This window comes from Cajanus cajan, chromosome 7 (genome assembly GCF_000230855.2).
Source record: "Cajanus cajan strain Asha chromosome 7, NIPB_CcT2T_4, whole genome shotgun sequence".
Taxonomy (NCBI): Eukaryota; Viridiplantae; Streptophyta; class Magnoliopsida; order Fabales; family Fabaceae; genus Cajanus; species Cajanus cajan.
Genome location: NC_138523.1, coordinates 50,371,090 through 50,443,178, shown reverse-complemented (window position 1 = coordinate 50,443,178; position 72,089 = coordinate 50,371,090). Strand labels below are relative to the sequence as shown.

Below are 72,089 nucleotides of genomic sequence, written 5' to 3'. Positions count from 1 at the left end.
CTCCCTTCCGTTGTCATTAACCCGAATGCTGGAGTCTATTATTGCACTTCTAATGGGCTCCTGAAAATTAATACAACGCTTTAATTAACCACAATTGACAATTAATTCAATGATGGCAACCACAACGAAAATTCAATAACAGCAATATCATATAATATTATATTGCTAAAGTCAATTTTTTTTTATATAGATCACATGTACCTTCCACTCAGAAGTGGCCTAAGGATAATCCTGCTAAACCCTAAGCTTTAGGCCCATGAACAAAGTAAAAAAAATGACATATATTGCCAAAAGTCTCATGTTTGTAAAAAAAAGTGGACATATACATTTCTCATTTAAGGAAGGGCGGCCTGTTGGAGGCAGATAGATTAATGCAAAAGCATGTTAAAATTGTGATCCATACGACAATAGATCAAACATGGTAAAAGCAATAAGATATGGAAAATGAGTTGATAAATGAAGGAATTTTGATACCTCCATTTGGGTAGCGGGTTTGATCTTGTAGCTATGTAGGACATTGTCTTTGAGGATGAAGTACCTCTTGCGAGAGTAATGCTGACCAAAGCGATTGGGGCGAATGAGATAGAGCCACCCTTCCATTTTCCTCTCGCGCGGTTTCGAGAAATCGTGAGAAAGAACCCTCCGATTCCTCAAAACTGCATTTTGCAATGAGAGGCAATGGAGGGAAGGAATGCAATGCAAGTGAGAGAGAGAGAGAGAGAGAAGGAAAGAAGTAACCTATGAAAGGGGTGAGGAAGAAAACGATGGTGGTGATCCTCTGATCCCGCAAAAGGGAATCAGAGAACCAAAATTTTGATGGCAGCGACAATGGTCTTTGGATGATATTGTTATTGTCGTTCTTCTTCTGTGTCCTATGTTCCCGCTTCAACAATAACTACCTTCGTCTCTCGTTATACTTACATTACATGGGACCACGTCAATTTACCATCTTGCCCTTCTCTTCTCACTTTGCCTCCAAAACTCAATCCACACCACTATCCCCACATTTCTCTTTCATATTTTAAGACATTCTTTTTATTGGATTACTGTCAAAATTAATAAAAATATGATTATTATATTGTACCATACATGCATTTGACATATTTGATCATTTTTAAAAATGTTGATTAAGATTCAATTTTACCTGTGTATAAAAATATATTTCAGATAAAAATATCAAATTTCCTTTAACATTTTTTCTATTTCAAAGACTTGGAAATACAACTACTCAAATATTTTGGTGTGAAAAAAACTACTCAATTATTAAAGTTTTTTTTTCTTTTCTTTTATTTATTTTTATTACATTCATAATAATATTTATAATAGTTTTATTCTGTTCGAGTAAAATTGTACTCCTAAAAGATAATCTCTATGCTGGAGAGATTGATTTTGATTATCAATTAGGATTATTATATGAGGATATATATATATATGCCAATATTCACAACCGAACCTGATTTTAGATGTGTTGTGCTTGGTCAATACTAAATTAATTCTTATCGAAACTGAATAAGAAATAAAATGGGTTTCTAAAACACTCAACTCAATTTAGATAAAATGGTTTGATAGAATGAGAAAATAGTTGTTATGAATGGCACAAATAATTTTATTTTCTGATAACATATTTAAAAAAATTTAACTATTTATCAATTATATTGGGAATCCAATTATTTATTATATATTAGACTTTGTTAATATTGTTGTTATTTTGTAGTATAGAGGAGGGTAGGAGGTAAATTTATGGGTAGTGCTAGTTGAAATAAATACTTGACAGGAGGTTTTTAACAAAAGATAAAAACACCAAAAACAAAAGCAGAAAAATGGCACTCTGATCAATGTCAAATGGTGTAGTTTGATTTTTAATAAATTTTAGAGTGTTTTTAAAAAAATATTGTTTAGTATCAAAAAGTCGTTGATTCAAATGATTTACTAGATTCAATCTTTTTAAACAAAATTTTGAGTTCAATTCTTATGTATAAATAGTCAATCAAATTCTCTAATAAAAATTAATTATTGATGAAACTAATAAATATTTGGTGCCACCCAAAAAAAAAGGAGAAGAATATTGGGTAATGTTGCTAACATTTTTTTAGATGAAGATATGAGCTTGCTTACCTAGCCGGCAATGATTTGGTAGTTAGAATGAAATACACAATCAACAACACATGACTTGTGGGGAATGATTGTCTTGCATTAATTTAGGGACCAAAAAGAAGGCTTTCTTCAAAGCCAGTTCGTCTTTCCTCTCTAGCCTATGTATACAAGCAACTCCATATTTTAATTATTTTTGCTTTCATGTCAATATTTTGCATCACTCTCTAATTTCATGTGAAAATAAAGCTATATAAGGAAAACCATATTGCCTTTGTCTTTATTTTGTTGGTGAATTATTGTCTTTCTCACCGAAAATAATTAGAATCCAAAATGGTACATGCCCATCAATATATGCCCACAACTCCCTTTAACTAACATCAAAATATCTCCGTTTATGATAGTAACATTTTTTTATATTGTATTTCATATTCCTAGTGCAACAAATAAAATATAGATGATTATTTGATTGTTAATTTTAAGAAACTTAATAAAGAATTGCAAATAATTCTGTATGATTAAAATCTGAAAGACTTGAGTAAGAACTAATCACAAGGTAGTAATTTTGAAACGTTTAATTGGTTGGAAAAGAATGATAACTGGGTGGAGGATTGTATCCCTTTTGGTTGCTTAAAAGAAGGACTAATGGATGATACCCAATTATGTGTTGACTCCTAAGCCGTTTTCAAACACTATATTTTATTCACAGGCCTTTGCTGCCTCTTCTGCTTTCATCTTTCCTGTTAACTGTGGATATTGAGTTAAAATTTAAACATGTTTCTAGTTTCTACACATTTTTTAAATTTTATTTTAATCTCTAACACACATTCTTGATAAAAGTTAAATCAATGTAATTTAACTTTTATCAAATATTATACAATTCAATAATTTTTAATTAAGTATTATTAATTTTTTAAAATTTATTGCTAGATTAAAAGTTCCTTTTACTTAGATCATTCACATATATCAAAATTGACATAATATAATATTCTAAATGATGTATATAAATTTAAAAATAAAATAAAATATTTAATTGTCAAACTATTGATTTTTTTAATCAATAATTTAAGTTACATATTTTATTATTTTTTAAGTGAATTATTCACTTTAGAAAAGTAAAATTTGTAAATAAACAACACCGTACGGTTCATGGAGGTATTACTTCCCAATTCTCACAATAAGTTAAAACATGCATAAACATCTTCATCAACTTAGAAATTAGTTCCACGGTGTGCATGTATCAGGTGAGGTGAGTTTTGTATGAGAGGATCAAAGGAAAAAATTTAAACCATACTAACTACATAATGTTGAAATACAAATAAGTCTGACATTAATAAAATAAGAGAAAAAATAACAACTTATAAAACATAAACATACTCTAATGATCGAGAGACCTTTTGAGTAATAATAAAAAATAAAAGCTTAAAAGTTTAGGCTCAAAGCGGATAATATCTCATCATTATGGAATTGTGTGTGTAATAATCTTATAAAAATAAATCATATAAAATATATTTTCAGATTAATATCATAAAATAATCCCAACACATGAGTAGTTAAAATTAAATCGAAGTGTCGTGTGAATTTTTTAAGTAGTGATATGATCATTAAATAACTTTTAATTTTAATCATCCATATTTGATTATATGATCCAAATTTTCTCTTGCCCTCTCTCATATAAACAACTCCCTGTCACTCACGTATATATATTTGGTTAATAATTTATTTTTATGTACCAATCTTACACACTTAATTATAAAATTTTCATATTTAAATTAGAACAGTAATTATGTTTTGCAATGAAAAAAAAATCTTTTTGGAATAAGAAAATTTCATTGATAAAAGAAATGGTTAAATTAAACACAAGATGTGCTGTACTAAAAAAGATTTTTAAAAAAAAACCATTCAAACGAAATGTAGAAAAATTACAAAATCATCATTGAACAGGGGTGAAAAATTATGATAGCTTGACATGTGATAGTATTGTCGACAATTTTATTATATCTATAGATTACTATTACCATTATAACAAGATGTTAGTTTGTCTCCACACATTACGACAAAGTGATAGTGGCTCTTTGAGATAACACAATCGGTTTTTAGTAGAATACATATGCGACTTGAATACACGATTTTGAATCCCACAAAGCATTTCGTCTCTTTTCTCATCCTTTATGTAGGATATTCAGTGTGACTTGCTCTCAAATCCTCATTATGACATTAATAATTATTAATAATAATATTACAAAGAGTTGTTACTTTCCAACAGAGCCGATTGTTTAGCATCTAGAAGGTTAACCATTGTCATATTGAAAGATGGAATAGAAGAAACAACCATGATCCAACTTGATTAGGTTTGTGGATAGATAGAGTGAGATACATCATAAGAATAACTTGAGTAATAAACAAGTTAGAATATAACGAATAATGTTTCTATTTGCTCAAAAATGTAAATAGAGAGAAGTAATTTCTATATATATATATATATATATATATATATATATATATATATATATATATAAAATGTATGGAAATATTAATGTTTGAATAATCTCTTTAGATATCTCGACTTATAAGTTAAAGAGGTTCTTGGTGGGAGTTTTTTAAGGAAGATAAATGTGAGTATAACGAGAAATACTTTCAAGTTAAATGGTATTTTTCATTTTAATTTCACACTCCACAATGACGCATTTACTTATTTATAAGAATATTTTACTAACTATTTCGTAAACTTGCAAATTACAATAGTCTAACTGTCTAAAGCGTCTAGCCATAAAGCAAAACAAACTAGGAAAAATGACTTATAACTTAAGTTCCCCACGCCAAAAAGTTATTTAGTTCAGTACGGATTACCTTTTTAACGAGGTGATAAACATACATTATTGAATATGCTCTTTTTTTTTTTTTTTTTTAAATTTCATTTAATTCGTATATTGATCGCTAAGTATCACATTAATATGTCTAAAGCCTATAAAGGACGATAATACTAGTTTCTTACGACCATGTACCTTTCGGATGATTGCCTTATCTAACATATCCTATGTTTCTTAAATGGTTTAATGCTAGTTTGGATGAATGGCATAAGATCAAATTGCCAGGGGAAAATTGTACAAACAAGCAAATCTATAATTGCAATTAGTCCTGTTAACTCCACAAAATATTGCCAAAATGCAATATGACCTTCCAAACTAAGGAATCCTTGGATCTGCTCAGTCACTGCCTGTTAAGCAAAGCCAAAATATTTCAATTGAGGGCACGGCCAAAACACCATGTTTTAATCATACAAAATAGTTGAATGAAGGGGATTTAACACATACCTTTCAAGAAACTAGCTAGATGTTCATCACTTGCGTATGGAAAGATCAATGTGAAGATATGCCACAGAAGTCGCAAAAAGCAAGAAAAATGCAGATACCAGCATCAGTGGCTCAGCAAGCATGAATATGGGGTTAAAAGTGTAGTATACCTACCAAAAAAAAAATGGTTAGACCAATAGAGCATAGCCTAAAGCAGAAGATTACGTATAGAATGAAAACCAAAGAAAATAGTAGAACTAGACCAGACATGAAGTTAACTTCGTGTTTAACTTTAGGTGTAATCTCCAACCAAGCTTTGACTAGTATGCAGAAATTAACTTTTGCAAAATAAGTTCACGATTTCATAACATATTATGAAATTTGCTATGGTTCCCATTATTGTAGTTGCATATAGCAAAGCCATGGCTAAATGTTTTACATTACTTCTTCAGCTTCTATGAAGGTTTCGAAAAACAAAAAGAAAAGAAAAGAAAATTTCTAGCCAAACTTTGTTCCAGATGCAAAAGCTCAAAATACAATGTTCAAACTTGATCCAACATGTATCATTTAAATATCAGAGATGTGACAATTGGAATTGGTGTAGGTATAAAGGCAGTCTAGTAAACAATGAAGACTAAAGAGAAGTAAAAGGGGGCATGAGACAGGAGGGCTGGAAAGTATCAGTATATTAAGTAGTGATAGAGCACGGAAATATTGTTACATGTTTTGTTGTCTGAGAAAAGATGGCAGAGAAAACTTTGTTTAAAATTATTTGTGAAATCCATGAAAAACATCTTGGTTTTTAACAACCAAGAAAAAACCAGAAGCAGAGAAAAGACCAACTAAGAAAATTTTTACTAAACATCATTTGTAAGCTTTAAGCCCAAATTCAAGTAACATTGCCAAACAGGATAAATATACAGATTCATGCAAACACGATTTTTTTCTGCAATTAGACCTCCACTGATTTGCATACAACTGACATTGTTCAAAGGTCTCATTTATTAATAATCATTCTTAAGAATTAATTCTTGTAATATATAGAGGATAAACCCTTAGAAAAATTTCTTTTGTCAATAACATTGTTGGATAATTTGCATTTAAATAAATGTAACATTGGTCCCTGATTTTCTTGCCCTCAGAATCCCCACGAAATGCCCACATCCAAACCAGCTTTACAAATTTTTATTTATTTTTCGCATTGGGTTTGGTAAATACCTGGAAAGGAGTATTATGCTCAGGAACTACATTCCTTTTTTCTAGAACCACCACAGTCCTGCCGACAACATCAAGATATGAATACTTGATCTGCAAAGTTTAAATTTGAAACCATTTTAGCTGCAGGGATCAAATGCTTTATGAATTATGATACAAAAGTAAAAAGTGAAATTCTTTGCGAGCATAAACAAACTCTACCTAGAGAAGAAAAATGAAACATCTTGGAGAAATCAAAGTTAAATTGTATATATATATATATATAATTAGAAACAAACCGTTGGTAATGTTTCTATGCTATTCATATCTTTTAAGGAATTTTCCATTGAAATTATAGAATTTGGGTGGAAAAGGAGATGAGACTCTGAATAATTTATATTAGACATGATGTATGTTATAATACAAGCACTGCAAAGCTAATGAAGTTGAGTACAAGTGTAGTACAATGAGTACAAGTACTAAAATAATAGGAGTCATCCTAAGTCCTATGTTGCTACAAATAAACACATTTAAAGATAACATGCAACCAGATAAGATTGCATTTTACTATAAAGAACGCTCAACTCAGCCAGGTTCTACCTTGGCATGTAGCAGAAGATTTTCACATTATAGACAAATACAATACATAGGTCCAAGGAAGGCCAAATCACCATGTAATTGTTCATGTTGGCTATTTGACCATACACTAAAGCAGTATATATAATATAAAGCAAAGACCAATATCCATCTATTCATACGTTATATCCTCAAATATCATGGATTGCAATCTCCCAACAAACATAAACAAGCTCCCTATGCACTGTTCAGGTCAAGCTGTAATACCTTCAAGCTATCAAGAATTCAAGATTAAGGATCCTTGTTACCACTATCAGGCTGGCTACAATGGTATGTCAAACTCATAATTAAGATGAATGCAACCAAATAAGAATGGATTAATATACGGACAAATCATAAGTGGTGACCTTTTACCACTCTATAGCAATGTACTTTGATACACATTCAATGAAGGAATTAATTGCATACATTCAATTCCATCTCGTCAGAACAAAATCTCTTTAGTGACCCTCTTGGAACAATTGGCCGCCCTGACCCCATGTGCTTCCACTAAAAAAGGGAATCTACCAACAAATATTAACCAGAAAATACAGCAAGACCAACTTTCCAGGGGGTAAAATTTGGAAGTGAATACTGAATTCTCCATACGCCAAAACAGCTTTCTCATATCTTGCATATTTTCTAAGTAATTTAAACAGAAAAATATTTTACGGTGTCTCCTTCAGGAAATGCTCTATTCAGAAGGTTTATTTTTCCTGCTCTCTTCCAGTTCTATGAGCTAAATTGACCACTTTGCAAATGTTGTGGTGCACATACATGGAGAATTTGAGCATATTATAGACAGTGATCCCTCATGATAAGATAGAAACATGCAGCTGATGCAGTTATAAGTCACAAGTGCACATGTTTCATTTGAAGTTTAAAGCAGATGAAGCTTTGACTGCAGTAGTGCAATTGAAATTGAAACTAAACCAGTGTTGCACAAGCAGCAATATCCTAAGAAAACATTACCTCTAGATGTTGCTCTACTTCAAAAGGAATAACAGCTGTGGGATCTTTGGATCCCTCCGGCAGCACAACCTGAAATTTAATGGTTCAACAAGATGGGTAAGTTAAACCTCCACTGTTGCATACAGAAGCAGTTGAAGCAAAGGAGCACAAGTTTCAGTTAATAATAAGAAACCCACGTTTACAATCAACTTGTCAACCACTGTCTCAGCAAGAGGGCACCCAAAAGTAAAATTGAGGTATCTTCTGCCATCTGGAGACTCAAAAAGGAAGTCTTGCAAGGGTAGCCCATAACCAATTACAAAGGTTGCTTTCCAGCCTCCAAATAGAGGATACCGAGGTTCAATTTCAAGTTCTGACTGCAATCAATAAACATGTAAACAAGTATGAATCAGAAAGCATAACGTATTAAAAAAAAGATTATGTTAAAAACAAAAAAGTACGTTTTTTCATTCAAGAATAAACTCCTTGGTGATCTCTACATATCCTCGATAACTGGTATAGCTTTTGCTCTTCATTAATACGCAAACATGCTATGTATAAACTATAAGAAATCATCACTTCCATTCAAAGTTTCATACTTCTGTTTATATCAACTCATTATGGTGTGAATGCTACCTAGTACTCCAGTAAAACATAACCATAGACCAGATAATGAAGATGACGATGTTCTTCATGTTGACAAGAATAACATTAATTTAAAGTGTGAAAACTGAAAAGCACCCTGCCTCACTTATGATGAACACAAGCATGTGGTCACCTATTGGCTTGGCACAGCTGTAAACTTGCTTTCTAGTTCTTCCTTCAATCCAAGTGTTAAGTCTCCCAAAAGAAAGAGGGAGAAAAAGAAAAAAAAAAATGGTGCACATTATATTAAAGAAAGAAAAAATACAATAGAACTTGAGGAACTACGTTAAGTGGGATGTGGGAAAAAAGGATTGTATATTTTAAGACCCGATAACATATAATACCTTGCGAGAATCTGTTCTAAGATGTGAAGAGGAAATATTTCCTATTCCATCCCGGTAGTATACTGAGTGAACCCTAGGGGGTAGTTTCGCTAAAAGATGTTTAAATGAAGAAACACCTGTACCACCTGGTCTAGTTTGATACTCAACCCTGCCAACAGAAAACCCCATTTATACATTAAAAAAAAATCATATATGAAGTGGGGGAAATGACAGAATAAATTCAGAAGAATTTAAAAATTACACATGAACCAAAAGATATTATATGTTAGTGTTTCATTAACTTCAATTCAGTTGATTAATTGGTAGAGAACAAGCTAAACATGAAACCATTTCCAACCCTTGGAAGTCCTAATAAATGAGTAATAACTACAGTATGAGTCTCAGAGTCTCTGCAATCTACAGAAATATAGAATAAGTAACATATGATGGCAATGAACTATGAGTCAGTCCACCCACTCTTGATTATGTGTGATGAAAAACCTTAAATGATCATTTTCTGCAGTTAACTGCTTTAAAAAAAATGATTGGTACTGTGAAGAATTGTGAAAGCACTTCGAAAAATTACAATACACACAAGAATAACAATCATACAACTAATAAATAAAAGTATGAGAAGAAAGGTCATGCAAACATCTAAAATAATAACTATATCAACATGTTGGATCATTTGGACAGGTAGACAATTTTCTATTACTTTTAAATTTTATAAGTTGCATACATTATTTCCCAAAGAACTGAATGAAGATCTGAAGCATAAAAAAAAATATACTAATTAAAAAGATAACAAATATACCTTGAAAAAGCACCTTTATGTCGAGCACCAGCATGGACCAAGCTATATCGCTCTGTGACTTGTAGGTTTCCCCAGTGAGATATTTCAATTTCACGTTCCAGCTCCTCAACAACAGCAAATGGATTGTTGTTTTCAAAATGAACAAGTACAGGAGAATATGAATATGGGGGATGATTGTCATATGGTCCATATTTCAGCTCTGTACCAGCATGTTTAGTGGGGTCCACCACTGTGAATGATTCTACCCGAGTGCTTGGTGTCTTAATGAAAGTTGTCTGTTGCTTAACATGATAAGGAGACAATAATATTGCACTATCACGGAAATAAACTAACTGTGGCTCTGATTGACTTATCTCTACTGGGAAAGGTTCCAGAGAATGAGTCAATATGTAAAGCACCTCTAGTGTTGTGGTTTCACCTTTACTTAGTGGAGTTAACAAAGTTATAGAGAAAAACTTAGTTCCATTTGGTCCATCAGGTAGCTCAGCAGATTTGACGTCAAGAGGAACATAAGTTTTCTTCTTCCTCTTCCCAGAAGTTGCAGCAGCTTTGACTATTGCTAGATGTTCAACTTCAGTGGGTGACAAGGCGAGATGTACTTCTGAAGCAGGAGATGTCCCCAAATTTTCAACCTGAAAGGAAAGCTCCAAGAAGTAAGAAATATAAAATCTACAAATTCTGCAAATGTTTTAATATCACATTCCGTTGAAAAGAAATAAAAACAAATAATTTCTAGTGAAATTTTGGCCCAAATAAACACTGATTTGTTGGTCTAAGAATCCAAAACAAGTTATAAACTTCATTATTCTCAAGCACATGGAATGGTCAGCAATAGAGCTGAGGGGGAAGTGGGGATGCCATTGTCCCCCCAAGTTTTTTTATTGTTTTCATGTACTCATTCAGATATTTAGTTGATGGCCATCATAAAAAAGAATAAATTTCCACAACAGCTATTTAAATGAAGGTCCTTCCCACTCATGTTATGTGTACAAAATCTGGCCTAAGTGTTTGCAGAAGGCACCTCTAATCAAATTGGGTAAAAGTAAAACTGAGGAAAATATTTGAATATTACTATCATGCATGGTTATTGGATGTTCTAATGTCATCACATCGTTTTGTACAGACATAAGTTTGGTCGAACCCACTTTTCACCGAAATTGAATTAAAATTCATCTGGGCAACAATGAAACATGATTTTGACAACTTAATCAAACACTGCTGAGCATACCCACTCCATTTAGACATACAAAGATCCGTTGACTGCACTTAAGTTAAATCCTTAGTCACAGCTGAATATGGAACACAATTCACAATTTCAAAGATATGCAAAGCAGCAACCATAAGAGACACAAGATTGACTTATTATCAAAAGGGTAACAGTAAGGAGAGGTTACCTTCAATGTCAAATACACCTTAATTATGTGAGAAGCCAAGTCAATCTGCAAGGATCGATGGCATATTAGTCATGCAATTTATAAATAAAATAAAAAATAAAAAATAAAAAGAGCATTTGGACGATGCCAAAATATAGTGCAAGATATATAATATTTCCTCAACAAGAAAAATATCACACAGAAACATCAACAATTGTTATGGGGAAAAAAAAAGAGAAAAAAAAACTGATCCCATGTTAATTTACCAAAACCCGTTGTGCAGAAAGAGCAGAAATTAGTCCACTTGTACCATCCCCGAAGCATACAATTTTTATTAAGAGAATAACAGATTCTTCAATAGAGAAACGAAAGACATGAAGGGAAGGAGAAATAAGAGTGCTTAAAGATCTTTGGCGCAGATCTAGTGCAAAAAGAGAAGACTTACCCTGCGTTCGGCATTGGCGATCTGAAGGTGTTGGGAAGGAGAGGAATTGGCAACTGAGAGAAGGGAGAGAAAGAGGAGAAGGGTTAGCAGAGGTTGCATTGCCATTGCCATTGCCATTGCCAATTGCAGTTGACGAAACAGAGGAGAGACTCAGACTCAAGTCTACACACTACACTACACTTTGGGTTTCGTTTATTACATTTGGGTCAAAACAATTGCTTCTATTTCTTTCTTTCTTTACCCGGCCCATTCACCTTACTCAAACTCACTTGCCTATTTCCTTCATATTTATATATTATTTAATACTAATATATTGTAATTGATAAATATAACATTTAATCGCATTGTTTTGCTTAATATGCAAGATAAAATGTGTTTTTGGGTTTAATTTTTTTTTTACACGGTATCTCATTTGCTAATTTTCACTCTCCTAAATTTTTTACTTTTTAAAATAATTTTATTAACACTTATAATGATAAACTAATAAACTAGATCGCATGCTATTAGAAAAGAATTGCATGGAACAAAAAATAATTAGATCAAGTAGTTTGATACTTTTACTTTTTAGTCAAAGATTAAAATTTGATTTACAAAATAATACTTTAAACATATCACATTTCATGTCATTTTAAAATAGTCAATAATGTAAAATATTTCTATATAGTAATAAGTATCATTTTTAAAATTTACGAGGACCGACATAAACAAAATTAGAGGACAAAAAAATTGTAAATACGCTTAAAACTAAAAATATATTTAAACCTTGATATATTAATTAAAAATTTAGACATCGTATCATAACTAAAAATATTATTTTATTCTAAAATAGATTATCTAGTAAAGAGTTATATCTCTTGAGTATATTTTAAAAATACATATTTAAGCTTTAATTATGTAATTTTTTTTTGTTCGTCCCTGAAGTATCCACCGCCGATAGCGGTGATTGGGATAGCTGGCTCCAAGATTAACGCGACTGCATACACAAGGCAGGATTCGAACCCCTGACCTTGCTTAAAGGTGGATCAATCCCTACCGCTAAACTACACGTTTGATGTTAATTATGTAATTTTTTTTAAACACACAAGATTAACTCATTTTATTCATAATCTATACAAAAACACAATGGGGAATATATATAAAAGTATGAAGAACAGCATAGAAGTCACTTGTCTTTGTTAATTTGTGAACAACTAAGTTAGCTTGGCTTCGTACAAAATTAATTTGTGAACTAAGTTAGTTGTTCCTTTGCTCTATAACTTGTATCCGAGACAGCGAATTTCGCGGCCTTGCTCATCTCCCACTCCCACGTATGAAGCACTTTGAAAACTAGCTCATTCATACTCATATAGGTTGTTGTCCATCCAGCAATGCTTTGTAATATTTAATAATGTAGTTAATAAGTATCTTATGCACTCAAATTTTCTTGCAAGATATAGAGATTGATTGATAGATAGTAATAATTGTCTAGTTAACAAGTATGCTATGTACTCAAATTTTCTTGCAAATGGATATAAAGATCGATGCATAGTAATAAATTATGTTTAGGTTTAAATATGATTTTTAATTTATTTAATTTAATATTTTTTATTTTTCCATCATTATAAAATATATTTTTTTAATCATTTTTATAGATCCAAACCTTTCATTTTTCAACCTTATAATTAAAATTCATTACAAAAACATTAATTTGATAATGTTATCACGTGTCGTCATATTAATAATAGATGACATCATGATAACATTCTATCGTGTCATATTAACATAATATCACATTATTAATAACATATTAACATAACATCATGTTATCATGAGAACCTATTTTGACACTCTTATGTAAAACTAACTTGTATTGTAACATGAGAGTTATCCAATTTTTATAAATTTTACTTAAAGTCATATTTTTTTATCAATATGAGTTAAACCATCACTTTTAATGTTGTAATAAAGACAATTTTTAAAGAAGTTGCAACTAAGATGGGTTATAAGTGACAACTATTAAGGCATGATATATATTGTATATTTTTTCCTATGAGATATTACATGTTAAAAAAGAAATAAATGGTGTGTGGTGAATGAGAGGATTTAAAGTATTTATACAATATGTAAATGACTTAATAGTGTTAGTTAAGGAAAAAATGAAGAAAAGATGAAAAAAAAGTAATTATTAAAAAAATATTTTTGTTTATTTAATTTTTAATTTATATTGATTTTAATTAAATTTATTCATTATATTTAAGACTTACATGTCACTTTTTTTCTTAGTTCATATAATTTTTTTTTTTCATTTTTCATTCTTGTAAATTACTTTTTTTTGTCCCTATAATTTCTTTTTTGTCTCTCTACTATATAATATTGACCTGATACTATTGTTGAAGTGATATGTTATGCTGTCATTATAATATGATATCGTGTCATTAATTTAATCAAAGTATAAAATACTTTTAAGATAATTTTAATTAAAAAACAGTGTCAAATATTTTTAATTTTTTTAATTAATTTATACATTAAGAGTTTTTAATTGATATTTAATGTAAAATAATAAATTATTGAATGAGGTAAATTTAGATAAACTTAATTTTAAAATAAATTTAAATAAATTAATTATTGAAATAAGTGGATAGTTCATCATTTTTATTAATTAATATCATATCTTAGCGGTTTTAGTGTCATGCAAATAGTGAAGCTTAGTATATGATAATAGGTATTTGCAAAAAGGGAAAAGGTAGTAGATTTGGATTTCCTGCCTCTATATTTTTTAAAAATAAAACAAAAGGATAAATAAAGGTTAAATAAAAAATAAAAATAAAAAGTACAGTTAACTTTATAATAATAGATAAAAATGAGGATGAGAAATAGTGAGACAGGTGTATATATTACTTAAGAGACATAAGAGTCCAGAAAAAATGACAAGGCACGAAATTTCCTATATTTATTATTATAGATCATAGATATATCAACATTATTCAATCGTAATAAACTTCAGAAACGAAACAAAGTTAAACTCAGATAATTATGCTGAGTATCCCTGGCTACAGATATGAAAACTTAGTACATAGATATTTTATTTTGTTAAGTATCGAGAAGGAAATTACCGTAACAGCTGCTTTAATAGAGAATCACTCTGCACACTACACATTGTCATAACAGCTACAACCATTTCCCACCTTTAGACCCGGAATAATATCTACGTGTGCCTTTTTTAGATTCACAGAACCGAAAAGATTGCATCCCAGTGAGAGAAAAATGTGGAAAAAATCTCGAGACCCAAAACAGAAACAAACAAAAAATGAATACCAATCCTTGTAGTTGCTTTTAATTTTCTTTGCCACTTTGAAAGAACATTTTTACGTGCCACACATGGCGTGCATGAAGCTGGGATCCAAATCTGAAATGTTTAACCACTATGGCCAAAGCTGGTCAGTTGTTAATTTCTCACTTCTTTCCTTTTGATTAATTACATCTTTATAATCTGGTTGATCAGTGATCTTTGTCCTTTCACGTTGGTTCACTGTTATAACATGTTCCCTTCATCCTTTACAAGCTTAGAAATATTAAGTAACGTTAATTGTTGGCAAGTTTTTTGGTGGTTGATGAATACATGCATGGTAGTCAATATGTTTCCACTGTTACAAAGTAGATATCAGTTGTATAACCAACACGATAAATCTCGTGTCAAGTTACATCCTGCCCTTAAATTTGTGACGGTAAGTGATTGTTTGTTGTTATTGCAAGGAATTGCTTTTAAAAAAACTTGTTATTGTAACATGATTGGATTTCCATTTTTCTTATTCTGAATGGTGCACTAATCCAATACACAATGCAATTTGTCTGTGTTTTAAGATGGATGGTAATAAACTAAAATGCGAATCAGAGAGCTTTCCTAGTGTTTTCTAGATGGTTAGCATGAGAAAACTGTTTTACTCTACGTGTTTATCAATCAAATTCGCAGTGTGGGAATCATGAGAACTTTAATTACTTTCCTCCAACTAGTTATTTGGTCTATAGTGATAAATGAAGCTGAATTCCGAACCCTGTTGTATCAACAGTATCTATCTATTCTATACATAATTCACCATTTTTCATTAGCGAAATCTTATTATGGTGTATTATTAACTTTGTAGGCTGTGTTCATATGGACTTCCATGCGATGTCATTATTGAAATTGGTGACATATCCTTCTATCTCCACAAGGTGTGTTTTACTTGGACAATAACTTTTTTCTTATTTTTTATCATTTCTGTCAAGTAATGTAATAATATCTCTAGATACCTTGCTTTTAAGTTATCCTTTAATGCATAACAAATCAATAAGAGCATCTCAGTGTTATGCTTAGTCATTTATTTATTTCCTTGTTGTCATTACCTGTCACATTGCCTGATTTAATCCCTTTCTCTCTGTATTACCAGTTTCCACTGATATCAAGAAGCAAAGTGCTAGTAGATTTGATGAAAGAATTATCAAGTGATAATGAGAAGTCTGTTTTGGAACTTCATGACCTACCGGGAGGAGCCAAGGCCTTTTTGCTTGTTGCTAAGTTCTGCTATGGAGTTAAAATAGAGTTGACTGCAATGAATGTGGTTGGTCTCAGATGTGCAGCTGAGTATTTGGAAATGAGTGAGAACTATGGAGAGGGAAACCTGATCATGCAAACAGAAAATTTCCTTAACCACGTGTTTGGTTACTGGGCAGACACTCTTAAGGCTCTTAAAACATGTGAAGAGGTTTTGCCTTATGCTGAAGAGCTTCACATCACTTCACGATGCATACACTCTTTGGTGTTGAAAGTTGCAGATCAAAGTTGTGTTAATTTGCCTGTCTCAAGTCAAAGTGTTGCTCTGAGTTCAGAGGATGCAGAAGTGTGGAATGGAATAAGCCTAACACCAAAGACATCAGGTGAAGATTCGTGGTTTGAGGATGTCTCTTCTCTTAGTTTACCATTGTATAAAAGGTTCATGCAGGGTGCTAGTGCAAGACACATGAAACCTAAGAGAATTGCTGGATCCCTTGTTCACTATGCAAAAAAGCACATCCCCTTGCTGGGAAGTCAACCAAGTTCACAGAATGGAAACTCTTCTGCTTTTAAGTCATCTCTTTCTACCCCTTCAGAAGCAGATCAAAGGAATCTGATTGAGGAAATAGTGGAGTTGATGCCAAATGAAAAGGGCACAGCACCAACTAAGTTTTTGTTGGCGTGTCTGCGGACAGCAATGGCCTTGTATGCTAGTTCATCTTGCTGTGCAAGCTTGGAGAAAAGAATTGGTGCTCAGTTAGATGAAGCAGATGTAGAAGATCTTTTGATTCCAAATATTGGATACTCAATGGAGACTCTTCATGATATTGACTGTGTCCAGAGAATGCTTGATCACTTCATGATTGTAGAGCATGATGTTGCTGATAGTGCATCTAATGATATAGATGAAGAAAGGCGCATAGTTGGAGGCTCTCAACCTCACAGTCCGATGGCTAAAGTGGCTAACCTGATAGATTGTTATTTAGCTGAAGTGGCGCCTGATGTAAATGTGAAGTTATCGAACTTTCATTCACTTGCTGCTGTAATTCCTGATCATGCCAGGACCCTAGATGATGGCATATACCGTGCCATTGATATATATATCAAGGTAAAGGAAGAAATCTTTATTTTCTTTCCATGTCTTATAAATGATAATATGATCTTAGATCATGATGTTCCTAATAGTTGGTGATAAGATCCTTGGAAATGAAGCTTGTTGCATGATAACAAAACTTCACTACTGACACAAGTTTTTTACTACATACAGTAAAGAATAGACACACACAGTTGACCATTTAGATATAGCACATTAGTCATACATTCAAGAAAAGTAGAAGGAATATTATTTTTCATTTGCATTAGTTAGACTACAAGGATATGTTCTTTCACTTAGAGCAAAAGTTTCACCAATAATTTTAAGAGTTTAATGGTAATGTACTATCAGTGTAAAATTGTTTTACACAGTCATCTAATCACAATTCACTATAAATGATAAATTTATTAACTTTTACAATAACTATCTTAAATTTATACAAATTATGATTTATAATTAGTTGATTCTATAAAACATTTTATATTTGATATTGTATCACTATTAAACTCTAATTTTAAATGACCAAGAATACTAGTCTCTAGAAGTTTATGTCCTGAAAATGTAGTATAATTTCATATGGTATTTGAAAGATACTAATGGATTCTGAATTTCAGAATCATTCCTGGTTGACAGATTCTGAGAAGGAACAAATCTGCAGACTGGTGAATTGCCAGAAGCTGTCACTGGAAGCCAGCACACATGCAGCTCAAAATGAGAGGTTACCTCTCCGTGTTGTAGTCCAAGTGTTGTTCTTTGAACAACTGAAGCTGCGCACATCTGTTGCTGGGTGGTTCTTTTCTTCTGACAATGTTGAGAACTCACAAAACCTGAATGCAAATCTTGCTCTGGTGAGAAATGATGGCAACACACCACCACCTAACCCCGTTTTAGCTTTTGACAACATGAAAGGGAGGGTGGCTGAACTCGAGAAGGAGTGCTTGAGCATGAAGCAAGACTTGGAAAAGATGATGAAGTCAAAGTTAAGTTGGAACATGATCTTTAAGAAATTGGGTTGCAAGTTTGTGCCTAAGCCCTCTAATGCCACCAAGGTCTCCAAGCCATGCGGGAAGGCCAGAATATCACCAGCATCCACTGCACAGGTGGAAGAAAAGGCCATGGAAGTTAAGTGAAAGAGTTGAGGCTGAAAAAGACTAAGCAATGTTTTTCTTTTTCTTCTTAAAGTTTTAAGATCTCCTAGTTGCTCTTTAAGTAATAATGTAACTAATAACGAACAGTTGCTTGCTTTATGTTACTTAGGCATTAGAATTTTGGAACAGTTTCTCTTTTGGCAAGGCCATTTTGGTCAGCATAAATGGCTATTGCTATATACATATATCCTCTTCTATATATGTTTAGCTGACCAACTGAAGCTTTTCTACTACCTGTCTTCTTCCATTAGTATCTCACAAGCTCTTTCTCTAAATTCACACAAGTATCTTTGATCGTTGAGAATAACACTGGGTGAAGTCATCAAGTTGAAACTTAGCATTTTTTCCTCTAAACATTTTAATTTGTCCAACTTTTTCATACACATTCAGTTTGGCTTAATGCGATTTATATTTATTCGTATTTTAATTTTGGTTTAAATAAGTGTTCAATTTATAAAATTGAGAAGTTATTTATTTATTTATTTTTATCCTAATAAATTTTCATTTGGATATGTTGAATTTGTATACTATTCCATTGTAAATATAAAAAATCTTATTCTATATTGTAATCAGTTACACAAAAAAAAAATTGTGATCTTAAAACTTTATATGGAAACAGTATATGTTGACTGGATGGTTGAAGTAATGAGCGCTCAAAATTATTATAAAAAAAAAAACATCAAATTAAATAGTTTAAGTAACAATATTTATATTTAATAACATTACTAGTAAAATATATTTTTTTTTTCACTGTTAAATATGGTAAGCTTTGAAATGTCAAAGATTTCCCACTAAAAATTAATTTAAACCAAATAATATATTTGCACTAGAGTAGATGGTACAAAAATTAGAACCAAACTTATAAATCATCTTTTTAACTATTAAACTAAATTAACAAAAATTGGTATAATTTGTAAAATGGAAATTCATAAACGTGAATTTCAATTTAACTATTGATATAAAAATCTTATTAATAGGACATTTATAATTTAAGTACTTTTTTATATATAATACCATTTCACTCAATTGAACAATTCTCAATAAGAAATGGTCGTCTTTTTTTTTTTTTTTGGAAAGAATGATATTAACTTGAATAACTTAAAAATATAAGGTTTAAATTTGAATCCTTATAAAAAATTATTTACTTTTATCTTTTATGTTTAAGTAAAATAATGTGATTTTAATCCTTCATCAAAATTTAAAATCATGTAACTTCTATAATTTTGAATACTAAAAACAAATAACCCCAAAGTTCCAACGAAAAAAAAAATGAGATAGTTTTTTAAAATGGATAATTACAGTTTATCTCATTAATAATTAAAATGAATTAGTTAAACGATTTATATAGATTTTAACGAATTAATAATTTTTTGTTATATAAAAAATCGGTGGAAAAGGTAGTTAAAAAACTACAATTAAAATCAGTATTTTGGCCTAAGGTCGTAGGATATTTTGTTTGAGGGCAATACTACGAACTCGAACGTTAAAATCCAAGAGCCTTATTTGCTTCCCTCAACGTTGTTCCTTCCTTCGTCAATCGTCACCAACGCATCCATCTATAAATATTAAATATTACAAAGAAAAAACAATTGGTGAGTGTTATTGTTATTGTTAATTTGTTATTCATACTCTACTTCAATGTTTATCATGTCACCGTTCAACCTTCTTAATTGTTCTGCCTTTCACAACTAAATCACTCCCTAACCAATGGGTTTTGGTTCATTCTCTCTGTCCAATTCAAATCATTTCTAACAATTAAAAAAAAAAAAAGACATTTTTCATTCCCAAAACAATACAGCCCAATCTTGTGATCCAAATGTTAGCGAACAACCCGAGATTGTTGGAGTGAAAGAGGCATTCAGTTTGTAATTGCATCTTTGTTTTGTGTGTGTGATCGAAGTTTGTTTGGTATGTTAATTTATTACAAAGCTGTGTGTACCTTGAACATTACGTGTTTGATAAAATGCCAATTCCAGTGGCATGAATGAATTGGTAATTGGTTTGGTTTTACCGAGTGTGATGTTTGATCCATCAGGACATTGAGCTGAGAATTGAAGGCAACATTCCAACTCTGTGGCCAATAATGACTACAGTTCAGAGTGAGAAGGCAGCCAAGGGAACTGCCACAACTGATAAAGCATTTAAAAGATGGGGCAGGAGAAGCCCATTTTTGAGATATGGCCTTCCTATGATCTCTCTCACTGTCCTTGGCTCTATTGGCCTTGCCCAACTCTTGCAAGGCAGGTTAGTTAGTTGCAGCCCTAAAAGTCTTTATATTTGAGAAAATTGTTTTCACGCATTTATCTGATCATAATCCTCATGTATGATACGGTTGTCGACTTTTACTATCTTAAAAGTCATATCTACTATGCATAGAAAATAAACTATGCTTCACCTAACCTTTCTTTTTCCAATTTTTCCAATACTCATTATGTTTTATTCCACCCTCATTCTATATATAATGCAACTGTGCCTGCCCAGTAAGGATATTGCAAAGGTGAAAGATGATCAGGAGTGGGAAATAATTGAAACAAGAAAAGCATTGTCTAGGACAGGACCAGTAAATGCATACAGGCCTAAACAGATTTCCTTGGAGGATGAGCTAAAGGTCTGTTTTCCCTTTCATTTACAATTTAATGTAGTCTGGAAGATCCGTGGTTTAATTTGTATTTGTTATTGCATAGGATTTGCAACAAAAGGTGGACATTAACAACTATGAGTACAAGAAAATTCCTAAACCAAATGAAGGCAAACGAGACTAACGTAAAGTTGTGGACTTGAAACAACTTTTGTCAGAATTTCTCATGTACCGTGCTCAAAATCAACTTTTATGGAGTTATGAGCCAGTTCTCACCTTGCAAGTGAAGTTTTTATTGCCCTGCACTTTTAGTGTTTTGACTTTTGATTATGACGTTATGGGTGAGGAAGTTGAGATAAATTTCGAATCTCTGAAATGTTGTATATCAAGGAATTTTAATTACGGTGCAGGGAACAGCAAAAGGTACTTGCTTGGTTCTACTTTAATAAGGGTGAAAAAGTGTAAATCTTTTAGTTTGTCCGTTTACCAATCCTGCAGTGATGCGCATTGGATGTTATAACGATAAATCGATAATGCTAATGGAGCCACTTTTGCTGTCACAACACAACTGGTTCTTTTTCAGTGTCAACGATTAAAATTGCTCGAAGCATTATCACCACATAATTGCGAGTTGTATTTCTGATTTGTGATTTCTTGAATCAACACAGTCAGAAAAGTCAAAATTAGAGTAGCAAATGACTTCCAAGTTCTTAGTATGTCTATTAATAAATATGTTATCCTTTGTTCCTTGAAGGTATCTCATTATTATCTTTACAGCTCTTTAATGATCGATACCTGAATTACTCTAAATATTTGCCCAACATTCCCACAGAAAAAGCATATGGAATTTATAGGTGAGCTATTTTCAATTAAATTTTGCACTTGTTCTCGCTTAAGATTATTCTTAGGCATCAGTTCAAATGAATTTGATCACCCTTATACGAGATTGGTTATTCATAACCAATTTATACATATAATTTTCAGTGTTTATCTCTTTTACCACAACATTAATTAGATCTTACACTTCTCTCTTGTTTTACTCTGCCTCTCTACTTTGTAAAATTTGTTTTACAATTAACATTTCTCTGTATCATTCGTGTTACACTTCATGAACAATCCATAATCCAAAATATTAGAATCGAATTCAACAGTTATTATTTGGATGCACCATCTCGTAGTACCAAGAGACTAGTTCTGAATTTCTCATAGCCCAAAATTATGCAGAAGTGTTAGCAGTGACTTGTAAAATTCTATGAAGCCAGCAACTAAGTTGGATTCGTGATCCCTGGTAAATCTTGTTGCATTCGACCAACGCAACCAGAATTTGCCTCTCTTTTTTATTGTGTGCAAGTTCATTGCTGATTTTTTAGTGCAGAGTTCCTTGGTACACGTCAAGTTGCAAACCTGTTATAGTAGTTGAGATAAAAGGGGTTTTATTGTGGTCAATACTCGTTACCCAAATACCTAAACAACCTCTGACCTCTGTCTAGTTAAAAAGTTAGTCTACGTAATGGGCATTAGTCCATCATCTAAACACATGACGAAAAACAAGAATATCCGTTTACAATGCTGCACGAGAACGGGATCACAAATGAGTAGAATAGGATGATGGAACAGTCTACTAATTATAAACATGTCCATGTATGGTATTAACAGGGAGGGCTCACTAGATTTGTCGTTTCAGACTCAGAACTGGTTTGGTTACACGTGACTTGTATCAGTCACATGTGAATTGCACAAGCAAACAACGACTTAGAGTGCTGCTGCCTAAGAAAAAACAAAAATTTGTAGGACCACTCCAGACCTCGTAGCACTGTTTCTAAGGTCATGGAGTAACCAAAACAGTTGCTTTATATATATATTGTCCGAGATACATTAGTTTCTTACTGCACATTTTATGGCACATAAAGCCACCTCTCTTGCGTTCCAAAATAAAAACGGTTACTCTGCTTCATATTCTAGACACTACGAGTATAACATTGCATACATCTGTTTAGTTGACTAACTTGTAAAAAAGCTCCATCCACTCCAAAAATATTGTCTTTTAAGGTCGTTCGTTCCACGTTTAGGGTTTAAAACATAGAAAATTATAAAAAGTCTATAATTAGAGTAACTGACTTTGTTGGGAGTACATGCATACATGGTTAGACTTACATACATTTAAAAGGTAACCAACATATCAGTGCTCTGAATGGCACTGAATTCGGATTTAGATTCTTTATGCAAAGTTTCGATCCAAATTGAGTAAAAAAATGTGATTGAAAGGAATAAAAATAACCAATCAGATTCTCCACAGAAATTAATAATATAATAACCCAAAAAATAGTCTATATAAAAACAAAAAACTCAGCAGGTAGATGCATCCTAAATTCAAGTGGGGGGATCATTTAAACTCATACAAACTAGGTGTAGAATCATGCAGCATCTTACCATTTCCCAACTACTATTACTCTCTGGCATGTTAGAGTTTGGTAAAAACTAGAAAGCCTTGATATTCACAAGCATTTACAGTGGCAAGATTGTCATTTCCCTATGCATTTGCATGCCTAGAGATGTAGAGATGCAAAAGACAAATAACTGAAGAACAACTTCTGAAAGAATTGAAAACATATATATTATATTGATGAGATTATCATCTCAACCACTTGCACAGCTACAAACTTTATACCCAGGTGTCCCAGAAAAAAAAGAAGCCATTCTTCTGTATGTACACCACCCCCCAAAAACGACATAATTAGAGGAAAGAAAAGCGAAGCCAAAAGAAAAACCTTAACCCCCCAAAATAGAAGAAACATAATGTAGTAAATTCCTATCTACCGCCCTTTTCTCCATCGGTTTTAAGTAACCCTCCACCCTTTCCTCAACTTTTATTCATTTTTACATACATTGAACAGCAAAATCACAGCTCAAAGAAATCTTCTGTTTATGACTCCCGTTTACCACCCTCCCCCACAATATTTTATAAGCCAAAAAGGCAAAATCAGCGGAAAGGCTTAACTTGAAGATGGTTTTCACAAAATCCTTGTTGGATCACCTTGGGCTTGGTTGTGATCTGTATGACAACAGTGGTTGGAGAAGCCTCTGCCCTGATGGACTACCTAGCAACATGGCTTGAGATCGAGTAAGCATCTCGGCCATCGATGGTGTCTGATACGCCTGAACAAGACTAGACCTGTCAGTGGAATCACCCCTTGCTGTTGCTCTTTGCCATGAATGTGAACTCAATCCAGAAAGTATATATGCTCTCCCAGATGCTTCATACACATGTCTACTCGCCAACCGCTCTTGCATTTCCTTGAGTTCAGCATCCAACGCAACACAAAGGCGGTCATGAGATTTGGCCGAAACAGTCTCTGAAAGCATCTTTCTGCAGTTTTCAAGGATAAATACTGCTCCACTTAGGTCTCCCTGTTCAGCTGCAACCCGTGCCTGGGCCATTGCCTCGGCTGCTTGGAGCCTGTTGCGCTGCCTGTCCACTTCAAGTGACATTACAGCCTGCCCAGCAAATTCGGTCCGGTCAATCTTAACTTCCTCACTTTCCAATGTTGCTGTTTCCTGAGTTAAGGGATCCTTGTACACACATTTGACCTTTATCAATGAAGTTTCATTGCCAGATGTAGCCGGGACATTAACCGAAACTAGAAAATCCCTCTCCTCGTCAGCATACAGGTCTCCAACATCAATCAATCCTTTGCGTCCATCAGCCAAGAAACGGCTAGGGTAACTTCCTGCTTTTAGTGAAACAAGACTGAGGTTTGGGTGTATACAATCAATTCCTACTTGCAGCTCCTGAATAACAACACTTAGAAGTCCTCCAATGCATTGTGCAAACGCATCCTGCAACACGGCTTCAGTCTCAATAAAAGAAAATGTGCCACCAGAAGTCTCGGAAATTGAGTGCATTAGTGAAGCATCATGATCTGCACCAAATCCAAAAGCGTGCACTGGAATTAGAAATGCTGAATTATCACCACCACTGATGGAAGTGGGCAGAAGAAACTGGTAATTTGATCGAGTATGGTTGGTTCCATTGCCATTGACAGTGTAATTATCTTGACCATCGGACAACAGTATAATACTGGCGACTGGATTCTTTTCCTTTCGATCTTCCATTATCTTGGCACCTTTTCTCAGCCCTTCAGCGATATTGGTACCACCATTTGCAACCAAAGAATTAACAGCTTGTAATGCCTGCTGCCGCCCAGAATCAGTCATTCTGCACAAGGGAAAGAGGCGGCGAGCTGTGGAAGAAAAGGCAATAACAGATAGCCGGTCATTAGAGCCGAGGTTCTGTATGACAAATCCCATTGCTCTTTTTAGGAGTGCAAGCTTAGTTCCAGCCATGCTACCACTGACATCAAGCACTGTGACCAAGTCGACAGGGGCACGCGGTGTCTGAGAAATCTGTGCCAAATTAGCCTGGTTTCTACTAAGGCTTTGTCTTTTGGCTGCAGCTGCTGCGGCAGCAGTAGCTTTGAGATGAACCAAAACCGTGAAGTTAGAATAAGCCTTGGATCCTGGAGCAGAAGATACCTCTGGGTACATTTTAACCTCCATTGCTCTAACAGCTTCAGTATCTTCAGTATTCTTATTGCAAGGGCTTCTCTCAGAGAATGCATGTTGATGATTTAAGGATTCATCATCATCGAATATGCCTGGTTCAGAAGCCTGATAAAGTGGCACAACATGCCTCCTATTCAAATCTCGGTGAGGATTAGGTAGAGGTAGGCGGTGGACAACTGCCATCAAAGCATCATTTTGAGGCCAATTTATTGGACTTGGTGAAACTCTGCCGGGGATAGGATCCAAGCTTGGGCCTGATAAAGGTATTTCCTTCCACTTTGCTCTGCACACTGGACATATCTGGTTTCCATGTTTCACATTTGAAGCAATACAGTGGAAATGGAAGGAATGCGAACACTCTGCAGTGAATATAGCATGGCCAGATCCTTGCTTCATTTTGGTTAAGCATATTGCGCAGGTTTGCTGAATGTTCGAAAATAAAAGCTTGTAAGAACATATATAATTCTATGTAAATTATTTCAGAGATGTTCAAGGTTTCATGCAAATAAAGCAAATTCATGAACAGACTACCCAAGTTAAATTAACTGTGTTTGTAACAAATATTACTTCTAATTAAAAAAAATCAAACAAATATGAAAAATGCATGAATATCTGAATTCCAGCAGGAATACCGACTCTTATCATAATTGTCACGGTATCTAGCTATTATATTATTTCAAATTCTGGGACTAATTCTATAATTTGAAGCTTCCCACATGAAATAGATTATACTATTCTTGCACCACTATAAAGCGACAATCAAATTTGATATACAAAATTAAAAAATTAAAATAAAAAAATCATCTGCATTTCAATTTTCCAAAATTGAGTGTTTAGCTATTCAAATTCAACATATAAAGTGCATAATGGGAAAAAAAAATTAAATAGATAGAATATCATCTTGTACCATTATTTAATAATACTGTTGAAGCAAGCTATTCTGAAAAGGCAAGGGGGCAATGCAATGATATATCGATTTAAAAAATCCCCCTTTCCCATTCTCATTTCTTTTTCATTTCTAGCATTTTGTCAAAATAAGGCTCAACTATTATTTTCATAAGATCTCCAATAGGCAATAACCATTTCATATGCCGAGCTTAGAGGGATGGTGAAAAATCTAATCATGTCTAGTCAGGAAAATCTGAATACTCCTGAAAGGGACTAAAGCATCATTTACACCGGCCCAAAAGTATTCCAATCACATAAAATTGAATATTCAGCAAATCAGTTTTGCCACAAACCACAGTCATCAAAAACTGCTAATATGACTAGACTAAATGAACAAGGCAACGAATATATCATATCATGTTGGCTTTTAGAAAGGAAAAAAAATCTGCTTGGCCAATAGAAAGGAAAATAATGAAAAAACTTATCCACAAGAAGGGGCATTGAAGCAGGCAGGAAACAGTAATATCAGATTAGGACGCATCAAAAGCACAAATTTTCACAACTTCAAAATCACATGTCATGCGCATACACTATTGGAATAAGTCAAGAAAGCACAGCTCTATACCCCATGTCGGAGCAGCACGAAAGAGACTAAAGAAACAAAATAAGAAGTAAAAACGAAATAAGCTTCTCTCATGGACTAAAATAAGCTTAGACCCTGTTCAAATAAACTTTTACTATAAACCACAATTACTTTATACGAAAGTTAAAATAAGCTTTGTGAAGAAGTTAAAATCATTTAGATTCTCCAAAAAGCTGAATTTAGCTCGTGTATATGGAAGAAACTTCCTTCATTTTTCTTTCCATAAATGTTTATTAAAAAAGTTTATCCAAACAAAGCCAAAATCAATACAAGGAACCAAGCTACTAAAATGGCATTTTGGTCCCCAAAAATCATACCACCTTGCAATTTAGTCCCTGATAGAAACACCACGTACAATTATAGAAATCATTCAAAAACTCATTTCGCAATTTGCATTACTCCCCCAACGAATTCAAAAACTTCACAACTAAATCGAACAGCAATTTTAAATCAGGAACTAAATTACAAACAGCCTATATTTCCCGGCAACAAAAAGCTAGTCCATTCTAAATTAAACCCTCGTAGCTGGAAAAAAAAATGCCAATAACACAAGGGTCGTTTACCTAAAACAGTACATTAAAATATCAAAATCCGCTAAAAACAAATCATTCCATCCGCGCAAAAATATTATAACCATAAAAACATTCCAATTATTTTTTTCCTTAAAAAATAACCCAGAGCCAATTTCTTAGCACAGTGAAAAAAAAAATCCCATTTTCCGCATACAACTTTCAGATTCATTCCTTCTATAGTTCATTAACTTTTACAGCCAACCAAACAAAACAGAACTTGTAAAAATAGTTTAAAAAAAAAAAAAAAACGTACACGGATAGAGATAGAAAGAGAGAGAGAGAGAGAGAGAGTAACAGGTTGAAAATGAAATGAGTAATGAGAGACAGAAACCTTTGAAGACTTGCTGCTACTTTTGGAGAGCTTCAAACCGTGAAAAGATGTCGCCGGCGTGGTTGGCCGGGAAGAGGCGGTGTCCCAGTTGGCCGGCGAGAGCAGAGCGGCGTCGGAGAAGCGCTCGGAAATCACCGTGTGCGGCGGCGAATCGTCGTCTAAGGTTCTGGGAACGAACATGCAGAGATTGAGGCCGAGCGCGACCTTGGCCTTCTTCCACTTGCTTCCCATGTCCGAAAAATGGTGCGACCCAGATCTGAAATGGCGAAAAGCTTCGAGCTTTGGTTGGAGAGAGAGAGAAGAGGAAGTGGGGTTTTATGAAAAGTAGAAACGGTGCACGAAAAGCGAGGTGGGTGGGTTAAATATAAGCCATTTGTTTGGTTATTGAAGATGATGTTGTTGTTGTTTGACGTTGTTTAGTCATTCGTGTTTTGTTGGCGGCCATGGAGTGTGTGCGTTGAGGTGAGGTGGTGAAGATTTGTGAATGGTGAATGGTGAACGAATGCTTGTGAGTTGTGAGTTGTGAGTGAAGAGCATTGCATTTTGACCTCTTTTTTTAGGCTCCTTTACCCAAAAGATTAAAGAGAGACAGGGTAAAAGCCATCAATTGAAATCATTTTCAAACCATTTTCATATTATTTAATAATAAAAGCACGTTTTGGTTGAATGGGAAAAAGTTCTTGCTTTCCTTTCCTTTGCTTTATTTACTTGGATTGGATCCGATCATATCATCATGTCTTTCTTCCTTTATTGCCCTTTCTTTCCATTCTCATTTCTCAAAACCCTTCCCCTAATCACTGTATTACTATACCATTATTATCTATTCAGTGAGGTGCATTACGACTCTATTTTACATTATCTATTAATCAAAAATTATTATTTTGGTAGATATGTCAAATGTGTCAAATATCTTACGCTCGTAGCCTCAGACATGGCCAAGCACTCCATATACATACTTTTGAATCAAGTCAAATACCACCGATTACATGCCGATCTTTTCGCCAATGATAAAAGAATAACGCTCTATCCAATTTGTTATTGTTATTAATAATAAAATAATGTCTTCATTATGATTTTTGAAAAAAAATTTGTAACATATTATACCATTTATTATTATCATTAAAAATTATTAATATTTTCATAAAGATTTTTAATTGAAAAAAAACTTTTTTTTAATATATGTAGGAATGAGAATACGTCAAACTATAAATAAGAATTTATAAATAAAATAAAATAAAACTAGACTTGATTCTTTAAAGAAAAATCAATTTAAGATTTACTTCTATAAGTAACTTATTTAATAAATTTTTATGTAATAAGAACTTGTTTTATAAGGACTTAAAATTTAATATTTATTTCATTTAGATATACATGCTAACAAATACGTGTACAATTTTAAAGTGTTTGAATGTATAATTATTTAAATACCTAAAAGACATTATACATTATACGTGAGAGATGTTATATATTAAAAAAATTACAAATTAAATTTTAGCTGAAAATATAATAAAAATAGAAAAGTAACTACATATTTTAAAAAATAACATTATACATCATAATAACATTAAAAATAATGAAAAAATATTATTAGTCATCATTCATCAAATTTTAGTTTATAAAAAATAAAATTATCAATAAAATATCATAAATCAATTATATAAATAATCAAGATTAAAAATTAAAACCATAAATTTTAAAAATAAAAAATCTATATAATTAAAATCATAATTAAACAAAATTGATTGTATAAATATCAGCAACAAAAATATTTTAGATGTGTCAATTTACAAAAAAAAAAAAAAAAAAAAAAAAAAAAAGAGTTATGAATTTTTTTTATGATAGAGGAATATAAATTTTGAATCTCTCCTATATTCTTAGTAGATATCGTGGGGACAAAGTTAAGTCATATTGGTTTAGAAGTGACCAATCGAGTAAGATACAAGGTTGGAGGCTAAAATCCTTAACTTAGTATTGAAAGGTGTGCAATTTATTAAAGGTAGTCAGTGGGCTAATTCAACATAGATATAGTTATGCATACTAAGGTCGTAGTAAGCTCATGCCTAAGGATGGCAAAAATACCCGCACTCGCGGGTATCTGTGGGTAAAATCCGCTACGGATAATAGATGGATAGGTTAATTGGGTACCGCAGATAATGAGAACGGATAATTTTTTACCCGTTTATAAATGGGGCGGGGGCGGGTATGATGATATCCATACCCGCGGGTACCCGTTTAATAATATTTCTTAAATATCCTAATTATTCTTGTACCACATAACCCTAAAACTACACTCTCTTGTCTTATTTTCTTACAAAAGTGAAGTTGATGAAGTTACCAACATGTATTAAACATGTTATAGAATTATATTGGATATAATTTGATTAATTTTCTAGCTTTGATTGGACCAATAAAATTTATGTATTTTAAATTGTTTACTTTCGTTTGGAATTATGAGATTGAATTATTGTAGCTTGGTGATAAGACTTTAACTTACTTGTGAGATTGATGTATTTTAAGTCATTGATTATCTTACATTTTTATTATTATTTCAACAAAATTAACGTTAAATACAAGTTCAAAATTAACATTGAATTTTTATTTTTAATATTTCAATGATATTAAATATAGACATAAAATTATTTGTAATATAATTTTTTTAATTTCTTAGAAAATTTATAAATATTCATGCATGGATATCCGTGGGTATTCAAAAAATTCATGGATACCCGCTCAATGGATACCCGCTCAATGGATACCCACGCGGATATGGGGTGGGTATATGGACAATTTTCATCTAGCGGGGCGGGGGCGGATTTACTATTACCCGCCCCCATGGGGCCCCATTGCCAATCCCTACTCATGCCTAAGGTGTTTTACTATTGATGGAGATAATAGGCTTTCCTAGTCTAAGAAGCAAAATTCGATAAATCATGTTGTGTTGTGAATTGATATCCAATTTCATTGTTGATCTAACAAATCCAAAAAAATTGTGTTCTTAAGTTAGTTTGATATGGTTAAGTCACTTAGACAGTTTACCTCGTTGTAAAATATTTCTTAGTTAGAATGTGTGACAACGCATTGTACTATTGTGTTACTACATTGTAGTATTGTTTAAGTTGCTTTACTATTAACATGATGAGTTAACAAGTTGTGTTGAAAGTTGAAATCTATGAATGTTGATACGTTGACATGTGTTATTGAGTAGTACTTTCACAATTGTGTATAGTAGTTGCTTGACCGGTAACCTAAGATTTATGTTTTATAGTTTGGATTATTGTATATGTATACGTGTGTGATCATGTGTACATATTTTAGTTGTAGTCCCACTAAGGAACTTACACTTTTATTATTTTAAGTTGTTGAGTTTTATACACACATATATATATATATATATAATATAATTTCACTAGTGATTGTTTGCATGGCAATGCCAAGTATTTAAATTATGTTTTTCATTGTTTAGCGTTAAGATGTAAAGTGTAATGACTTATCGAGTCATTATATAAATAATTTTTTTATTATATGCAAATTAAAAAAATTCTTGTTGACCTATTAAAATTAAGTTATTTTAAGTCTATTTAATATTTTTAATATAATATAGGATTTAACTTTTAATAAGATCAGATCAAGACTACAAAAACATCTATAATAAATAATAGGTTATAATCATGTATGAATTTTATATCTCAGATAAAGCTTATGTAATTAAAGTCTAACTTAACATTACCAATTCTCGTTCGTACTCTCTAGTCCTAATATAAACCAAAAAAAAAAAAGAAGGAAAATGCTAATTATAAAAGTTAGTTAATCTCATTTAATAGCTAATCTCATTTAAGAAATTTTTTCCTCCTCTAAATTACTCTTTCTTGAAACTTGATACTAAGAATAATAATGATTATTAAAAATATAATCTTAATTAAATAAAAAAAAATATTTGAGATAATAACACTAAATAAAGTAAAGTTAGTTGATATTTATTTATTTTTAAAACTAGCAAATATATATTTTATCTTCTTATATTGAGAATCAAAGGAAATATCTAAAAGAGACATAATTACAATGTAAACAAACTACATTTTTACATCATTTATTCGAAACGTTGTTATTTTACTATTAATAGTTTAAATATTATTACATGTATTCACTTGATTCAAAGGATTTCAAAGTTTATAGAAGGAGAAAAGTAAGTTTTCATCTCTTAATAAGAATTTAGAAGGTGCTTAGTATAATTATTAATATAACTTTTAAGATAATTATAAAAAAAAAATCAATGGACTTATCGTGCATAATAATTTGTTAATGGTTAATCATATAAAATTATTTAATAAATAGTTATTTTTTTACATAAAATTAATTTGTTTTTATTAACCATACTTAATTACTTTCTAAGTTATTAGATAAAATAATATAATTGAAATAGGAGATAATATTTACACATATCGATTAATGCGTATAATAACACAGTATAAAAAAGTTGTTGTTAACGTACTTTAAGTTTTTCTATTATTTCAGTTAAATAAATTATACTGTATATTTTATGACAGACTTGTCATGATTGAATTTGGTCCAAATATCAATCAGTCCATGTTAATAAATTATTTGAGTATTCAGTCTATTATATTAAAATTGCATGAATTTTCGAACCGAATTTATAAAGTGAAAGTTCAAATTTTTCTAAAAAAAATAATTTTTTTAATATAAAGAGAATTTTTTTTTTAAATATGAATCAATTTGTTTATTGATAAGATCGAATTGGTTTGAATTTTTTTATACCCTTAATAATACTACTTAATAACATTCTCAAATAGTCTAATCTTACACAGTGACATTAATCATAAGACATGGCATAATCAAACCTAATTGATGAAAACAACTCTTCAATTATTGCAATCTCAGTCAAATCCCCTTTAAGCTCCTAAACCTTTTTATTTTTATTTATTTTTTTGAAAAAAGAGCAACTAAGTTATCCATCAGCAGCATTAGTGGTTCATGTTTTTTTTTTCTTTCTCTTCTTTCTCTCTCATTAACAATAAATGGTACTATTCACTATGATATGATCAAGTTCACAAGTTGGTTAGTGACAACATGGCATAATCCTTTGTAGATTATATAAATTTGAAAAGTATTTATATGACTCGGTTCCATGAACTGGCATGGCCCTCCTCTGCATCATGGTGGCATTTTCTTAATCATTCAAAATATGAAAATCCTATGCTTTTATATTTCATTTATTCATTTTAATTTTACCCTTTTTCTTTTCACATGAGATGGTCACACGTGCACATCATCACACCATGTCAACCCTGTTGACATTAGTGCCTGCCAATAGATCTCATCACATGCCTTCCATTTTTTTAAAAAAATTCTTTTACCTTTCTTTTGTTACTTTTCGTTTTTCTTCCCATTATTTCGGTTAATGAAATTACTTTGATGCTTTTTAAATATCAAGTTGATGGTAAATAATAATATGATTTCGGAGTTGACCAAAGACAATGATGGTAATCGAACCAAATGTTTGGCGTGCAAACTCTATAATTACCCAATTCATATGGAGCAAAGTTTTGAGTTTTATATTATCTAAAATACCCTAATTATGTTACGTGTTAGCAAGATAATTGACATGTCAAAAATGGTTAAGTCAAAAACACGTTAGGGAAAGGTCCACTTCTTTTTCTTGAACACTGTGCTTCGCCATTTTGGGATTCTTTTTTTGTTGCTATGTCTTTTAACTTGTTACGTTTTGATTCATATATTAAATTTCTTGATTTAGTCTAAATATATTAGTCTTTAAAATTTTGGGTGCCGGTCAAAATAATTTTTAAAATTATAAGAATGTCACGTTTTCCTTTGAAATATCAAGTTAAATTATTTTAGTATTTATTGTTATAATTTAAAATTAAAATTCATCATTTAAAATTGTTAAAGTTTAACATGATATTTTTATAATTCAAAAACTAAATATTAGTTTATGAATGTCACAAACTTAGCAACTAATATACATCATCTATCCTTTATCTTTTTATCATTTCTAAATAAATAAAAATAATTATCTTGGTAAAAAAAAAATTAAAGATAATTTTGTAATAAAGTGTTTAATTTTAGATGCGTTTATCTAAGAATTCTTTTAAAATTCAATTATGAAACTTAATGGCATCGTCACTTTCATACTTTTTTTCATTCGTTATATTCTTGACTTAATTGCCTACTTTAAAAGGTAACTACTTACTTGTGCATTTTTAGAACGTAGATACTCTAATATATATAAGAGGTGCAGTTTAAAGATTGAACCACAATATTTAATATCATTGATGACAAAATCAAACACTTTGAATTTTTATAAGAATAACAAGTTTTGACTTGCATTATAATTTGGTAAAAAAAATACATACCGTTACCACTTATATCCATCAATATGGTTCTTTCATTATATTTTATTTAACATTTGATATTTTTTAAAGATATCAAAAAATTTAATCAATATTAAAAAACTTATTAAATGTTGTTTAATTTTAATATATTATTTATCTTTTATATTAATTAAAATTTCTCATTCATTCTATACTTATATATTTTTCTCACTTTGTAAAAAATAATTAAATATAAAAGAAAAATGTATTTAATGTTTTCATTAACACTGTACAATGATAATTAACATAAAATATATATTTTAAAATTGCAAATAACCTTTTTTAATATCTCTAATACGATGCTGAAATGTGAAAAAACCGGAAATAAAAGTTAAGCCAATATCAGTATTACAGACTGGGGATCATTCGGTTTTGGATTATAACGTTTTAATAATGATGTCTTCTGTAAAGTTTTCCTTGAACATCGTAAAGTATCGAATTTGTGGTGTTTCATATTTTTCGAAAATTATGAAAATCAAGATCATCTCGGTCAATGCACCACACCCTCCTCAAAATTGGCAATGAATGGTCAAAATCTAGAGCCTTGAAAATTCAGCATAAACAATTTGGATTCATTGGAAGAATTTTATGTATATATTCCATGCTAAAATAGCAAAATAAAATTCTCTTTCTATTTTCAAGAAAAATTCAACATTTTATGGTTTGATACTTTCATCGCCGATCTTCCAGACCATTTGACTGAGACATTTTGCAATTTGCATTAACATTCTTTTATTATAAGACCGCCATTAATATTAAGTCAAAATAGCCACAATTCGGCAACAAAATATGTGAATTAAAATTTATAGAAGAAAAGGTTAACGCAACATGTGGTAATAGTTTAGTAAAAGAGGAAAAAAGCAGATGAAGTGTTTGATTTATACCAAGAGCATATCCTTGGTTAGAAGAGTTGACTTTTTTGAGGCAAAGGGTTCCAATATTCCAACTTCCATATCACTGTTGCCAATGAGTTGGTTCATGTTGATCGATGACGAAACCTGATTTAATATGAGTGGAAAGTTGAGAAGAATATATGCTTTTGTGGATTATTAAAACATTGGATTTGTGTCCACCATGAGAAAATGGATGTGTTTGAAATTGGTGCATGATGTGTACACAGCATATTTATGGAATAGTAGTGCATGACACCATACTAGCTAGTTTGGAATACTTTTGAAAGAAAAGAATGGAACAATTGTGTTTCCCATTGGAATCAAAAGAAAATGATCGATTTTAATTGTATTGGTGTTCCAAGGAAGAATCTGGACGCAAAAATTGAAGAGGGTGAATGTATTTATGAAATGGAATAAGAGGAAAATGATGCTGAGGTAGCTAGGTTTGAGTGGTGTTGGCTATTCCCACTTACTTACTTTACTCTCTCAAAAGACCATCTTTTATGGATAAAAGAAAAAACGCCTAATCTTTCTAGTATGCAAAAAGTTATTCCCCTCCCCCACAAGAGACCATCAATAAGGAACAAAGACAGTGACTACTTTTCAATTCACTCCCTCCTTTTGAGGGAGAGCGTATGTATGTATGTGTAGTGTGTAATGTATGAGAGTGAGAGAGTGTGGAAAAAAAAATGGGTTTGTGCATGGCATGCCATGAAAGGTTCTTCCTAGCAATGAGTGGAGAAGCATTAAGAGAGAATACCCTTTGTGGGGAGGGGATAGGATTCCCTTTACTACCTCCAAATTTGCCAGACTTTATAGGTAAGTCAACGAGAAAGCTCTACCTTTTCTAGTCTATTAGGGAACCTCTCCTCTCATGGTGCCCCCCACTTTTGTGTTTCTTCAACACACTTCACTAGGACCCTATACTTAATTTCTAATTCCTTGCTTAAACAAAATTACAGCTAATTAATTAAAGTTAAAATTGAAATTGGCAAACTCTATTAATTTAACTCGAACTCAATTTGAATTCTTTTAACATAATCTTATTGAGTTAAAGTAGATAAAAAATGTGTTTAGTAAGGAAAATTTAATCATATTTTTAACAAAAATCAATCATTAACAAAACTAATATATATTAATACTCCTTCACAATTAGTATAATACAATTGTTTAAAATTCCATATTAACTAGTGATATAATTAAAATATATTATATAAGTGAAAAAGATCATCACTTTATAAGTAGATTTGTAAGTTTAGAATTTATGAAAAAGATTATCATTCAATCTATTGTATCATCTATTATCAAATTATTATTAAACCATCAACAGATCTTTAGTTATGTAGATAATTTTTTTTTGTATAGACTACATATATATTTTATTAAAGATAATCTTGGTCGAGTCGGATATAATCATTATGGATGACAAAGTTTTTTCTTTAAGTATTAATACAATTGAGTATCTAATATTCAAACTCAAAATCACTTAATAAAATAATTTCTTACTAGTTGATTCACGTATTTATCGGTTGCAGGCTTAATTAAAAAGAAAAGTAAATTAAAACTAACAAAGCATAACATTCCATGCCTTAAAATATGAATAAAAGGAGGAGTTTCACAGTCTTCATTGCTTATCCTTCATGGAAGCATGTTTAAAATAATTTAGTTTATTAACTAAGTGTAGAAAGAATAACAACAATTTTCTTGGCATGATTCGAGATGGTGATAATGAAAGAATATCTGCGCATATAAAGCTCAAGCACTAGATGCTCTTTTTTTCATTTTGTCCATAAAGTTGATATATTATTACAAAACTGTTATTATTATTATTACTGTCGTCGTTATATATGTATGCAAATCTTGAGAGATACTAAATGGAGTTGGAACCACGCAGATGTACCAAAGAGAAGAACCAACCAACAGTGGTTTTTGTTAATTATGATGTCACATGTATTGAATTGATAATGAACAAGTCAAACCTAATCCATACATTCTGTGGGACCACGTGTTGAAAATCATTGTCCGAGATTGTGCAAATGCAAGTCATTTTCTCATCTTCTTTTATTTAATTTATTTGGTGCTTTAGTGTGTGCTAGCTAGCTTGCTGCATAGCTGTACCTGAAACACATCAATGCCTGACAAACATGCAAAGAAGGTTCATATAAATATTCTCATTGGTTGTTTTCATTCTTATGTTGCCATTACCCTCACTCAATTAATTTTCCTGCGTTTCTTTTGTTCCCTATACCGTCATATAGTTAAAGCTTTTTATTTGATTGACATCATTGAGGACACCCTAGCCCCCAACACCCCTTCACAAAAAATGGGGGAGAAAATTAATTTTCAATCATAGCCTTTGACAAAGAAAAGGGTCGAAATTGGATACCAAGTATTTCTATCTTATATTGATAATACAACTTTTCACAAAATCTACCTAAAAAGAAATAACCAAAGTTATTCATGTAACTTTTAATATAATTTGGCTTTTCCCTTTTGGTATTTTTTTTTTCAGGGTCATCTGTCTTGCCATCTCACAGAAAGAGAAAGAAAAAAATACCAAAAATATAGATAAAGAATTTTTTATTTTTTTTTGGGTGTATGTCTAGTCCATTGAAAAGAAAGTTCAGTTCCCATTAAGTAGTGATAGGTGGACCAATGCAGATTCCAAACGACAGATCTCAAGGCCCATATTCTATTTGTCCAGCCCAAATAATGGGCCATAACTGTTTTGGTAACATTTTTGACAACCCAATTGTAGTTTAGTAACAAAAGAGTGGATGGTCCACCATAGGTCCAGAATTGAAAGCAGTTGACCCAATTCCATGTTTGGTTTGTGAAACCAGGGCATTTCTAGCCTGCCAGATGGACCATAACACATAGTTTACGCCAAACACATAGTTCCAACGGTCCGAACAAGAGCAAGCATCATCGAGAATTAGTAAATAAATACTAAATATATTTATTGAATTCCTTTAAATTATTTTCAATTCTAAGTATTAAACAAGTTTTATATTTTGAGTGATTTATACTGATACTTGTGAGACCCTCGGTCTTTCTCCTCTCTCCCTCTCAACATTTCACTAGTAGCCTTCCTTCTTCCTCTCATTCTTTCTCTCCCACTCACTTGGACTTGTTCATTCTTTTATCTTGGTAGCCGTAGGAGCTGTGTAAAGGTGCGGGAATGAAGCTGAAGCGCGGACTCTTCCTCCTCCGTTCATCATTTTCTCCATTCGTTTTCTCCTTTCTCCTTCCCGGAAGCTTGGAACTTCTCCTCTGAGGTAAGGGAAGCTAGATTCTCGCTGTTTTTGGCTGTAACTGAGTCTAGAAACTCATTTGTTGTTGGATAATTGATAGTTTTTGGCTGAAATTGCTGAAGATGGGGTTTCGGGATTTTCCGGGGTTTGGTAAAAATTTGGTGATCTTTCCTTGTTTGTGGTTGCATGTTGAAAAAGTTGGTATTTTTGGGTTGTATGATGAAAATGTGATGTTTTGGACCGATTGCATGTGCCTGGGGTGTTGATTTTGCAGGTTTTGGGTGAAATTTTCGAACTGGGGAGGGTTCCTGTTTGAATTTGAGCCGGGCGCAGTTCTTCGCGCCGGGCATGAGTTCAAAGGGGGAATCCCTGGGTGAAACGCGCCGGGCTCGGGGAGAACCACGCCGGGCGCAATAGACCCCTGAAAGTCTCTGGTTGAGAATTGCGCCGGGCGGGCTTTTAATGCGCCGGGCGCGAATTTGATTTTCAGAATTTGACTTTAGAGTATTCATGAAAGTTGTAGCCTTGGATGTTAGCTTTCCAATGGCGCTGGAATCACTCAAAAAGGAGTTTTAGAACTCCATATATGGCCGTTTTAGTGAAGAGGGGTTAAGCTGCGAGCATTACTTATAGTTGTTGCGGTTTTTATCAGTTTTAACAAGGTAGATGAAGGAATTAGGACTTGGTGTCTTCAAGAGAGTTGTAGTAAATCTTCTTATCTTTCATATGAGATAGGGATGAGTGTGGTATGAGTAGTATAACTCCTAATGTGCTATTTTCTGTGAAGGTTGCCATTTCACATTTAGTGATTTAGTTAGGTTGAAAGTTGTTCTAAGTACTTAGGTTGATTGGTGTTGTTTGGGTGGGTAATTTGACAAGATAGATGAGTTATAAACAAGGTGGATGAGCTGTATTATGTGTAGAATATGTTGTATGTCGTGTATGCTATTAATGAGGTAACACCACGATGTAATAGATTTATATTGTCGTGCTGAGTTGGGTTGACATGGATGATTTTCATGTTGAATTAAAATATTGTTGTACTATAGACTGTTGAGCTGAGTTGTGAGTAGTAAGCTGTGTTGTATACTACCTAGCTGTGCGAGATGCTGATATTGGTGTACTACGCTGAGCGCGACCCTTGTCGCGTTGGGCGTGAGACTCCTTGGGAGTCTCTGCCTTGTGGGCACCGGGCGCAATTGGTATTGCGCCAGGTGCGAGTGAGCCTTGAGCTCTCTGGCTGGGTTCCGCCAGGCGTGGGTGTGCTTGCGCTGGGCGCGCTGGCCCCCTGGTGCTCTCTGGTTGCACTGCGCTGGGCGCAACCACGAGTGCGCCGGGCGCGGAGATGTGACTTCATTAATGGATGTTAGAGGTTATTTATGTTCAGTTCAAGTAAAAGCTGTTGATTATAATTTGATGACTTGTGGATAACGCTGCTTGTTGATGTTGAGTTGTGCCAGTTGTAAATTGTTGTAAGTTGCTATGTTGAGTTGTATCAGTTGTAAATTATTGTAAGTTGATATGTTGTATTGTACCAGTTGTATACTGTCGTAAGTTGATATGTTGAGCTGTATCAGTTGTATACTGTTGTGAGATTGATTTGTTGTGTTGTACTGTGTGTTGATAATGGCTGTGTGGGCCAAAAGGCTAAGGTGTGTAGGCCGAATGGCTGTGTGGGCCAAAAGGCTGAGGTATGTAGGCCGAATGGCTGTGTGGGCCAAAAGGCTGAGGTATGTAGGTCGAATGGTTGTGTGGGCCAAAAGGCTGAGGTGTGTAGGCCGAATGGCTGTGTGGGCCAAAAGGCTGAGGTGTGTAGGCCGAAAGGCTGAGGTGTGGAAGGAGATCTCCGAGTTGATATGCGTGACGACGCATTGTGTGCTTATTTCTGATTATGCTGTAAAATCAATGAGTGGTATACTGATGATGTGAGATGTGGGTTGTTATTGCTGAATGCTGTGGTATATTGAGTTGATGTTGTTAAGCTGGTTGATGTGCGGATAACTATAGTTATATTTTTCTTATTATTTAATTACATATTTATATATGTATGTTATTTCCTTTCACTAGCTTACCCTTGTTGTTTCCATGTGGTTTGGACTGCGATGATCATACTATATATGAGAGCAGAGCAGAGATAGGTTGGTGGCTAGTGGTGAGTTTGCAGCTGGCAGGCGGAGCTAATCCTTGTTGATGCTTGTTGTTTCAGCTACTTGGTGTAGTAGTTTCGGATGTATTCTTGTACATTTTGAATCTAGTCAGACTTGGACATGTATATATGTATATTCTAGACACTATATGTATACACTTGTTCTTTTCTGTCCGATTTCAGGTGTACGGTGTAGTGTGTAGTGACCAGCCGGGTCGTTACAATACTTACTGAATTTTATTAAAATTGTGTAAATACTTTTTACTTTTTTTACACTCATAATAATCTCTTAATTGTTTACAAAAATATTACACAACACCTTTTAAATGTTACATTAACTAAATAACTACACTACGACCCCTTTTTTTTATGTTGTGAGAAATTAAAAACAAAATAAAAAAAAAAACAAAAAAAGGGAAATTACATAAGGGAACAGATGTTTTTCCCTATGACTTGTAAAACAAAATATGGAGGACTCCTCCATGTTACATTAATAATTGAATTTTTTGCTCCTCAACTCGTAATAACGTAAGCTACTGAATTAATCTCTTGAGGAATAGTTGCACCAATGATGTCGCTATGCTTATGAATATTATCTCTTTCTAGGCTAGGTCCTTGTACTACTTTCACTGCCCTTATACAATCTGATTCACAAATTATATATCTAAACTCTGCATCCCAATAGAAAGATAGTCATTCTGCTACTGCAAGAATCTTTGCTCTAATGGTATGTTTGGATGAGGAATTTTACAAATTCAAGGAATTTAAAATTCTTAGTATTTGAATTACTTTGATTTCAATTTCTATCATTCTTAAAATATTTTGTTTGGATAAGTCAATTCAAATTTCTCAAATTTTAAATTGTTGGGTTAGATATGGTAATTCGATTCCACTATGGTAAAATTGATTTTAAAAATATATTTATATGTTAAGATTTTTAAATTAAATTTTATAAAAATAAATATTAGTTATTTTTTAAATATTTAATAATTTTAAAAATTAATATTAGATAATATTTAATAATTTTAAAAATATTTTTAAATATTCAATAATTAAAAGAATGAAGAGATAAGAGATAAGATAAAATATATATATAAGTGAAATAAGAAAAATAAATATGAAAAATTTCAAATTTTTACTTTTTTGGGAGAATTTGAAATTTTACTATTTCAAGAAATTTCACAAATACTTGAATTTCAAATTCCTTATAAATTCTCTATCCAAACAAGGTATTTCACCTCAAAAAATTTAAAATTCTTCAAATAAATGAATTACTCTATTTAAATTCTCCATCAAAACACACTATAAGGGAATCACCATCCTCGAAAGAACGTGCAAACCCTCTCTTCCAACATCCAACCCCCTTTAAACGTAAGTAAACTATAAATGATACAAAAATAATGTCGATACAAGTTTATAAGTTCACGAAATTTCAAAGAATGTGGTGTAATTTACTCTTATATTTTTTTTAATATAATTAATATTTTTATTTTCAATCATTCTTTCTTATTTAATTTTTTATTGTCGTAAGAAAATTTGTTAGCATTTATGAAAGGCATTTTTTGAAGTACTTTTAATTTCTTTAAAAATATACATTAAATAAATTTGAATTTTTGACAAGTATCAACATGATATTTTAGCTGTTTTATAATAAAATTATATATATATATATATATATATATATATATATATATATTAGTTCATTGCTTACTCATTGGTGTTGAATATCTGAAAGATGTATTGCCTTTATTTCTAAAAATTATTTAACTGTTTTACATAAAATTAAAAAAAATAATTACTAGAATTAGCTTAACACAGGTAGTAAGCATGACATTGTAGGTTCTAATTTGAGTGCAATCATTGTAAAATAACTTAAAACTTAAAAAACTCATCAAATATCTTAATTTTGAAAATATAAATTCATTCAACATAGTAGATCTTATTTGTTTTAAATTATAGTAAAATCAATATTAAAAGACTCGGTGTGGAGACTGTTAATTTTTTGTTTTCTGTTTTTTGTTTTTGTTTTGTTTTTTTTAAGTTAAAGTCAATGTAATTAATTTAATTTATTATAAAAAAAGTTAGTTGAAAGAAATAATTTGAATATTTTAGTTAATTTTTTAATGGTAAATTAATTTTTTCAATTTTATAAATTGAAAATTTTCATTATCTCAAGTTAAAAAAAAAAATAAGAAATCAAATTATACATAAGGATAGAAATAAGCTAAGTAATATATCATAGATCCACAACCTAACCTATTTAAAGTCTCATTCGACATAATCTATTTATTAAAAAACTCAGTTCTTAAACTTTCAAAAAGTCTTTCTAACTAGAAAGGTCAGACTTTAGGCTTTTAAGAGAATTTAATTAGATTTGATAGACCAAAGTATTTTAAATACAAAATAATCATATAATTATTTTAATTTATCATTATCTAGTGTTTTAATTTGTGCATTTTACATAATAAATATTTATTATATATAAATAAATTTATAATAAATTATATATACAAATAAATATTAAATTTAAATATATAAATTATATTTAAATTCTTATAAATATATTTTTTTAACATAAATTATATTTTCAATTTAATAAATAATTTACATTGCAATTAAATATTATTTTTAATTATTGATAATTTATTTTAAAAATAATAAATTTTAATTTATAAATAAGTATGATAAATAAAAATTAAATAAGATAAGAAGTTAAAGGAATTTTTAAAAAGGCTCTTATCGGAATATAACTCCTAAAAGTTTTCTTGTGCAAGATTCGTGTTTAATATATAAGAATTGATATTTTATTTTATATATATATATATAATTATGAATATATTGCCACAATAGAAAAAGATTTATGACTTCAGATTTTTAGAAAGAATCTTTTTACCACAAAGTTTCACAACACTTGCTTGGATTGCCAAAAAAATGTTGCTCGAAAAGACAATTTCTTATAGAGATCTCAATGATGTTGTTTGCCTAAAATTGCCTCTTCTATTTAGATACACTTTGAAAATCAACACGTAACAGTTTAGAATTTAAACCCACCTATTGGAAAAGACCTTCTAACAAATTAGTTTGGTTTCTTAAACCACCTTCCATCTTATCTCAACATGTATCACTCCATTCCTTGAATTTATTAGATGGTATTTATCATTAATGCGACTATTGTGCACCACATCACTTAGGTTAATCTCCACATGCCCCAGTGAGTCCTGCATATCATAGAGGATCTAATATGAGCATCACATTGGAATTATGAAAACAATATTATTACATCAATTAATTGAATTTCTCAAAAGTTAAAATTTCCATAAATATGACTTATAAAATGAATGAGAAAAATGAAATGGCACCTTTGACAGAAAACTAAAGTGCTTTCTCTTGCTCATAACCTCAATGTGTATCTTCTCATGTAGAGGAGGCTCCTCTAGCATGAATTGGAATTCTTCATTCCAACGTGGGTGACGAGTTTTCTTCATCATCTGCATAAATTCAGATTCTGGGATGATTTCTTTCAAGTAAACATAAAAAAACTTGCCTGAACATGAAAAGTTTATGATGCAATTGTGATAAGTCACATCTATGTAACATGATTCATGTGCATGATAGAGATAGAGAACTATAAAATGTTGTGCATTTACACTGAACATGAAAAGTTTACCTTTGTCTTTTTCTTTTCACCTCTAAAGGTAAGCACTGCAAAAGGGTTGTTGTGATGGTCCCCCTCAACCTCTTCTGCCTCTTGTATCACTACTGAAAGCAAACCTGCTCCTTCTTGGACCTCATCATCGGATACAAGATCAATTCCACTTTCGTTTCGGCTGTATCCGTCCGAAGGTCCACCAAACTTGCCACTATCTTCTTTGAAAGGAACAAAAGTCAAGTCCACCACAATTTTCCCTCTAGGCTTCTTGTGTGGAGTTTCATTGAGATTAGAGTCCTTGAGTAAATCAAGTGTGAATTCTCTATTCTCGTACGGCTTAAGCAGCTTGAGAGGGACTAACTGCATTCCTAGCTTGTCATGTGCACCAACCTGTTAAGAATACAATTAATAAGAATATGTAAACATATGATAAATTGCAAACTCTCACCAATATTTTTTTACCAAATAACGTGGTTGACTTCTTTCAATGAATCAAATGGACAGAGATGAAAAACTGTTGCACTCTCGGTATCATCAAAGCCAACAAACTTCACATATAACAAATTAAACACACAGCTGCAAACAAATTGAAAATGCAGTTGTTCCTTTAAACTTGAAAGTAAGCTTTCTATAATAAAACAAATTCACATCCCCCAAAAATAGAAAAGGTAATCATTTGAAAGGATTTTATCATTTATGGTTACCGTCCCATCTCAGAGGTAAGTGCCGCCAATTAGTTATAATTGCTTAGGTACAAATAATTAACTTAAAATAGTTTTCCATTTTCTTGATGAAACTTTAAAAGAAATGGACATTTCGGCTTCATTGGTGACCAAAAAATGCTCAAACGCAAAATGAAGCTCTGAAGTATAGTGTGTGTAGACTTGAGTCAACGGTGGCAACTAAAGCTAAAATTTCTGTTATGATTTTCTTCCAAAATTGAACAAAAAACATGAAGAAAGATAAGGAAAACCTTGTCCCAGTCATAAACTTGTAATTGGAGAACTTGAGATTGAGGGTCCTTTACAACAAGCTTGAACTTCTCATTCCACTCGGGATTCAAATTCTTTCTCTTGATAGTGGTTTTCTTTGCTGGAAATTTGTCTCCAGTCAGGCTTAGTTTAACATAAGGATCAGAAGTTCCCAAAAAATCCATCTTTAAAAGCTTATGTGCACGAACCACATTCACATGTAATATCCCCACGGGCTTCTTTATTGCAACCCTATAGAAGATTTGAAAAAGTATCAGGCAGGAATCATTTTCAGAAGCTCAAGTTCTTGATAGAAGAAACATTCTAACAATAATCAGATCATGTTTTAAATAGTAACATAGTTGATAATTCTAGTAAGAAGATATCAGGTAGCAGGTTTGTGAAATTTCTTCAACTGTAGACCACTGAAAAAATTAACATGGTATTATCCTTTTATAAGCACTTTAAAACATGTTATTATCCTTCAACTTTAGATAAGATCAAAAAGCATTTTCGATTTATATATATTTTTTAAAAGGCAGGATAATTTTTTTTTAAGCTTATAGACCAGAATGGAATGAATATTCTGAGCATATAGACTCTATCATTTCATATAAACTTACGTTGATTCATCAAGAATAGGAATTTCCAGGGTTTGAGGCCATAGATAGAGGTTTGCCACTTGTCTTTTTATTGTTTCCTGTATGCAACTATAATTGTTAGTTCTTGAACTCTTATTAAATTTGAAATGCCATGGCAATTGAAAGTGCAGAGAAGAAAACTACGATGGCAAGAAAGTAACAACCAACAGTCCATTAAATAACTGAAGATTAATTGTGCATTGGAGTACTTGATTATGCACAAGCTAAAGCGAGCAAGTTCCAAGAATTACCCTCTATTTGTAGTGATTAACCCAATACCATGAATTAAAAGGAAAAAATACAAATAGGATGTTTAATTTACAAGTAATTTTACTACTACAAAATTCCAATCCAAAATAAAAAAGACAGCACCTGTACAAATCTATAGAGACCAGGTATTGACATGATGTCCCCTCCTGATACTCTCATCCCAAAATCCACATGAGGCTGGATATTAAACATAATTATCACATAAGAAAGAATTTCATCTGACTTGTAATATTAGAAAAGGCAAGAAATGAAATTAACCTTGAGTGCAGTATTTCTTTACCTTTTCCATCAAAGATACCACAATATTTGCAAAACATGGAAATGTAGGCACCAAAGGTCTTAAAGTTATCCGTGGTGATGCAAATATTTGTAAGTCTACCAACTGCAAAGAATCAAAATAAATTCCCAGGCGGAAAGCATCATTTTGAAAGATCTTAAAAAACATTTACCATTTAGGATTGTGCCAAGGCTTATCTGACCTGAACAGTGATCTTCAACGATGACACATACAAGTTCAACACTATGTTTGGATTGCCAGCCCATTTGATAACTTGTTCCATGACCAATTCCTTTTCATTTGTTTCTAAAACTTTCATACCTGCAGAATTACCACGTGGACAGTTTAAAAAAAATCAGATATAATACTAGACCTATCAGATGATAAAGGCTCAGATAAAGTGTTGGTCAAACTTGATAAAGTAAATTGACCTTTGAGGAATGAGATGAGGATGAATGAAAAAAACACTTCTGCAATGCTGTTTTTATCATCAGAACTATTCAAGTAAACTATATTTTTTGAAGTACATTGGTACTTGAAACTTCCAAAGGGTTCATCCTTAATCATTCATTTTATGCAAAAGACAGTGAGTTATTAGTGAAATTACAATGACAACTATGATTTATTATTGGAGCCAAGAGTATGATTCACCTTGCTATTCCTAGTGAAATCAATCACCCAGTATTTTCACTCAACTCATATGTTCATTCTAGCACCCAAAATGCAAAAGAAGACTATAACTACTACCTAAAAAACTCCATGATTCAACACAACCTTCTCTGTTTTGTCCAAGAACAGATTAGCCCCGGTACTCTTCTTATTGGCAAAACCAACACATTAATGTCAATCTGTATGTGTACCCGTTTCTTTAAAAGGATTCACTAAAACTGTCCAGGGTGAAAATCATTTAAACTAACCATATGAAATTTTATTCAGGATAGTGAAATTCCAGATTATATGACAAACATTTGTATTTGCTGGACAAAAGTTTGGATAAAATACTTGTCTGCAAAGGGATCGGATGATTTGGGAAAAGACTTACCACAGATAGTAGGAGGAAGAGTACCAAGGCTTAACTTATCAAACTCAATCCCTTTGATCTGATACTTGCCAATATATTCAGCAAATATTGGTTCTGCCGTGCTTCTTATAATCTTACAAATAGCCTACACATCAAAACGAAACAACAGTGAAGAATCATCCAACAATTACAAGACCACAAACACATCCATTCGGAATCACTGAAATACCGTGTCAAGGAAAGGCCACATATCCAACAAAAACTTGTTCAACCAATCAACCTGAAGAACATGCAATGTCAATAACACAGTAACGCCATCACCATCATAAACCTTAAAAACCAAAAAACAAGATTGTATCACAATTCGGAAAACTTACTCGTTCATAATCTGGCGTCTTCACCCACAGAGGAATCTCGGGTAGAAGTTCCAGCAAAGCACTTGGGCCCAATTCACTGATTGGCCTAACAACAGGATCCTGCAACATTGAAAGAAAAAAAAAATCAGATTTTGAAGATCACCCAGAATTTAAAACGCAAAAGGGGTGCCATTTGCCAGCCCCACCACCAGTTCCCAAAAAAGTGATGAGAGGAAATGCATGTATCAGTGTTGAGAATTGGAACATGCAAGAAGAGTCAGAGAAGAAAACCTTGACATGTTTGGGTTCGGAGTATACAAAGATAAAGAAACCGACCAAGAGGCCAAGAGGTATTCCAACAACAAAACCAAAAAGCCCCAAGAAACTGCTGAGCAAACCCATATTTTTCAGAAGAAGTGAATGGTGATGAAAAAGAGCAGAGAAAAGGGAAAATATTTTACATCCCAATTTCAGAGTTTCGAAGGAAGACGAGAAATGCTAAAACGAAGGTTTGGTTGGATGTGTGTTTGTGTGAGTTACGAATGAATGAAAGCGCCAAAAACAGAGACACGGCACCACCCTTCTCTTCTTTACTCTGTTTTCACTTTCATTTGCATTCAACACCAAAAAAAACCACCTTTCTTGTCACACTATCTTATTTCTCTTATTTCCAACTATATTAATTATTTGTGTTATCATCTTCATCCAGGTAAAATGTACTTTAACTTTTAAGTACTATCTTAGTTATTGGTCAAAAAAATAAAATCTTAACTATCGGTCAATTCAAGATTATCGGCACTTTCTATGTAAGAATCAATCTAAAATTTTCTTGCATTAATTCTTTTTTACGAGAGAAATCTTTTAAGTAAAATTATTTTTTTAATTCAATAAATACTTAGTAGAAATAAATATTTCATTAATAATAGAGGTAATTTTACCAACAAATAAAAGATAAATTTAATGATATTAATTAAATTAACAAATTTCTTTAATCTATACTTATTAATAATAAAAGAGATGTTAGCTTTTGTTGACCATAATTTGTTTTCAATTTTATCTTTTAATTGGTTATTATAAAAATAACTTTACACTACAAGAAGGGAAAATTACTCATCATTTAATTAAAAAGACTAAAAATATTTCTCTTGATTTCCTACTGATCATAATAAATTAGATAATTACATCTTGTAAAAAGAATGCGAGAAAATATATTTTAGAAAGGTAATTTTAATTTTCGTATTTTTATAATATAATATAAATAGTTTTTTTTAAAAATCATCTAATAAACAATTGTGTATGGCCCATTTATTAATTATTTTTAAATAATACAAACCACAAAATTCTCTAATTATAAAATATGCGATAACTAAAATAGCTATTTTTAAAATACAAATATTAAAATTAATTTTTATCGAAAATTTAAGGTATAAAAGACATTTTATACTTTTGAAATTTATTTAAAGGGGTTCAATATCTTTTTTTATTTTTTGATGATAAATTTTTTTATTAAGAAAACATTACTACAATAAATAATTTTTCTCAATTTTTAAAATTTTAATTACTTAAAGTTTCCATATTAACAACTCATCATCATTAGTATTATTATAAATAAATATTCTAATTGTATTTAGATGTAATTTGTCTAGTTAATCTAATAGATTAAAAAAATATTTATTTTTTCTAAAATTATCCTTATATTATTTTATTTTCTTAATTAATATTCACCTCTTTTTAATCAATTAGAGTATATATTATATATTACTTTCCTCATAATTAATATTGTATTTTTTTTAATCAATTAGAATGTATATTTTAAAAAAAATATAATTAATATATTTCAAAAAACTAAAAAATTATACTTTAATTAAAAAATAATTAATTCATCAAATATTATAAATTAAATTTCATATAAAAATATAAATAATTATTCTAACTTCATTCTTATAAAAAATAAAAAGAATGTTAGAAAATTGATAAAAACCTACGACAGAGCAAGACACTTGTTCTCGTAAACGGCTTTATATAGTTGTTGTTGTCATTATTTGTTTTATATCAATAAAAAATGAAAATACAGATGGATGGATAATGATTTTTCCATTAAAATAAATAAAAAGTTTCATTGGTTATATTTAGCTAATTATTCTGAAAATGGTTCTCTATTGATTTTGCTCCATTTGTTTCCTGTTTGTAGTTATGCACCACGTTAAGATAACCCCCATGATACTATCAAATATTCTATTACTATTTTGGAAGAAAATGAAAGTTTTTTTTAAAAGAAAGTTATATGTTAGATGTGTGGTCCAACATGGCTTTTAATATACGAAGGAAGGAAGAAAAACGTTATTTATTTATTTTTTAAAAACTTTGATTTGGATTTTATTTTTGAAAATACATATGTCTCTTCCACGGGCACTATTTGACTAAATTACGGTGATAATATTTCAAAGTTTCATATGTGTGAGATTACGCGAAAATTTAACATTTATACTAAATTTTATATTTTTAATAATTTTTATATAATAAAAATTTGATTAATTAATCATTAAATTATGTAATATTATACTTAAAATTATGAATATCAAATTTTACATAATTTATGAACTTTTAAATATATAATTCAAAAATAGATATTTGACATATTTTAAATATTATATTATAAATTAATATAAAATAATATGATAAATTATTAAATAATTTTAGAATCATGTAAAATTTGATATATATGATCTTAAGTATAGTATTACACTATTTAACGATTGAATTAGTTAAATTTATCTTTTACAAAATTTCTTTGAAATTATAAGATTTGATGAAATTTTTAATTAAAAATATCTAATTAAAATATAAATTAATTTCTTCTATTGTAATTAATACTTTAACTTATTTATAAAAAAAATGTTGCAATTTTTTGTAATGTTTCGACAGGTTATTACACTTATTATTAAATAATTATTACATAGCAGAAGACTAGACAACATGCATCAGAAACAGAGTTTATAATACGGTCAATAACTAATATCCTATACACACTAATTATATAAAATATAGTATTAAGAGTAAAATAAACCTAAATATTGGTCGACATCTATATAATACACAACTACTTCAAGTAGCTATCAACAAAATCTAGCCACCTCTAGCGTGACTAGTCTTTAATTGCATAAGGCATCCTACTAATCTTGTTTTATTCTCATACTAAGTATGATCATCATAGTTTAACCACAAGACAAACACAGGATAAGTTAGTGAGAAGAATTCAACATAATATCTTATGAACATCATCACAGCAAATATAAATATAAAGCTTATAATAAAACAACAGTTTTCACCGTAACAACTTAACATCCTACATCATGTACAACATAACAACTTTTACATCTTATTTAATGTGTTATCATGCACATCAACTACGAACATCTCTTGCATCTTAGGATGAACAATTTAAGTGGTTTGATCCTATCGAATCAAAATGATTGATATAATACCATAAACAATGACTAATATTGAGGTCAGAAACAACAGCTAACACAAGGCTAAAAATAATGACTAACATAAGTTAAATTGATTTCTCAAGTTTTGTCACTCAAGAAAGAAAGTATGGTACTATGTCAGGATAAAATAGTTTAGGTATGAATTTATCACGACATTAGTTTACAACACTAAGTCATCTATGAGATTAGTCCATCGACTACCCTCCAAATATCACAACCCCGATATTATGTTAGAGACTGAGTTTCCAACTTGGTACTTTACTCAATTGGTCACTTTATACACATGTGTTTCAACCTTTTCCACACACGGATACCACATAAAACTTAAAGGAGACAACTGAAAAATAACTTACTCATTCAGAGGCCAACTTACCTATTAAAGGGTTTCAACTGGACTCTCAAAGCTTTATAACGTATATTCGCACAATGGGATATTAAGTTAAAAAACATTTTTAACTCTCCTCTAATTTTTATGAATTATAGCTAAGATATGTATCTAACCCACATACTTGTAGCTTATCAACTTAACAACTTATTCATATTTCAACATTCAACTTATCAGCTTTACAACATACAACATATACAATGTTAAACTTTTGACTTCACAACATATACTTAATCAATGCAAATAAAATACATATTTGTAAGATTCACAACTGTAATTAAACACCATCAGAAATTAACTAAAGACAACATGAAACAACTCGTAACTTCACAACATGTTCAACTTACAACATCATTACAAATAAGTTGCCAAACAACTTAAACAATCAACTTTACATCATACAACTCATCTGTCATCAATCAACTATAAAACATCATTAAAATGTAACTTCTAATCATCCAACTCACGCTTGGCGTGACTATTAAGTCTCAATTATACCTCTTTTTGGTTGAGACTTATTGAACAAATCCACTCATCCTCTGAACCATTGCAATATTGTTGGATCGAGCGCTTACCACTAGGCCAAAAGCTATAGCTTATAATCAGGGCGCAACTCTTTTTACTTAAGAGCGCAGCAGCCCAAGCGCCATGATTCGACAGTGACTTGGCCCACCTAGCCTCCGCCACGGGACAATTGATGCAACCCGCAACAAATATAATTGTTCCCTTTTTTGATTAATTTTTGTGCAGATATATCTAACCCAGAATTTAGCTAACAATACCTTAATATACCTCAATTTTTGTGCAGGTATTGAGCTAGAGAATTGAGGATTGAAGACCCTTAGGATTGGAAATCTAAGGAGCTAAGGAGTAGAGCAGAGTGGCTGCGCCGGGCGCAATATGACCCGCGTCAGGCTTGAGCAGAACAAAGTGTCTTACCTCTGCAAGTGACACCTGCGCCGGGCGCGAGACTACACGCGCCGAGCGTGATCGAGGCAGAGAGTAGCTCAAACTCTCTGGAAGACATTGTGCCGGGCACAAAAGGAAATTACGCCGGGCGTGTCCTGAGGCAGATAGTGCTCAACTTCTCTGGAAGGCCCTGTGCCGGGCGTGAAACCCTAATCTAATCTCCCCAAGCTCGTATTTGAAGCCATTTTCGAGGGTTTCTCCCTCATTCACACATTGGGCGCGTTTTAGGAGCTGTGGAAGGGATTCCCGGATCTTGGAGCCGTTCGTGTGTGGGTCTTTCCTTCGGTTCTTCATTTCTCCCTTCATCTCTATTTTGTATTTACCCTCATTGTTTGAGTGGTTCTACCCATTTTTTGTGGGGTTAGATGTAACCAACGAATTCTAATGTAATCCTTACGTTTTAATGATATATATATATATATATATATGTTGTTCATTCATTGTTGTGTATGTTTGTATTCTTAATGCTTGCTTTGGATTGATTCTCATTACATGATATAGGTTCTATTGGGTATTGGAAAATAACCTTTGAAACTAGCTCTGAAACAATTGCCTAGTGGGAAATGTATATAAGAATGGAGCTTGGCCCATTAGTAGTCTTAAACCCTAGCCCGTAATGCGGGTGTAGATATTGGGTACTCAAGGAATTGATATTCAATATCCGCACTTAGGCTCTTGCTCTAAGGGATTAGGTTTGAGTAAACTTATGGGTTGACTAAGCAATGTATGTAACAAGAGATTAAGGATTCATTAGTCTGACGTTTGGTGAAATCTGACCCCACAATCTCACAAAACCATAATACCATTTCTATCCCTTTTCCATACACAAACCAATATTCTTATATAGCTTTCATTCCAATAGTCACAACCATGAATTTACATGACAAACTATGAAATTGAAATTATTCTTTAGTCACGAATAGTCAATAAATGCTCATGTTACCTTCTAATCCTTGTGGATACAATAATTTTACTACTTGAACGACCGATATACTTGTCGTGTTTGAGACCGTTGACAAAAGCAAAAGTAATTTAAAGTGATAACAAAAGTGATTTTAACGAAAATTTCAACAGTGACTCGTTGAGCGTTTGGCATCATTGAGGCAAGGAGCTCCTTGTCTCGCCCACACCCAATGTCACACCACTCACATCCAACGTAATTGAGACAAAGAGTGGCCCACACTCTCATGCTTGATGTGGAAAAATCCACGCCTAATCCTAATCAAGTAGAGAACTCTCTACTTGACTCACACCCAGCACCGCACACCCTAACACCGATGTGAACACAGACAAAGACGAGTATATCTCCTTATGTCCAATGTCATTCAATCCATACCTAACAAAATTCCAACCCGAGTCTCTCCCCTCACACTTGGTGCCACCAATCCTATGCTCAACGTGAGTAAGATAGAAGCCCCTTTTTTTGGAACTACATCCGACACCTTAAAGGCGTGTCCAATGCGATATCAAATTCTGCACTTGTGCATAACCCAATTTCGCTCAATTCCTTAAAAGTTAGAAAGTTCCAACAACATGCAACACAATAACCTACACACATACAACATATATAACATGATTCCACCATCAAAAGCAACATGCAAGTGAAATTAATCAAAATTCAAGCATGAACCTCCATGAACACCCTTAAAGTCACAACCCACAAAACCCCTTTTAACTTCATCATTCAACCACTCAACACCTTAAATTGACTCATTCCAATCATCACCAACACAGATTGCACACCTAATTCAAAATCATAGGTTCCATTACCTTCTCAAAGAATCAATCCGTAAGAAAAGAAGAGGAAGAAATGACTTCACACATCACACGCTTAAAGTTTCAACCCTAAAGCTCAAACTTTTTCATCACCTCCTATGATCAATTGAATAATGGTAGATAAGGAAGGGTTCAAGTGAAAATGTAAAAAAGGAAGAAAAAAAGAAAGAAGAGTAATCCTCTCATTAACTTTTGTATAAAATTCTTATGAATTTTGAGTTATGAACTTCTTTAAAAAAATATTTTAAATATTATATAAGTTCTACTTAATACTAACTATAAAAACATATAATAGATTGATAACAAATATTATAAACTATTCCATAATAAACAAAATAATTATCGATATTTTTTCCGCCCCTTCTCCCTCAAACCGAGAAATTAACTCATAATATTAAAATATTTGAAATCAATTTCACTTGATCCAACAATATATTAATTGATAATCAATTAGTACATATAACAATATTAATATGCGGATATGATGTTAATCGGCATAATGAAAGTATGAAATTTACTTAAATGTATTGTGTTTAATTTTATTTTAAACTTAGTTGAAAATATTTTAAGATGTAATATAAGATTAATAGTAGAATGTATAATATAAAAAATATAGTAATCAAAAATAAAAATTTTAATAAAAATATTTTTTTTAAATAAAGTTATAAAATTCAAATTTAATTTAAAACTAAAATAATTACTGAATTTTGTTTACCTATGATATAAAATTAAAATTTATATAAAACTTCGTATAAACATATTCATTTATCCCATTTTATATGTTTATTAATTAAATTATAATTATACTAAATATTATAATTCAATAAACCTTTATATTTTTTTAATATATAATGGCAACAATAATTTTATTTTATTTTATTGACAACAACAATAATAAAATTAAAATAATTTAAATATATTTTTAATTCATTAAATTTAAAATAATTCGTTTTTTATTTTCTTAAATATAAAATTTAATTTTTTAGTCATATAATTTTTTAAAAGTATTCTTTTAATCTTTACATGCAAATTTTGTTAAAAAAATTAAATAATATTATATAAAATTTATCTATTAATATCTCTATTAATAAAAATATCATATTAAATTTAACTAATACTAAATACTAAATAATTTTTTCAATCGACCACTTTCATACATGTCATCAGTGATAAAAAAACAATTTTTTTAAAGAATTATCAGAATTAAAAAAATAATTTTAAAGTTAAGAAAAAAAATAAATTTACATTAAATTTAAAGAACTAACCCATTAAAATCTAACGATTGCGCTACTATCGAAACTCCCTCAAGCCGCGAGTGGTTGAGGTTCACACAGTCGTCAGCATTTGAAATTACTAAAGACAACTTCAATGCAAGCATCTTATTTGAGTTGTTTCATGCATTAAAAAATGAAAAAAATGGTTTTTAGTGTGTCATGTCAGCATTAAGCAACTCAAACACAAATTTACTCTAATGGTAAGAAACTTTAAGAAATTCAACTTTTAGAATTTTTTTTCTAATCATTTATGAACCAAATTTAAATTTTTATTAAAAATGATAATTGCACTACGATGAAAGAAAATAAATTACGAGAAAAAAATATACAATAAGTAGATATTAAAAATAAAATAAAGAAATAGTAAATACATAAACATTATACGAAATTAATTTTCATCATTATTATTTTCGAAAGGTTCCCAAATATGTTCAATAAGATCTACTTGAAATCTGGTAAGGAACGGTTGCTTGAGGAAGCAACTCTCTCTTCTTCAAGCAACTCATGTTACCACGTCAGAATCTTTCAATAACAAGAAATCGAGACTTGAGTTGCTTCATTACACAAGTAACTCTCATTGAAATTGCTCTAAAGTTGTAAGTTTATGATATGTCCATGGTCGTTTCTTTTGGCTTTTAGCAAAACCATGAGAAAACGTTTTTTTCAGTTGAAATTTAAAGATGATTAAAAATAAAAACTAATATTTTTCAAATTAAATAACTCCTCAACTTTTTATTCTTTTATGAAAATAAGTAACTTAATATAAACTAGCATTTTAATTTTTGCAGATGCATGATATAAATACTTTATATAATACACTTATTTAATTTTATAAATTAAATAATTTATTAAAATTTTCAATAAATCCAATTATTGTAAAATAATATTTAATTTGACTTAAATTATATTAGGATTTAATTTAAAAGATAGTAACATATTTATGAAAATAATGAAAACAATTTAATTTGAATTTAAAATAATACAGTAATTACTGTAATTTAAAAAAGTTTAAATTAATCAATTAAATATTTGCAAGTTAAAATAAACGTCGATAGTTTTGGGAAAGCTTTATCCAGTTACTATTTTGACTTGAGAGATTAGGGTTGTGTATATGCATGTAAAAATACTCTACGTTAAATAAAAATATTTACAAGCTAAGAAGCAATACAATAAATATTAAATACTAATAATACAATTAAAAACAATTTCTATTTCATTACGTTGTTTTAATAATAAAATATTATTTGAACATATCCATTATTAAATATATTTTTTGTGAATGTTTTAACTGGTTAAAACAATTAATACACATATTTGTTAGAACAGTAGTATGAGTAATATATTTTACCAAATAGTATAAGCACAATTTATTTTTTTTTGCCAACTTTATCATATATATGACTTAACATTAATTACTGGTGGGTGGATTTTTAAAGGCTAAATTAAAGTTGGCGTCAGCCATAGTGACAATGGAACAAAAGAAAGTTTTTTTTCTCAAAAAATACATAAAGTGATATAGGTAAATTAAGGCTACATAAAGAGTGTGGGAGTGCTAGTAGTAATTAATAACTAATATCATTGAATTACATTGACCAAAATATATTCAGCCATTGTTTTTTTATTATTATTAATAAATAAATCATATGTAACTATTACAAAATTTCACTAAATTGTGTTAAAGAAACCGATACTGTTCAAGAAGGCTAGGCCTATTTATACATTTGATCAGTAGCCATGATGTTCCACTGTTCATGATTCAAACTAAGTGAAGCCTATGTTCGTGCATGGAATTTATAGCACTCCATATATGGAGTTTCAATTGTTTGCATTAATTAATCCTAAATCACAATAAGAAATATAGGATGCTAAATAATATAAAATAAAGCATCTTTTAAACAATTCTGAAAGTTCATTTGGCTCTTTTATACACGTCCTCATCTTCTTTTATTTTTTTTCTCTCCAAATCTTGTAATAAATTTTATTCAGCAACGCTAATGGCACTCTAAGCATATAATGATTTTGTGACCATCATGATCTTTGCCTTCTTTCAAGACCTATGACAACATTTACTAAGGTGTGTTTGGTTTTGTCGATTAGACATCCAAACCCACGTTCAGCTTTTTTGGGAATGCCGTACTTCTTATTTAGGAATTTATCTTCACATTGAGTTGAACTATATTTTTTTAGTAAATGTTCGTTGCTATCAAATGCAACACTTACAATGCTTTTCCATTGAAGGTCAATGGATGATAAAAGTAAATTAATTACCTCACTCACCCATTTTTCTTCATTCACAACATTATTCTATCTTCTACTTTATTCATTCTTGAATTTTACAAGCATTTAAATTTCTAATAATAATAAAATATTAAAAATAAGCTTACTAATAATATTAATACCAAAATATAAAATAATAACAATACTTTTTTATTATCAATTCAAATATACTAAAAAAATAATATTAATATTAATATTAATATCATAATATAAAATTTATATCTATTTTAGTAATTATTCATATGAAAATACTTTTTCTTAATATTATTTAAACAACTTTCATTTTGACAAAAATACTTCTAAAATAAAATATCCAAACATAAATTAAATTATATTAAATTTACTTTTAATTAAATTAAATTTACAAAATCAAGTTCAACTAAACTTAATTTTGCCTTTTTTTTTCATCATTTTTAATGTCTTTGTTTGCTTTATTTTCGTGCTTCATTTTACTAAATTTGTCTGTCTTACCCTTGATCCTTGTCACTTTATTCTCCGAGTCTTGCCCTCGACACACTAGGTATGTCATTTCTTTCATTATTAATTTCATTATTTATTTTTGTTTCATATGTATTTATTTTATTGTTTTATTGTCCATATAAGTAAATTTCCTAAAAAAATAACATATTTAAAAAATACATATCACTTTTTCATCAATTGTAAAATAGTCAATGTAAAAAATGATTTCTTTTTTTAGGAGTTTAATAACACACATCTTATAACAAACCTATACTTATTATTTAAAATTACAGAATTAGAAAAGAAAGTGTGAGAGTCATTAAATAAAATATATAATACATAAAAATTTATAATTTTTAACAAATTTCAATCAATTAGAAAAATATATTCAAAAGAGTATGTCAAAAGTATGTTGCTAATATTTATCTTTGCTTTGAATCCATCTTTGATAAAAAAGAGTGATAAGAATTTTCTTCCATCATTGCTTGTAATTAAGTAATGTTATGGAGAAAAACACATTTCCTTAATTAAAGTGATGAAACGAACTTTTGTAATTAGTTAAGACTCTTATACCTGATTACTTGCCATGTGTAAGGGGCTTGTCTATTAGGTTAATTTTGTAATTAGTTGAAATCAATAACCATCTAAGATTTTTTCCCATCATTAACATAAAGATTGTCGTTGCAATAATTTATTTAACTTTTTTTATTTATTGTTATTATAAAACACGGTCAATTAATTAAAAAACATATAACTTTTTAAAGTAATTATCATCAAGATCAATTATAGGAATCAAAAGTATATTTACGTATAAAACAAATATTCTTGCGACAAATAAGATTTTATGATTTAATAATATAATGTAAAAAAAATATTGTTGAGTAAGTCTTAATCAAATTAACTTGGTTTATATATTCGATTAGAATAATTTTTGCAATAAAGAAATTATAAGAAGTAACAAGAATTGTTAATGGGTGGCATAAAAAGAGATACAATGGAGCTATTTCCTTGTGGTGGCGGGAAAGCAAGTGATGGACAAGTGAGAATATGATTTTATTCTTTCTTTTCGCTGCATCGTGCATGTCATGAGAATATTATTAGATGTAAAGACTTTTAGTTTTCAAATAACAAGATTATTTCTTAATTTAAAATAAAATATTTTAATAAAAAAAATTGAAGTTGGCATCTGATTTAAAAGAGTATGCCCCGAAACAATTGTCTGATACGAAAGAAATAGATTTGATTGTTGAATTTGGGATTATATTATTTATGGTAGAATATGATCTTAAGGTAGGGCCAAAGACTTCTATGCAAGAAATTTCTTGAAATGTACAAATTTCGTTACTTTCCGTGACAAATACTTGTTTTAAGCTCCATTGAATAATGTTCAATTAGTTGCGTATATGAACAAGCGTCCATTGCTTAATTATCTTCATTAACAAACAGAAAAAGAGAAAACACGTAATGTGCTTTTTTTTTTTTCTTTCCTTAAAATAAAATAAAATGAGGTGGTTGGTTCCTTAATGGTTAAGATGTTGTGGGATGTTTTGAAATACTCGATGCCCTCCATTGTTTTCTTCGTATTAGGAAAAAAATAAAAATTTCATGATGTAGATAGTACTTTTTTATTTTTATAAGAAACTATATTAAAAATTGAATCTAAAATCTCATATAATTTACCCAATTACTCACTACCTATAATAGGTTAAGTAGGGACTAAATAAGATAATAACGAAATAATTATACAGAAAAAAAAAAAGCGATATTGAAGTAACAGTAGGGAGTAATTTTTGTTTTATAATTACGCATTAAATTTTGAATCTAAGAATGGTCTGTTATCTATTTTTCAATTAAAAAAACTATGAAGTGACATGTATATACTAAATTCGCTTAATCTTTATAAGCGTTTAAAACATGTTAATATGTTATATTATCTTCTTTAATTGGGTTTACTATCGACATGATGCAATATATATAGTTGATATAATTATGTTTTTTAACCATGTGATTAAAGGTGCAATTTTCATATCTATATGTTGACGAGAAGATGTTTTGAATTTTATTATGTTTTAATAATAAGTATTAAATTGATTAGACATGCTTCACATAAAATGTGTATTCAAAGATTTGCTTTAAGTTCAGCTTCTTTTTTATTTTTTTTTTTAAATTTATTACATAATCTATTTTGTCATATACAATATATTTAAGGTAAAATATAATCTCCCAAAAAATAATGAAGAAAGACAAAAAAAAAATAAAAAAGAATGAGAAAAAATACCAATAAAACAAATTATGATCGTGATTTTTTATTTATATCTTGACTTATACTCGTAATCGTCTCAATACACATCTGAAAAGAACTAATATCAAAACCAATCATACCCATGATGCAATTCAACTATCACGGATTTCAAATTTTGAATTTCTTATCTTATCTTATTATTAGAATTTTGTTTTGAGTTTAAATTTTAAATTTAAGCTTTAATTTTTAGAAAATGTCAATCTCTTAAATGAATCTTTATATTTTGAGTGATTAGTTGACTTTTGATTGGATGAAACTCTAAATTACATAAAGAAAAATCTTCTTTAATTTATTTATATGTAACATTAAAAATACAACAAAAGAATTTATATGCATCAACAATATATATAAATAATTCTCACACTATTTTTAATTATAAATTATCTTGTATGGTAAATTTATTAATTTTAATACCTTAAAATCATATTTAACGTGATTCTGATTGATTGTAATAGTGTATTTTTTTTTTGGAACAATGATTATGTATAGACATTAATTAAACTGGCAACATAATATCCAATAAATTATTTTTGAAATAAAAACTTTGAAAAGTATAACATTTGAGATTAAAATATTTTAAACCAGTGAATTTCTGAATTCATCTCTATCTTACGTCATGTATCTTCATTTTTTCCGGAGATCAAAGTGAATTGAGAATTGAATTCATTTGATAAGAATAAACTCATCACGAGTTTAATTTCTAAATTATTTAGAATAACTTATTATGTATGATGATTGTGTAAGCATAATACCACGTGTCTTGCTTTTAGGAAGGTATAAGTGCCATATGCTAAAGGTGCCATTTAGAAAAAAACGAGTCTAAACCCTATGAATATATATATTATATTGCACTAAATTCATGGGTAAGTAAATGAGTGCTGGCGTAGAACTGCATGGAGTAACAGTGACCAAGTCTTCTGTTTGAGAGCATTGCAAATGCTAAGCTATGTGAAATCTTGAGAAACAGATGAATTAATGCCACATGGACCAACAAGAGTTTAGAAATATTGTCAAGTTTCTGAGTTTATATTAAGATTGCTTATTGCTTTAATCACTTGAGGTTGGCCAACCACTCACCATCTCAAAGTGATTGATGACATTTCACATAACATTATGTAGCCTGCTTCTACTTTTATTAATTAATAATTATAATATATTTTTTTCATAATTATGGGCTAACATAGCTTGAACAAATTTTGTAAATGAAGGTTGATGATCGGAAAATGTGAGTGCATAGATCGTGGTTACAAGTAAAATGTTTTCCATATTAGGATGCGTGCAAGTATTGTATTATGATAGTTAATTTTAGTCAGATGCGGAGGCAATTGAACTTTCATCTCTTAACATGTTCAATTCAAAACATGGAGGCACGTTCTATTTGACTTGTTTATGCTTTCATTGGAAGTTGACAATGTTGCATTTGCAAACAATGGTTAATCAACTGATACAGAACCAATTGTGACCAAATGGGCTTAATTTAACGTTGACTAAGAACCATTTCCTTCGGGAAACATGTTCTTTTTAGGTTCGTAGCTGGCATTTAGATTACAATAGTTTGACAAAAAAAAAAAAGATTTCAAGTTGAAGCACCAAAATCCAAACAAAGATGATCATCTATGGGCCAAAAGTCCAACCAATTTCACTAAAAAAATCATCGGCCTTTTATTAGATATATGTCCAATTTTCTTTAAAGCTCATCATATATACACCTTTTTTCTTTAATTTGTTTTATAAGTACACTTTTTTTTAAAATAAAATTAATTAAAATTTTAAAAGTTTTAATATTTTTAATTTTACATTCTAACATTTAATTTAACATTTTTTTCTTCTTTTTCACACATTTCACTTTTTCCTCTTTTTAGTTTTCACAAGTACCTCCTTACCTTTCCTTTACTTTCCATCTATTTTAATAGGTATTTTTAATTCTTTTGGTTTTATATTATTCTCTTCCTCCCTCCTCTTTTAATTTTCACACTATTATTCTCTCCCATCTTTTAGTTTTCATACGTACCCGAGACGTAGAACTAGTAAAATTAGTGTTTCGAATTTTTTTTTATAACACTAGATTTAATGTAAAAAAATTTGAAGGTGTGAAAGGGAAAGAAGAGTTAGAAGAAAAAAATATGCATTTAACTCGACAAACGATATTAAGGAAATCACACATATTCATAATGTCATCGCACACTAGTTCTATGGTCCAAGTACATGTGAAAAAGTGAAAAAGATGAGGATAGAAGAGAATAATAATGTGAAGACCGAAAAAACTAAAACTATTTATTGAAATACGTGAAAAATTAAGAGAAGACAAATGAGTACATGTAAAAACTAAAAAAGAGAAGAAAGGAAGTCTGTGAAAAAAAAAGAAGAAAGTAATATATTAAAAGTTGGAGGTGTAAATTTAAAAAATTAAAGAATAAAAAAAGATTAAAGATATTTTATGAATTTTATTTTAAAAAAAATAAAGGAGATGTATTTATAAAATAAAAAAAAAGGAGGTGTATATATATATATGATGGGCCTTCCTTTAAAGTAAGCCCATGATAGGCAGGGCCTAGACTTCATATTTTTGGTTAGTAAATCTAAATCTCATCTCCATATGCCCCAACACTTACTTTTGTTTCCGTAATGAAGGATCCTAAAACCATTTATCAAAACCCCTCAAATTTATAAGGGTACGTAGAATTTCTCTATAGTTTATGTAAAAGAAAAATTCAACCCATAAATCAGTATAACAAATACAAGTAACCATTTGAACTGTGTAGAATTGTTAGTTATACTTCCTCTACCCTTGAAAATGTTCGTTTTATTTTTCCTTTTTTGTCAAATCACGTTTGTTTCAATTTTCGATTATCAACTCCCTCTAATTAATACTTGCAACCTCCAGGCAATTCGTAACCTCATAAATATATGGAGTTTGATCTAGATTCTAGATATATGTTTCTAGTTCAATTTAATGCTAATCAATGACTCCACTTGTCCCATTAACTTGTTTACATAAACCAATGTATTGAAAAGCTCATTAATATTTGACAACAAACTTGTAAACACAAGTAGTTGAGAATGGAAATCACAATTACATCAAGAGAAACAATCAAACCACTGTTTCCCACGCCAGATGAACACAAATTCTTCCAACTCTCTCTATTTGATCAGCTTCAACTTACCACCTATTTGCCAATGGTTTTGTTTTACCCCAACAAGGAAGGCCTCATGGAACCTCCTCATATATGTGCTCAATTGAAACAATCACTCTCTGAGACACTATCCATTTTCTACCCTGTGGCAGGCAGAAGAAAGGACCAAACCTTTATCACATGCAATGACGAGGGTGCTGTTTTCTTGGAAGCCAAGGTGAACCATGACATGGTTGAGTTCCTCACACCACCTAGGCTAGAATTTCTAAACAAATTGCTCCCATGTGAGCCTAATAAGATGCACTCAGATGGAGAAGCTTTACCCCAAGTACTTGTACAAGTGAACGTGTTCAAATGTGGTGGAATAGCTTTAGGTACGTGCAATCTTCATACTCTTCTTGATGGTTGCTCTGGCAGCCTCTTCCAAACTTCTTGGGCTGCTATATGCCGTGGCAATAAGGAGCAAGTGTCATCTCCTGATTTCACTTCTGGCTCTTCTTTCTTTCCACCACTGAATCATTTGAGTTTGCATGATCAAAACAATGAGGGTTCAAGTGCACAAAAGAAGTGCACCACAAGAAGGTTTGTGTTTGATGCAGAATCCATCAACACTCTAAGAGATGATGGTAATGAAACCTCAAAACCTCTAACCAGATATGAAGCACTGGCTGCTTTCATTTGGAAACACATGACACTTGCATGCAAGATGGAATGTGAGGATAATAGCACAAGGCCAACACTTGCTATCCATGTTGTGGACATGAGAAGGAGAATTGGTGAACCTTTCTCTAAATACACAATCGGTAACATTTTGTGGACTGTAATGGTATATTGTGAAACACTCAATGCAGACACTAGTGTTAGATATTTGGTTAGCATTGCCAGAGAGAAATTTGGAAAGCTTTCAAAGGAATTGTTTTTAAGAGTGAAAAGTGACCCCAATATCTTGGGGAGCACTCAGTGTGTGGATTTGCCTCAAGGAATAGAAACAAGAAGTCCAATTCCCATTGTGTTGACAAGTTGGTGCGGTTTGAATTTCAGTGAGCTAGATTTTGGTTGGGGGAAGCCTCTGTGGATTGGTGTTAGAGGAGGTGATCAGGAATGTCTCCCTAATGTAGCTGTTATCATGGAAACAGATGCAGGCATGGAAGCTTGGTTGACAATGGAAATGCAACATATACATAATTTGGAAAAAGACATGGAGTTTCTCAGATTAGCTTTGCCTAATCCTAGTGTTTCAAACATATCGTTTTGACATCTAAAATTACAAATCATTTGTCAATCCATTCTTAATGGAGAAATTGTTAAGTAAAACCACTAAATATCCATCATCTCAATTAATCACTATATCACATATATTTATGTTTTCTATCTACCATGTTTATCTAATTCAATGGAGTAAAAATACTAGTTTGTTAGAGAAACATGGTAACAACTTACATGACAAACCAACTAGGAGCACAGCTGAGATAATAAATTCAATGAAATACTGAAAATTGAAATGAACTATAGTCTCTCCATACACAATCAGTATTAGGAATCTGAGCTACTCAAAGACCATTTTTGCTTTCTTCTTAGTTTCTTCAGGTTTATAATTTTTCAAATTTGTATTTTCACGGTCATCTGTAACTGTAATCACATATACCTGAATGAACCTTCTTGCATCATATTTATATAATCTCCCAACGTACGTAAGAAATATTAATTCTATCTGAAATATATTAGCAATACATTTTGAAAATAGGGTTTAGGGTACAACAGCGGCCATTGTGTGACTATTCTGGAAGCCAAATTCAAGGTTTGAAAATATTTCAACTATTTTTGTTTTCTGGCCTTTATTTTTGTTGTTTTTTCTTTTTCACTTATTGGGTACACTAAACTTGTTTGCATGGTTTGAGAATGAAATGTGTCTTAAGAGCATAAATCTTTGACCTTTTTGAAGAACTTTTAAATGATTATTCTATTTATTAAATTAGATTTACTTTTCAACCATCTTCATATCTTCACATATACTCTAACTTGAAATGTTTGTCTTCGTTTAAAATATTAATAATATGGTACATGCACATGTCATGATGTCTTTCTTGAAGCTATCATCTTTCTATCTCTAAATGACTTGTGTATTATATCTTTGACAAAATTTGAGCTACAATATTCAACTTAATTATTCTATTGATATTTTAGTGAGATCATTTTATCCTCTTTTAAGTTACTGCAATGTTTATTTTAATTGCCTTTAATATATTATTATTTTTTAAAAAATATATATATACTTACCTTCTAGCCAACCACCACAATCGCATTCTTTGAAGCATTACTAATTAATTATGCTTGTATGAGAAATGTGTCTTCCTTCAAATTAATTGTTTTTTCTTTAAATTTTTCTTTTTTAGTGTATCTTTCTCTTTCATCGTGTGTAATATTTTTTCGAACCAACTTAAGAGAAAAATGATAGAAAACGAGAATTAGAGAACAAATCATGCATGTTTGGCCCAATTTTATTAATTTGCTTTTGTTACTTAAAAACTACTTTAAAATTAAAGCTCTAAATAAAACTTTAACATATAGAAGCCATTTCCAAATTCTTTTTTTTTTCTTTTAAGCTAAAAGTAATTTGGTGGGAGAATTTTAAAACTTTAAATTTATTTAAATTAATTGCCCCACTCAATGAAATGATATATTGATAAATGTAACAAATTAAGGAGATTTTGAGAATTAACATTTGCAACGATAAAAAGAGATTTTATGTTATAATTTATCAACGTAACACTTGTAATTTCGTTTTATCATCACAAATATTAACCTTCAAAAGAACCATATGAAAAAGGTAATATTTACTTTGCAAACATGAGCAAAATAAGAAATCCCTGAAGATATATTTTTTTATAAAAAAAAATGAGATCATCTACAATTTTTTAGTCATTTATTCAAAACATAAACTCAAATCTTACAATTATAAATAATATTCGTATGCACTTTGAATATAAGATTTGGTTACTGGCGGATGCCGTGGAAGTAATCTTTTCAAACTTGGAATTCCAATATATCCTCTTAATAAGAATTATTGTCCACTAAATCACATAACATGCAATATTCTATAAGAGACTAATACGATTTTTAATATATTTAATTTCTAACAATATATGAAAAAGATCTAGAAATTTATATTATTAAGTAAAAAAATATCACATATGCATTAATGAGTACAACAAGATCTTATCAACCAAAGAAATGTAAGTATATACTCTTGCCCTCAATGCAACTAGGCACTACCAATGTTAAAAGGAAGAAGGAAAAAAAGTCTTTTAACGAGAAAATTTTGCTCGACTGAATTATAAGTTAAAAAAACCACAATAATTAAAAACATATAGCTAATATCATTTAATTTTATTAATCTGATTAAAACTTTTTTTTTTACAAAGTACCTTTCATTGAAATTTATTGGTATCAATAACTAAAAGGAATTATAAAAACAAAATTCAATTAAATGTAAGCTATTTTGGGGTGACACCATTAAATAAGATGAAACTATTAAAATTTATTTATATTTTAATTCATTATTATTATTATTATTTTACTTGTACTTCAGTTCCGGAAAGTACAAATATTGACAATGCTTGGAAGAGAAATTATTGACAAATTATTTAACCACTTCTAGAGTCCCGACCATTCTGAATGGCCTCCAAACAACTCTTGACAAAGAGTTCACCTTTGAAAAAAAAAATAACATGAATCTTTTTAGAAATTCTTTCCAAATAATAGAAACTAAAAAATACTGCTATTAAAAAAAAAACACGTTTTCTTGCCGTCATAAATAGGCGTACTCCACAACTTCCTACCAACTACAAAGCAACCATTTATTAAAATGAGGGTTGGTGAAGTTTGTGGTGTTGGTGGTGACATCACTAGTGGATAAACTTGAAAACAATACGCACCACGTCATTATTCTTCAACTCTGTGATAATATATGGTTTGTTATTTGAAAGCTAAATATGCTATTATTGATTCTGCATGAAAATCTAGTTGTTCGGAATTAATGTAGACGATAGCTAATTAATTCTTGCTACACAATATATCTTGGAGTTTTCTATCAAGTCAACACAACTTATACATAATAATGCAAATTAAAGACTTGAAGAAACAAATTCGCTTTCATTAAAAAGAAAATCGTGTCATGCTTTCTTTTTTCTTTAATAATAACGAGTGGATCATAGTAGAGCTAGCTCTGTGTTCTAGCCGTTTTAACACTTAACAGAAATATATATATGTGGAACCGCATCTATATGTACTTATTTATTTTTAGTAGTGATTAGTGGATGAGTGGATCAAACATAAGGGTTAAGGGTTGGTGGCATTTTGATTATAAAACCTACGCAAGTTGTCCATGTATCAAATTAAGAACAATAAGTGATAGTGATTTAGCTAAAATTTAAAAAGTGTTACAGGAGAACAAATCCAAAATAATTTCCATCATCCATGTACGGCCATAAGACTACCAAATCATCAAATTGCTGTTGGAAACTTTTAATTTAGAAACAGTCCGGGACTAGGAAACAAAGTTTAGGCTTCAAAATATGGAGCTTGGGAATAACTTGCACCTGAAATTTGATGCTATTTTTTTTTGTTGATAAAATTTGTTAATGCTTTTCTGTGGTTATATCTTTTCCTTACTAAATTTATATTATTTTGTTGTAAGGAATTTTTTTTGGAAACAAGAGCAGAGGGAGTGCTCTAATTAACTAAGGATGGCAATTGATGAGAATGAGTAGTTGTTTCATGTTATTCATCTTATTTAGTAAGTATCTATGATTTTTTTATATATATATTTATAGGTATCCATGAGTGTATGTAAATATTTGATAATATATAGAGTTTTAAATAAAAAGGTTAGAAATAAAAGAAATTAAAATAAATAATTTTAAAACATATATTTATATTAAAAAATAATTTTATAACATATATTTAATATTTTTAAAATATAAATAATTATAATACATTATATTTAGTGTATAAATAAATTAAACTAAATTAATTTTTATATAATTAAAAATATATTTAATATTTTAAAAGTGCAAATACCTACAAATACAAGTATTTTAATATTCATCATTGTTATATTATTAAACAAATATTTATTTAATTATTCATTTAAAGCAAGTTTTATCTCCCATATGGGTGTGAATATAATTTTTTTCCTTCCCTACCTCTAACCAAATACACAAAATGTATCGGATCCTAACAAACTCTCTTAATGAACCGATTTTGAAAAAATACTATTGAATCTAATCACATCAAGGTAATTCTAAAGATCTGCACCGTTATCATTCAACATGATCTCAAAACAAGTTCCAATAATAATCTATCTCTATTTTGCTCACATACCAAATATGATCATTGTAGTCCAATTAAGTGGAAATATGAAAGGGTAAATTAGTATTAAAAAAATCAACATAATCAATATAGAGGTAAAAGCAACAATATATACTATCAACATAAATAATTCAACACAATATCAACTTATAATTTTTCAGCACAATACAACATGTTTTTCAACTTGTACAATACAATAACAACATCTCAATGCGCAACTCATTACAATTTGGCATAACAGCATGTAAAACTTAATAACAATCAACAACATAAAACTTAATAAAAATCAACAACAACTAATAAAATGTATAGTGTTACACTCGTTATGAGCACTACGAGTATTTGATTATTATGCCTTTTGGTGTGATTAATGCACTTGGAGTCTTCATGGATAACATGAATAGGATCTTCCCCCCTACCGAGATATATTTCTAGTAGTATTTATAAATTACATCCTGGTGTGTTCTAAGACTAGGGAGGAACATGTTAAACACATTAGAGTGGTATTTCAAACCCTTAAAGGATATAGACAACCCTTTGCCAAACTATCTAAGTGTAAATTTTGGTTGAATATATAAGGTCAGTTTTTTAGGGCAAGTTATTTTTTAGGACAGGTATAACCATAAATCCTATTAAAATAGAGTTCATAATTGAATGGAAAGCAATTATATTAATTTTTGAAATTAAAAGTTTCTTAATTTTAATTAGTCACTATAGAAGGTTTGTAGAGAACTTCTTAAGATTATCTCTATAATTGACTTAATTAATTAATAACTCAATTTATTGTTATTTTTTTAAGTCTTAGGAACTAACATTAAAGTAATACACACTTTACGAACTAAATTTATAGTATATTTACCGATTAAAAAAAGGTAATTTATTTCGATACATTCTAGTTAAATTTTTTGGTTAATGCAAAAATATCTTTCTCATAATGACATGCAATTGAGTGGAAGTGATCTCGTCAAGGATATATATTCTTAAACCCATATTATCATTATATTTTCACATTATTAAAATCAAGAATATGTAAATTATTCATGAATATAGCAATATATAAACGATAATAAAATAACTTATTAACTATATATATATATATATAACCCACTTCTGTAATGCTTATATAGTTTAAAAAAACATTCATATTATATGATTTTGCATTTAAAATCTGTTGATCAACTTAAAATTAATTTGTGTTATTTTACATTTTATATTTCATTGGTACAGAAAAAATCATGGTTTCATAATTTTGTAAGTCAAGTACCGGCAAAACTTTTACATATTTTCAGAAAAAGAAGTCAACAATGGTTGATATATATAGTTGGAGGGGGAAATGAAGGTAAAACAAATAGATGAACTACCTTGACATTAATCCCTCTACATGCTAGCTCGTCTTACCAAATGCTTTACTGATAAAAACAAATGCCAAATTTCAAACTCCATCCCAATAAGAATAAAAAACAAAAAGTAATGGATTAACAAATACTATCTATATCACTTTGTTGAATTTCTCATTAATTAACTCATTGTCAATGTAAACAAAAAGAATATATGTTTGACATGTATGTTACTATATTTGTTGCAAAGCATTTAATTTTGTTGGCATCATGTGAGTTCAGCACAACAAATACTAAATATTTATTTCGCTATTATAAAATTAATCAGTTGCTTATTTATTTTAAAATGAGAACATTTTTATTGAGGAAGTATATTTTAAGTAACAAGTTTTGCTTGTCAAATAAGTTTTCTCTTGAAAAAAAAACAGCAAGAGACCTAAGAAAGAGTGGAGAGATTGAGCAATGGGAGTCATTAATTTGAGCAGCTATGTTTAATTTCCAGAAAGTTGGCACAGCTATTTTGGTGGTGCACCACGTGCTTGGTTGTGACGTCCCAAATGTCCATTCCCATTAGTAAACCACTTATTTTTTATGTTCAGCTTTAATTACATTCGTCTTCTACGTTTTTATTTTTCACCAATTTCGACATGACCTTTTTAATTTCTCCATTTTTTTTATGATAAGAAACTATAACTCTTTTACTTTATCAATTTCTTACGAGAAATATCACGTTTATAATTACATACAAAAAAATATTGTGCTAATTTAATAATTGAGTTTAATATGATATTTTTATAAATAACAACACTAATAATAATAAATTTTGTGAATGATAAATACAATAATAAGTAAATTTTATTTAATATACTCACTAATAATATTTGAGAGACAAAAATAAATTTACTTCTTATTTAAAATACTAAAAACATTTTTAAATTATTAACACAATGAATCATGTTTGAAAAAAAAGTGAAAAGGACGAAATTTACAAAATTAAAATAAGGAAATAGAAAATGAAATTAAATATTAGATTTATATTTTTTTAATATACTTTTAGATTAAAGAAATTAAAATATTTTCAAACTGCTTTTGTTTTCTTTATTATTTTAATAATTTTTTATGAATATAATTTAATATGTATATTGGAAAAATAATTTTTTAAACTATATAATAATTATTACAATAGTATTAGTTTGTTATTGTCGTTCTTATATATACAAGGTTTATTTGCATTTTTTCTTTTCTTACTTTTAAGGTATCGTGAATCTGACCTCCTAATTATTTTTGTAAAATTGATCTTATTATCGTAATTACATAATTTTAATCCATTTATTTGATATTCAATATTTAATTAACATGT

General features: G+C 30.4%; 7 protein-coding genes across 12 annotated transcripts in view; 3 read left to right on the top strand and 4 right to left on the bottom strand.

The window, feature by feature from the left end:
* LOC109810632 (protein ENHANCED DISEASE RESISTANCE 2) overlaps positions 1-887 on the bottom strand; it is a 6,166-nt gene extending 5,279 nt beyond the window's left edge. For 2 of the 3 annotated variants that reach the window (XM_020374142.3, XM_020374144.3), the window contains exons 1-2: positions 475-886; positions 1-60 (exon numbers count right to left, since the gene is read on the bottom strand). The exon at positions 1-60 is cut by the window's left edge and continues 15 nt beyond it. In XM_020374142.3, coding sequence (XP_020229731.1) covers positions 1-60; positions 475-600 — 186 coding nt within the window. In that variant the 5' untranslated portion in view covers positions 601-886. Of the gene's footprint in view, positions 61-474 lie in introns of all 3 variants that reach the window. The other variant, XM_083059990.1, reaches the window with a different exon arrangement.
* Positions 888-5,046: 4,159 nt separating this feature from the next.
* Positions 5,047-11,950, bottom strand: LOC109810605 (Ribophorin I). The gene is made up of 9 exons (XM_020374114.3): positions 11,745-11,950; positions 11,321-11,365; positions 9,927-10,558; positions 9,134-9,281; positions 8,342-8,521; positions 8,166-8,234; positions 6,603-6,692; positions 5,406-5,554; positions 5,047-5,308 (listed from the first exon to the last, which is right to left on the bottom strand). Exons 1-8 carry the CDS (start codon positions 11,859-11,861, stop codon positions 5,432-5,434), a joined length of 1,404 nt encoding a protein of 467 aa, XP_020229703.2. The 5' UTR covers positions 11,862-11,950; the 3' UTR covers positions 5,047-5,308; positions 5,406-5,431.
* A 2,875-nt stretch (positions 11,951-14,825) lies between these two features.
* Positions 14,826-18,725, top strand: LOC109810606 (BTB/POZ domain-containing protein At5g03250). The gene is made up of 4 exons (XM_020374115.3): positions 14,826-15,160; positions 15,866-15,935; positions 16,151-17,362; positions 17,962-18,725. The coding sequence occupies exons 1-4, from the start codon at positions 15,102-15,104 to the stop codon at positions 18,475-18,477; spliced, it is 1,857 nt and encodes a 618-aa protein (XP_020229704.1). The 5' UTR covers positions 14,826-15,101; the 3' UTR covers positions 18,478-18,725.
* A 1,202-nt stretch (positions 18,726-19,927) lies between these two features.
* LOC109810628 (cytochrome C oxidase assembly protein) lies at positions 19,928-21,821 on the top strand. 2 transcript variants are annotated; one of them, XM_020374138.3, is made up of 4 exons: positions 19,928-20,087; positions 20,531-20,739; positions 20,977-21,103; positions 21,180-21,821. In XM_020374138.3, the coding sequence occupies exons 2-4, from the start codon at positions 20,579-20,581 to the stop codon at positions 21,255-21,257; spliced, it is 366 nt and encodes a 121-aa protein (XP_020229727.1). In that variant the 5' UTR covers positions 19,928-20,087; positions 20,531-20,578; the 3' UTR covers positions 21,258-21,821. The 2 variants fall into 2 exon arrangements, with proteins under 2 accessions (XP_020229727.1, XP_020229728.1); XM_020374139.3 differs by lacking the exon at positions 19,928-20,087 and adding an exon at positions 20,118-20,403.
* Positions 21,822-23,662: 1,841 nt separating this feature from the next.
* On the bottom strand, positions 23,663-28,731 carry LOC109810588 (E3 ubiquitin-protein ligase WAV3). 3 transcript variants are annotated; one of them, XM_020374088.3, is made up of 2 exons: positions 28,071-28,731; positions 23,663-26,059 (listed from the first exon to the last, which is right to left on the bottom strand). In XM_020374088.3, exons 1-2 carry the CDS (start codon positions 28,299-28,301, stop codon positions 24,104-24,106), a joined length of 2,187 nt encoding a protein of 728 aa, XP_020229677.1. In that variant the 5' UTR covers positions 28,302-28,731; the 3' UTR covers positions 23,663-24,103. The 3 variants fall into 3 exon arrangements, with proteins under 3 accessions (XP_020229677.1, XP_082916115.1, XP_020229679.1); XM_083059989.1 differs by lacking the exon at positions 28,071-28,731 and adding an exon at positions 27,150-27,717; XM_020374090.3 differs by lacking the exon at positions 28,071-28,731 and adding an exon at positions 26,544-27,104.
* Positions 28,732-43,656: 14,925 nt separating this feature from the next.
* Positions 43,657-48,633, bottom strand: SYTC (Calcium-dependent lipid-binding (CaLB domain) family protein). Its single transcript, XM_020374054.3, has 12 exons — positions 48,247-48,633; positions 47,977-48,075; positions 47,829-47,879; positions 47,621-47,744; positions 46,781-46,899; positions 46,582-46,683; positions 46,404-46,478; positions 46,014-46,090; positions 45,393-45,642; positions 44,438-44,809; positions 44,130-44,258; positions 43,657-43,988 (listed from the first exon to the last, which is right to left on the bottom strand). The coding sequence occupies exons 1-12, from the start codon at positions 48,355-48,357 to the stop codon at positions 43,860-43,862; spliced, it is 1,638 nt and encodes a 545-aa protein (XP_020229643.1). The 5' UTR covers positions 48,358-48,633; the 3' UTR covers positions 43,657-43,859.
* Positions 48,634-63,948: 15,315 nt separating this feature from the next.
* LOC109810624 (akuammiline synthase 2) lies at positions 63,949-65,277 on the top strand. The gene has a single exon (XM_020374134.1). The coding sequence runs from the start codon at positions 63,949-63,951 to the stop codon at positions 65,275-65,277; it is 1,329 nt and encodes a 442-aa protein (XP_020229723.1).
* Positions 65,278-72,089: the final 6,812 nt, after the last annotated feature.

Bases quoted from the DNA above. Each gene is read 5' to 3' on its own strand.
- SYTC (XM_020374054.3), bottom strand. From the start codon at position 48,357: ATGGGTTTGCTCAGCAGTTTCTTGGGGCTTTTTGGTTTTGTTGTTGGA. The intron at 45,643-46,013 runs GTAAGTTTATAT...AATCTTCTATAG, and splicing joins CCTATTCTTGATGAATCAAC to GGTTGCAATAAAGAAGCCCG. The intron at 43,989-44,129 runs GTGCCATTTCAT...TATGATATGCAG, and splicing joins ACTTTAGTTTTCTGTCAAAG to GACTCACTGGGGCATGTGGA.
- LOC109810624 (XM_020374134.1), top strand. From the start codon at position 63,949: ATGGAAATCACAATTACATCAAGAGAAACAATCAAACCACTGTTTCCC.
- LOC109810605 (XM_020374114.3), bottom strand. From the start codon at position 11,861: ATGGCAATGGCAATGGCAATGCAACCTCTGCTAACCCTTCTCCTCTTT. The intron at 11,366-11,744 runs GTAAGTCTTCTC...CGATCCTTGCAG, and splicing joins TCGCCAATGCCGAACGCAGG to ATTGACTTGGCTTCTCACAT. The intron at 6,693-8,165 runs GTAATGTTTTCT...TAAACTTTGCAG, and splicing joins AAGTAGAGCAACATCTAGAG to ATCAAGTATTCATATCTTGA.
- LOC109810628 (XM_020374138.3), top strand. From the start codon at position 20,579: ATGACTACAGTTCAGAGTGAGAAGGCAGCCAAGGGAACTGCCACAACT. The intron at 20,740-20,976 runs GTTAGTTAGTTG...GTGCCTGCCCAG, and splicing joins GCCCAACTCTTGCAAGGCAG to TAAGGATATTGCAAAGGTGA. The intron at 21,104-21,179 runs GTCTGTTTTCCC...GTTATTGCATAG, and splicing joins CCTTGGAGGATGAGCTAAAG to GATTTGCAACAAAAGGTGGA.
- LOC109810588 (XM_020374088.3), bottom strand. From the start codon at position 28,301: ATGGGAAGCAAGTGGAAGAAGGCCAAGGTCGCGCTCGGCCTCAATCTC. The intron at 26,060-28,070 runs GTTTCTGTCTCT...TCGAACATTCAG, and splicing joins GTAGCAGCAAGTCTTCAAAG to CAAACCTGCGCAATATGCTT.
- LOC109810606 (XM_020374115.3), top strand. From the start codon at position 15,102: ATGGCGTGCATGAAGCTGGGATCCAAATCTGAAATGTTTAACCACTAT. The intron at 15,936-16,150 runs GTGTGTTTTACT...CTGTATTACCAG, and splicing joins TATCCTTCTATCTCCACAAG to TTTCCACTGATATCAAGAAG. The intron at 17,363-17,961 runs GTAAAGGAAGAA...TCTGAATTTCAG, and splicing joins CCATTGATATATATATCAAG to AATCATTCCTGGTTGACAGA.